The sequence below is a fragment of the Lactuca sativa genome, chromosome 6 (genome assembly GCF_002870075.4).
Source record: "Lactuca sativa cultivar Salinas chromosome 6, Lsat_Salinas_v11, whole genome shotgun sequence".
Classification (NCBI taxonomy): Eukaryota; Viridiplantae; Streptophyta; class Magnoliopsida; order Asterales; family Asteraceae; genus Lactuca; species Lactuca sativa.
In genome coordinates, this window is record NC_056628.2 from 142492038 (window position 1) to 142564126 (window position 72089).

At 34.5% G+C, this 72089-nt stretch overlaps 6 protein-coding genes and 1 pseudogene across 6 annotated transcripts; 5 read left to right on the forward strand and 2 right to left on the reverse strand.

Moving 5' to 3' along the window:
• Positions 1–2152: 2152 nt before the first annotated feature.
• Positions 2153–7126, forward strand: LOC128126724 (beta-amyrin synthase 2-like). Its single transcript, XM_052764740.1, has 17 exons — positions 2153–2631; positions 2717–2992; positions 3157–3354; positions 3505–3589; positions 3676–3842; positions 3924–4112; positions 4222–4335; positions 4413–4532; positions 4607–4729; positions 4808–4906; positions 5016–5072; positions 5207–5253; positions 5388–5531; positions 5611–5788; positions 6438–6518; positions 6614–6697; positions 6785–7126. The coding sequence occupies exons 1-17, from the start codon at positions 2431–2433 to the stop codon at positions 6896–6898; spliced, it is 2277 nt and encodes a 758-aa protein (XP_052620700.1). The 5' UTR covers positions 2153–2430; the 3' UTR covers positions 6899–7126.
• A 4192-nt stretch (positions 7127–11318) lies between these two features.
• LOC111918118 (beta-amyrin synthase 2) lies at positions 11319–16273 on the forward strand. Its single transcript, XM_052764741.1, has 17 exons — positions 11319–11797; positions 11883–12158; positions 12323–12520; positions 12681–12765; positions 12852–13018; positions 13100–13288; positions 13398–13511; positions 13589–13708; positions 13782–13904; positions 13983–14081; positions 14191–14247; positions 14354–14400; positions 14535–14678; positions 14758–14935; positions 15585–15665; positions 15761–15844; positions 15932–16273. Exons 1-17 carry the CDS (start codon positions 11597–11599, stop codon positions 16043–16045), a joined length of 2277 nt encoding a protein of 758 aa, XP_052620701.1. The 5' UTR covers positions 11319–11596; the 3' UTR covers positions 16046–16273.
• A 5178-nt stretch (positions 16274–21451) lies between these two features.
• LOC128125920 (beta-amyrin synthase 1-like) lies at positions 21452–25411 on the forward strand (annotated as a pseudogene).
• A 4200-nt stretch (positions 25412–29611) lies between these two features.
• On the forward strand, positions 29612–34608 carry LOC128126725 (beta-amyrin synthase 2-like). The gene is made up of 17 exons (XM_052764742.1): positions 29612–30089; positions 30175–30450; positions 30615–30812; positions 30957–31041; positions 31128–31294; positions 31376–31564; positions 31674–31787; positions 31865–31984; positions 32058–32180; positions 32259–32357; positions 32467–32523; positions 32659–32705; positions 32840–32983; positions 33063–33240; positions 33890–33970; positions 34066–34149; positions 34237–34608. Exons 1-17 carry the CDS (start codon positions 29889–29891, stop codon positions 34348–34350), a joined length of 2277 nt encoding a protein of 758 aa, XP_052620702.1. The 5' UTR covers positions 29612–29888; the 3' UTR covers positions 34351–34608.
• Positions 34609–39048: 4440 nt separating this feature from the next.
• LOC111918115 (beta-amyrin synthase 2) lies at positions 39049–42914 on the forward strand. The gene is made up of 17 exons (XM_052765043.1): positions 39049–39249; positions 39335–39610; positions 39775–39972; positions 40125–40209; positions 40296–40462; positions 40544–40732; positions 40842–40955; positions 41033–41152; positions 41227–41349; positions 41428–41526; positions 41636–41692; positions 41775–41821; positions 41942–42085; positions 42166–42343; positions 42434–42514; positions 42629–42712; positions 42801–42914. Exons 1-17 carry the CDS (start codon positions 39049–39051, stop codon positions 42912–42914), a joined length of 2277 nt encoding a protein of 758 aa, XP_052621003.1.
• A 19-nt stretch (positions 42915–42933) lies between these two features.
• LOC111918116 (uncharacterized) lies at positions 42934–44556 on the reverse strand. Its single transcript, XM_023913784.3, has 6 exons — positions 44416–44556; positions 44279–44335; positions 43980–44073; positions 43578–43914; positions 43342–43493; positions 42934–43263 (listed from the first exon to the last, which is right to left on the reverse strand). The coding sequence occupies exons 3-6, from the start codon at positions 44064–44066 to the stop codon at positions 42961–42963; spliced, it is 879 nt and encodes a 292-aa protein (XP_023769552.1). The 5' UTR covers positions 44067–44073; positions 44279–44335; positions 44416–44556; the 3' UTR covers positions 42934–42960.
• A 384-nt stretch (positions 44557–44940) lies between these two features.
• On the reverse strand, positions 44941–49406 carry LOC111918119 (beta-amyrin synthase 2). Its single transcript, XM_023913786.3, has 16 exons — positions 49128–49406; positions 48770–49045; positions 48279–48476; positions 48051–48135; positions 47720–47886; positions 47356–47544; positions 47050–47163; positions 46836–46955; positions 46643–46765; positions 46456–46554; positions 46248–46351; positions 46022–46165; positions 45747–45924; positions 45555–45635; positions 45370–45453; positions 44941–45282 (listed from the first exon to the last, which is right to left on the reverse strand). Exons 1-16 carry the CDS (start codon positions 49326–49328, stop codon positions 45169–45171), a joined length of 2277 nt encoding a protein of 758 aa, XP_023769554.1. The 5' UTR covers positions 49329–49406; the 3' UTR covers positions 44941–45168.
• Between the last annotated feature and the right edge of the window lie 22683 nt (positions 49407–72089).

A 72089-nucleotide genomic window follows, 5' to 3' on the forward strand; every position in this document is an offset into this window, starting at 1 on the left:
ATTTCCTTGTATTTCTTCCCCTATATAAAGGGGTTTTCATTGTTAATACACATGATCGATTCAACCCACCATAATCTCCTTTATTATAATGCTAAATTTTGATTTTTCTTGTTAGATTATGGTCCAACTGATTGGGTCGTTATCTTTTTGAGATTACAAGGTCAAAAGTAAGTAGATGTTGAAATGATGAATCTTTTTTTACCTTTGGTTTAAAAAAGGGCATGTGAACATGGAGGAATATTAGTATGAGGATATTTAAGTAGGAGTATACTTGACATAACCAACATGTTTTACATTAGCAATAGTGTAATAAATAAATTCAGGACAAAAAAATAATACTAATTAGTTATCATTTTCTTGGAGAATCAACATTGTATTTTTTTTTCTTTTCTGGTTGAGTTATTGATCAATTCCCGTTGGAAAAATGGTGATTTTCCACAACAGGTACTGTAATAAAATGTGGCATTAAATCTAAGTATAGGGTCTAATTCGTAAAAAAAGGCTTTAGTCCAGGGGTCATTACTGTAAATATGGGATGTCAAAAGTGACTTTGACCATCAAATAGAAGTCGACGTGTACATGAGACATTTCATTCCGGTTTTTTTAGCTCTTCGTTCTTTCTCTCGGTATCTTTGTAATTCATCACAAGATGAAAACCATTCTTCATTCTTTGCTGTTTCTTTCTAACTTATTTCACAAACAAGTTCAAACACACATCAATTGCACAACACAACAGGTACCAAAAAAGAAGTTGAATCAAGTAAACTTAAATGAAAGAAAGGAAAATAGAAAATACCAATAAATGATGAAAAAAGGTGCTAAATTTTTTTAATTTTTGTTTACATAATGCAGGAAATAACTGAAGTCTTTATGAAGAACTGCATCTATACATATATACCTAATGTGGGCTCTTGCTAATTATTGCAAGAAGGTGGTGTTGTTGCCAATGATCAAAAGGATATAAAGAAAAATTGATAATAAAGGAAACAAATTATCATTATCTTCATTAGTTATCAATCTTTTTAAGCCATGGCAATGGCCCACATCTACAAGAAAGACGAAGGGTGGTTTTAGAGGATATAAGGTGGTCAAATTATTCAGATGTGAAGGCTTAGAAATTAGAATCAGTCTAGTTGAGTAGAACATACCCTAATTTCTTTTTTGGGTTTTAACACTTTCTCAAGAAAACAAATTATTCAGATTGTCTCCAAGTAAAACATGTCATTTTTCAAACTTACACTTTTAGTCCAAATTTTAAATTTTCTTCCGAATTTGATCTAAACTTTTTTAGAAGAGTGTTCTCTGGAAACTCTATTCAGCAAGTACAAAACACACAGACAGCACCAATGTTTTAAAAACCGGTTTGAACCGGCCGGTCGAACCGGTTGGACCGGGAGAGGGAGCGGTTCAACTATCACCGATTTTATATTGATTTCTGAACCGGATTGAACCGGCCGGTTTAAAAAAAAACAGTTGAACCGATCAAAATAAACCGGTTGAACCGAATAAAAACACATGAAAAAGAACCATTTACATAATAAACTTTAGTGAATTTTTTTCAAATCTATTTAGTTCTCTTTAAATAAAAACATATGGTAAATATTAAAAATTCTTTTGATGTGTTTGTATTCATCAAAAACTATATTTCGTTTCAATATTATACTTTTTTTTGACGTATATGGATTGATGTAAAACACTAAAACTTATGGTTATGTATTATTTTAATATATTTGGATTCATCTACAACTTATTTTTATGTATATTTTTAATGTTTGAACTTGTAAACATCAAATTCATAATTTCTATATGTATGTATGTATAGGAAAATAGAAAAAAACATGAAAAATATAGAAACTGGTTCACTCGGCGGTCGAACCGGTTAAACCGGGAACCGGTCACCATACCGGTTCAACTAAAAAACCGGTTTTTAAAACATTGCACAGCACCACCACCTTATTTCATGATATATATAACTCATTTATTTATATTGGCTAGGACCATTACATAATTTGGACCAAGGAAAAATGTATAATAAACAGAATTATACAAAAAAGACAAGTTATCTTTTTGAGATACACGGTCAGACATAAGTAGATATGTTGAATGATGAATCTTTTCTAAATTTGGTTAAAAAAAGGTCATGTGAAACAGGAAGGAATATGAGTATGAGGGTATTTAAGTAGGAGTATATACTTAAAATAACTAACATGTTTTACATCAGCAAAATGTCTATGTTGTTGTACAATAAATTAATGATTCCCTATACCTAATATACTATCTATTGATATAAAATCGTGTGCCACCTTAAGAAGAAAACCCATAAGTTATTATCATAGACTTATGCTCTTAAATTCACATTTCTCAATATAAAAACACAACATCCTACCACACTTTTCACCACATTTTCTTCTTTTTCATTCACTTAAAAAAATGTGGAGACTAAAGACAGCAGAAGGAGGCAATGATTTGTGTCTCTATTCCACAAACAACTTTATCGGGAGACAAATATGGGAGTTTGACCCGAACCATGGAACCCCACAAGACCGAGCCACAGTCGAACAGGCTCAAACCAATTTCTGGAACCATCGACACCGGGTCAAGCCCAGCAGTGATGTCCTTTGGCGCATGCAGGTTGAAAGAAAATTTTAAAATCATTGATACTTGTTTTGGTATTGTTTATAAAAATGTGGATAATCTTAATATAATATATGTGTAGTTTTTGAAAGAGAAAGAATTCAAACAAACGACGCCTCAGGTGAAAATAGAGGATTCTGAAGAGATATCATGTGAAAAAGCTACAACCACACTGAGAAGGTGTGTCAGCTTTTTCGCAGCTTTGCAGGCCAGTGATGGTCACTGGCCTGCTGAAAATGCAGGCCCACTGTATTTCATACAACCGCTGGTTATCTGTATGTATATTACCAATCATCTTGACGTTGTTTTCCCAGAAGAATACCGTAAAGAAATTCTACGGTATTTATATTGTCATCAGGTACAACTATTTTAAATCGGAACGTACGCAATAAATAACAATGAACTTTCATTAGCATGTTATATTTCCAACTTTTTTTCTTATTAAGAGATCTACTTAAGAAGAAATGAAACTATGATGATATAACAAACAAATCAACAGAAGTACATTGCTATTGCTTATAGAATGAAGATGGTGGATGGGGGTTTCACATAGAGGGACATAGCACGATGTTTGGGACTGCTTTAAGTTACATTTGCATGCGGCTTTTGGGTGAAGATCCGGATGGTGGTCTGAATGGTGCATGCACCAAAGCCCGCAAATGGATCTTGGATCATGACAGTGTCACCACCATCCCATCATGGGGCAAAACATGGCTTTCTGTAAGATATTTAAGTTTTTCTTTTTTCATTTTGTATATATATTTATATATTCTTTAGTTTCTCTATATATATATATATATATATATATATATATATATATATATATATATATATATATGTAACAAACTTATAAAATATTATTTGTTTTAGATACTTGGTGTGTGTGAGTGGGCAGGAACCAACCCTATGCCTCCAGAGTTCTGGATCCTCCCTTCTTTTCTTCCTATGTATCCAGGTTAGTGAATAGTGAATACTTTATGTTTCTTTTTGACTTATTGGGCTTAATGGGCTTAATCGGCTCGGCTTAATGGACAAATGTAGCTAAACTATGGTGCTATTGTCGGCTTGTATACATGCCAATGTCGTATCTCTATGGAAAAAGATTTGTGGGTCCCATTACTCCTTTGATTCTACAACTTAGAGATGAACTTTACTCACAACCCTACAATGAAATCAATTGGAAGAGTATAAGGCATTTATGTGCAAAGGTGAAATTTTTTAATATTTGTAAAAAGTGTAGTTTGCATAATAATACTTGCTTACCCTTTTGCAGAAACTTATTATTTCAGGAAGATTTATACTATCCTCATCCGTTGCTACAAGATTTGATGTGGGATAGTTTATATATTTGCACTGAGCCTTTATTAAATCGTTGGCCATTTAATAAATTAAGAAAGAAAGCATTGGAGACAACAATGAAGCATATCCATTATGAAGATGAGAATAGTCGATATATCACCATTGGTTCAGTTGTAAAGGTTAGATAATCTCATAATCTAAATATCTAATAGCTTGATTATATCATTTCTTCCTATATTATATTTGAAAAATCTAGTAAATTATATCAAAGTACAATTCTTTGTGTAGTCGTTGTGTATGCTTGCATGTTGGGTTGAAGATCCAAATGGTGTTTGTTTCAAAAAGCATCTTGCAAGAATCCCTGATTATATTTGGGTTGCTGAAGATGGAATGAAAATGCAGGTTATATAAAAATCTAAACATAAAAAATATAATAAATTTTATAATTCTTGAAGTTGATTGTTATAAATTTGAAACAGAGTTTTGGAAGTCAAGGGTGGGATGCTAGTTTATCCATCCAAGCTTTACTAGCTACTGATCTTACAGAAGAAATTGGGGCTACTTTGATGAAAGGACATGAATTTATCAAAGCTTCACAGGTTGTTAGAACTCTTAAAAAAACATTTCTTAATTTTTTTTTACTGGATTGTTTAATCATTAATTATTGTTTCAGGTTAAAGATAATCCTTCTGGAGAATTTAAGAGCATGCATAGACATATTTCAAAAGGGTCATGGACTTTTTCAGATCAAGATCATGGATGGCAAGGTTCAGACACTACTGCTGAAGCATTGAAGGTATGATGTGAGATGCCCACAATCGTCATTTTCCAAATCGCGTTTGTTCTTATTGTCAAATTACTGTTTTGCCCCCAGTGTTGTCTCCTACTCTCAACAATGCCACCAGAAATTGTTGGTGAAAAAATGAAACCTGAGAAATTGCAAGATGCTGTCAACATAATACTTTCTCTACAGGTCTATTTCATTCCTAAAATTAAAATAGACTCAAATATTTGGATTCTTCAATAGACATTCCAATTTAATTTCTAAACATTTTAACTTGATTGTGATCATAATATTATAGAGCAAAAATGGTGGGGTAGCATCATGGGAACCATCAGGATCTTCAGAATGGTTAGAGGTATTTTCGGAAATTAATATATATATATATATATATATATATATATATATATATATATATATATATATATATATATATATATATATTAAGTTACAAAAGATTTGATATTTATATTTTATACTCCTTCATCATAGATTTTCAATCCTACAGAGTTCTTTGCTGACATTGTCATTGAACACGAGTAAGATTCCTACATACGTTACAATTTCAATATCTTCTTTTAAATTACTATGTCTCTCTACAAGAACTGTTGTATGACCAAAGATGTAAATGGCCATTTTACCCTTCACGAGACTTACGAAATGTCTTGACTAGGTATGTTGAGTGCACATCATCAGCAATGCAAGCACTAGTTTTGTTTAAAAAGTTATACCCTCAACATAGAAGAAAAGAAATAGAAAGTTTCCTTACATGTGCAAGTGGATACTTGGAGAAAATACAAATGCAAGATGGATCATGGTTTGTTTTTTGTTTTTGTTTTTAATTAAAATCAACTTTTTTGTAGTTTTTAACATATGAGAGAATTTGTGTATATTAGGTATGGAAACTGGGGGGTGTGTTTTACATATGGTACTTGGTTTGCTCTTGGAGGATTGACAGTTGTCAATAAAACATTTGAAAATTGTCACGCAATTCGGAAAGCTGTCAGATTTTTACTGGAAACACAGCTGGAAGATGGTGGTTGGGGTGAAAGTTACAAATCATGTCCAGAAAAGGTAATAATTCAAGGGAAAATACCTGAACTAGTAAAAAAATGGGGGGTATTTTTAAAATATAGTCACAAAAAATTGGATTTCTGGATATAGAGATGGATTCCGCAGAGGTAGCTCCACGGAATGACAAAATCGTAAATAAATCAGTGTATTAAAAAAAAACTCAAGATCCATTCTGCGGAGCTAGCTCCGCGGAATGGATTTTCAGATTTCTTTTCGCATCGATTGTTCGGGGTTTATATTTATTCTCCAACTAATTATCATACTATCATAATCTTTTTTTGAAAATAATTAGTTGGGGAATTAATATAAATCCCGAAGAACCGATGTGGAATTTTTTTTTTGAAGATCCATTCGTCGGAGCTACCTCCGCAGAATGAGTTCATTCATCGGAGGTAGCTCCACGGAATGGATCTTGAGTTTTTCTTTTGATACTCTGATTTATTTACGATTTTGCCATTCCACGGAGCTATCTCCGCGGAATCCATGTCTATACCTGGAAAAGTCAATTTTCATGTCTAAATTTTGAAAATACCACCCATTTTTTGACTATTGCTGGTATTTTCCCATAATTCAATGAGCATATGGGATAAAAACTTGTTTTAGAAAAAAAATAATAAAATGAATAATCTTTTTGTTGCTTTATGAACAGAAATACATACCCCTTGAAGGAGGCAGATCTAACTTGGTGCATACTGCATGGGCTATGATGGGATTGATTCATTCTCAACAGGTCACTATTTTATTTTTATTCTAAATTCTAAATTCAATTATAATATTCATTTTCTTTTGTAATAATATATTAATTAATTTATTCAAAACATATAGATGGAAAGAGATTCAACACCCCTACACAGAGCTGCTAAGTTATTGATCAATTCCCAGTTGGAAAATGGTGATTTTCCACAACAGGTAACAAAAAATAAGTTGAATCAAGTAAAATTAAATGAAAAGATGAAAAAAGGTGTTACATTTATTATTTTTGTTTACATAATACAGGAAATAACTGGAGTCTTTATGAAGAACTGCATGTTGCATTATGCATTGTATAGGAATATATACCCAATGTGGGCCCTAGCTGATTATCGCAAGAAGGTGTTGCTAAAGATATAAAGAAATAAAAATGAAACAATTTTATCATTATCTTCATTATTTATCAAAACTTTTAAGCAATGGCCCACGTCTTCAAGAAAGATGAAGGGTGCTTTTAGAGGAATCAGAATTGTTCATGTAATGAAACTTGTAACATATTAAGATTGTTTAAAATTAACGTAGCTCTCCGTGTTTTGGATAATAAAGACATGCCCTGAAAATTGAGAAAGCAGATACAAAAGCTGAAATAAAAGTAATCATAGAGACAATTTTTGTATGTTCCATAATTCCAGAAGGTACTTTCCACAAAATAGAAGCAACATTTGATGTAACACTAACATCATCATTGGTTGATGAAATTAAATAGCTTTTTTTATGTGGATCCCCTTCCATAGTGTAGTGTAGAAACAAGTCAGAAGACCCAAATTCAATTCTCACACATCAACAAGTCATTGGTTGATGGGGAATTGCTCACTGGAGTTTTTTGTTTAGTGGTCTTCTTGATAATAGGTGGTTTGATCTTTGATACACTTATAACTCCACCCTCACAATTATTATCATCAGAGCTCCCACTATTTTCAGGTTTATCAGAGCTCCCACTGCTTTCTGAACATTTGCCTATCCTTTGATCAATGATAGGTCTTACATGATTTTGGGATCCTCCCACTGAAGAAACTGAAGTGGGACACTATAAATACCAGAATGAACTGAAACTAACTTCCCAAACATAAGCAGATTATATATCTTCGCAAAACTGACTTTCTTCTAGAGCATGGCTTAGAAGCATCTACACAATCTTCGAATTTGGCATCCTCCCACTGGATACAAGCTTCCTCATTCCCTCTTTAATCATATGAATAAATCTTTGGTGGCATAGAGCGTATGTCCCAACTCTTTCAACAATGCGTGCTTCATTTTTAGAAACCTCCACCACATATAGTGTACCATGTTTCTGACCCTTAGCAACGATCAAGTTTCTCTTCTTCACCTTCTACTTGTGATCATCAAATGTAACATGATGACCGTCATATTCAATTTGCTCAACTGCTATCAACATTCTCTTTAGATCTGGAATGAATTTGACATTCTTCAAAGTCCAATATGTACCCAGATTCGTCTTGAGAACCACATCTCCGACACCAATGACGTCTAAACACTTGTTATCTTCTAATCTGACCTTCCCTTGGTAATGCCTGAAGTTTTGCATCACATCTCTGGAATGACTAGCGTGAAATGACGCACCAGAATCCAAGACCCAGGATTCTATTGAGTTTTCAACTCAACAAATAAGCATGACACCTTCAAAATCCTCTTCCATATTCATCTCCTTTTGGTATTTATTTGTCATGAACATTGAGCACCGACTTTTGACATGACCACTCTCTTTGCAGTTCCAACAGGTCACGTCGGGACACTTAATGCGTACAGACCTACGGGCTAGGAATTTTAAATCTGAGACCTTCGGCGTATTAAAGGAGAAGGTTTTCCTTAGGGATACCCCCCTCAGAAGGCTCTTCCGCATAGTCCTGTGATCCCCAAACGGACGCATGGGCTCAATGGTTAATGAAAATGTACTAGTGTGCTGTCTTAACATGCATAAATTTTATTAGACTGCTAGCTTTACCAGCGGTAGGATGGTGAAAAGACGGCGCATGAGCGAAGTAGGATCCTCTGTTTTTGTATCCTATCGACAATATTATATGGCTTACAGATTGTTTTATCACCCGACCTACTCATTCATTCATTGAGATGCGGAGTGGAGGCAGATTCTCGACGCTCCACCTCCAGGTATTGTGTATTTTTGGGGAATAATTTCATTTCGTGGTCATCTAAACGACAACCTACCGTCTCTCGTTCGAATGCCGAGGCAGAATATTGGGCAGTGATCCACTAATTTCGTTGCCAAAATTACATGGTTCCATAACCTATTGCTCGAATTGTATGTTCCCCTAAAGAGGGCTACCACCATCTAGTGTGACAATGTCTCTACAGTACAAGATAATCCGGTTCAACATCAACGGAAGAAACACATCGAAATGTACACTCATTTTGTCCGGGGAAAAGATTCAGTTAGGTCAAGTTTGGGTGCTTCACATTCCTTCAGCTTTACAATATGCAGACATCTTCTCAAAGGGATTGACTCGACAACTTAAGAGTTTTGTTCCGGTTTGAGTGTTTGTTTACCTACCGCTCAACGGGGAATATTAAAGGACGACTTAAGTCTCACAATTAGATATAAGTTGTATTGAATATTTGACTTTATTATCTATTCCTACAATAATGGCTCCATTTCCTTGTATTTCTTCCCCTATATAAAGGGGTTTTCATTGTTAATACACATGATCGATTCAACCCACCATAATCTCCTTTATTATAATGCTAAATTTTGATTTTTCTTGTTAGATTATGGTCCAACTGATTGGGTCGTTATCTTTTTGAGATTACAAGGTCAAAAGTAAGTAGATGTTGAAATGATGAATCTTTTTTTACCTTTGGTTTAAAAAAGGGCATGTGAACATGGAGGAATATTAGTATGAGGATATTTAAGTAGGAGTATACTTGACATAACCAACATGTTTTACATTAGCAATAGTGTAATAAATAAATTCAGGACAAAAAAATAATACTAATTAGTTATCATTTTCTTGGAGAATCAACATTGTATTTTTTTTTCTTTTCTGGTTGAGTTATTGATCAATTCCCGTTGGAAAAATGGTGATTTTCCACAACAGGTACTGTAATAAAATGTGGCATTAAATCTAAGTATAGGGTCTAATTCGTAAAAAAAGGCTTTAGTCCAGGGGTCATTACTGTAAATATGGGATGTCAAAAGTGACTTTGACCATCAAATAGAAGTCGACGTGTACATGAGACATTTCATTCCGGTTTTTTTAGCTCTTCGTTCTTTCTCTCGGTATCTTTGTAATTCATCACAAGATGAAAACCATTCTTCATTCTTTGCTGTTTCTTTCTAACTTATTTCACAAACAAGTTCAAACACACATCAATTGCACAACACAACAGGTACCAAAAAAGAAGTTGAATCAAGTAAACTTAAATGAAAGAAAGGAAAATAGAAAATACCAATAAATGATGAAAAAAGGTGCTAAATTTTTTTAATTTTTGTTTACATAATGCAGGAAATAACTGAAGTCTTTATGAAGAACTGCATCTATACATATATACCTAATGTGGGCTCTTGCTAATTATTGCAAGAAGGTGGTGTTGTTGCCAATGATCAAAAGGATATAAAGAAAAATTGATAATAAAGGAAACAAATTATCATTATCTTCATTAGTTATCAATCTTTTTAAGCCATGGCAATGGCCCACATCTACAAGAAAGACGAAGGGTGGTTTTAGAGGATATAAGGTGGTCAAATTATTCAGATGTGAAGGCTTAGAAATTAGAATCAGTCTAGTTGAGTAGAACATACCCTAATTTCTTTTTTGGGTTTTAACACTTTCTCAAGAAAACAAATTATTCAGATTGTCTCCAAGTAAAACATGTCATTTTTCAAACTTACACTTTTAGTCCAAATTTTAAATTTTCTTCCGAATTTGATCTAAACTTTTTTAGAAGAGTGTTCTCTGGAAACTCTATTCAGCAAGTACAAAACACACAGACAGCACCAATGTTTTAAAAACCGGTTTGAACCGGCCGGTCGAACCGGTTGGACCGGGAGAGGGAGCGGTTCAACTATCACCGATTTTATATTGATTTCTGAACCGGATTGAACCGGCCGGTTTAAAAAAAAAACAGTTGAACCGATCAAAATAAACCGGTTGAACCGAATAAAAACACATGAAAAAGAACCATTTACATAATAAACTTTAGTGAATTTTTTTCAAATCTATTTAGTTCTCTTTAAATAAAAACATATGGTAAATATTAAAAATTCTTTTGATGTGTTTGTATTCATCAAAAACTATATTTCGTTTCAATATTATACTTTTTTTTGACGTATATGGATTGATGTAAAACACTAAAACTTATGGTTATGTATTATTTTAATATATTTGGATTCATCTACAACTTATTTTTATGTATATTTTTAATGTTTGAACTTGTAAACATCAAATTCATAATTTCTATATGTATGTATGTATAGGAAAATAGAAAAAAACATTAAAAATATAGAAACTGGTTCACTCGGCGGTCGAACCGGTTAAACCGGGAACCGGTCACCATACCGGTTCAACTAAAAAACCGGTTTTTAAAACATTGCACAGCACCACCACCTTATTTCATGATATATATAACTCATTTATTTATATTGGCTAGGACCATTACATAATTTGGACCAAGGAAAAATGTATAATAAACAGAATTATACAAAAAAGACAAGTTATCTTTTTGAGATACACGGTCAGACATAAGTAGATATGTTGAATGATGAATCTTTTCTAAATTTGGTTAAAAAAAGGTCATGTGAAACAGGAAGGAATATGAGTATGAGGGTATTTAAGTAGGAGTATATACTTAAAATAACTAACATGTTTTACATCAGCAAAATGTCTATGTTGTTGTACAATAAATTAATGATTCCCTATACCTAATATACTATCTATTGATATAAAATCGTGTGCCACCTTAAGAAGAAAACCCATAAGTTATTATCATAGACTTATGCTCTTAAATTCACATTTCTCAATATAAAAACACAACATCCTACCACACTTTTCACCACATTTTCTTCTTTTTCATTCACTTAAAAAAATGTGGAGACTAAAGACAGCAGAAGGAGGCAATGATTTGTGTCTCTATTCCACAAACAACTTTATCGGGAGACAAATATGGGAGTTTGACCCGAACCATGGAACCCCACAAGACCGAGCCACAGTCGAACAGGCTCAAACCAATTTCTGGAACCATCGACACCGGGTCAAGCCCAGCAGTGATGTCCTTTGGCGCATGCAGGTTGAAAGAAAATTTTAAAATCATTGATACTTGTTTTGGTATTGTTTATAAAAATGTGGATAATCTTAATATAATATATGTGTAGTTTTTGAAAGAGAAAGAATTCAAACAAACGACGCCTCAGGTGAAAATAGAGGATTCTGAAGAGATATCATGTGAAAAAGCTACAACCACACTGAGAAGGTGTGTCAGCTTTTTCGCAGCTTTGCAGGCCAGTGATGGTCACTGGCCTGCTGAAAATGCAGGCCCACTGTATTTCATACAACCGCTGGTTATCTGTATGTATATTACCAATCATCTTGACGTTGTTTTCCCAGAAGAATACCGTAAAGAAATTCTACGGTATTTATATTGTCATCAGGTACAACTATTTTAAATCGGAACGTACGCAATAAATAACAATGAACTTTCATTAGCATGTTATATTTCCAACTTTTTTTCTTATTAAGAGATCTACTTAAGAAGAAATGAAACTATGATGATATAACAAACAAATCAACAGAAGTACATTGCTATTGCTTATAGAATGAAGATGGTGGATGGGGGTTTCACATAGAGGGACATAGCACGATGTTTGGGACTGCTTTAAGTTACATTTGCATGCGGCTTTTGGGTGAAGATCCGGATGGTGGTCTGAATGGTGCATGCACCAAAGCCCGCAAATGGATCTTGGATCATGACAGTGTCACCACCATCCCATCATGGGGCAAAACATGGCTTTCTGTAAGATATTTAAGTTTTTCTTTTTTCATTTTGTATATATATTTATATATTCTTTAGTTTCTCTATATATATATATATATATATATATATATATATATATATATATATATATATATATATATATATATGTAACAAACTTATAAAATATTATTTGTTTTAGATACTTGGTGTGTGTGAGTGGGCAGGAACCAACCCTATGCCTCCAGAGTTCTGGATCCTCCCTTCTTTTCTTCCTATGTATCCAGGTTAGTGAATAGTGAATACTTTATGTTTCTTTTTGACTTATTGGGCTTAATGGGCTTAATCGGCTCGGCTTAATGGACAAATGTAGCTAAACTATGGTGCTATTGTCGGCTTGTATACATGCCAATGTCGTATCTCTATGGAAAAAGATTTGTGGGTCCCATTACTCCTTTGATTCTACAACTTAGAGATGAACTTTACTCACAACCCTACAATGAAATCAATTGGAAGAGTATAAGGCATTTATGTGCAAAGGTGAAATTTTTTAATATTTGTAAAAAGTGTAGTTTGCATAATAATACTTGCTTACCCTTTTGCAGAAACTTATTATTTCAGGAAGATTTATACTATCCTCATCCGTTGCTACAAGATTTGATGTGGGATAGTTTATATATTTGCACTGAGCCTTTATTAAATCGTTGGCCATTTAATAAATTAAGAAAGAAAGCATTGGAGACAACAATGAAGCATATCCATTATGAAGATGAGAATAGTCGATATATCACCATTGGTTCAGTTGTAAAGGTTAGATAATCTCATAATCTAAATATCTAAGAGCTTGATTATATCATTTCTTCCTATATTATATTTGAAAAATCTAGTAAATTATATCAAAGTACAATTCTTTGTGTAGTCGTTGTGTATGCTTGCATGTTGGGTTGAAGATCCAAATGGTGTTTGTTTCAAAAAGCATCTTGCAAGAATCCCTGATTATATTTGGGTTGCTGAAGATGGAATGAAAATGCAGGTTATATAAAAATCTAAACATAAAAAATATAATAAATTTTATAATTCTTGAAGTTGATTGTTATAAATTTGAAACAGAGTTTTGGAAGTCAAGGGTGGGATGCTAGTTTATCCATCCAAGCTTTACTAGCTACTGATCTTACAGAAGAAATTGGGGCTACTTTGATGAAAGGACATGAATTTATCAAAGCTTCACAGGTTGTTAGAACTCTTAAAAAAACATTTCTTAATTTTTTTTACTGGATTGTTTAATCATTAATTATTGTTTCAGGTTAAAGATAATCCTTCTGGAGAATTTAAGAGCATGCATAGACATATTTCAAAAGGGTCATGGACTTTTTCAGATCAAGATCATGGATGGCAAGGTTCAGACACTACTGCTGAAGCATTGAAGGTATGATGTGAGATGCCCACAATCGTCATTTTCCAAATCGCGTTTGTTCTTATTGTCAAATTACTGTTTTGCCCCCAGTGTTGTCTCCTACTCTCAACAATGCCACCAGAAATTGTTGGTGAAAAAATGAAACCTGAGAAATTGCAAGATGCTGTCAACATAATACTTTCTCTACAGGTCTATTTCATTCCTAAAATTAAAATAGACTCAAATATTTGGATTCTTCAATAGACATTCCAATTTAATTTCTAAACATTTTAACTTGATTGTGATCATAATATTATAGAGCAAAAATGGTGGGGTAGCATCATGGGAACCATCAGGATCTTCAGAATGGTTAGAGGTATTTTCGGAAATTAATATATATATATATATATATATATATATATATATATATATATTAAGTTACAAAAGATTTGATATTTATATTTTATACTCCTTCATCATAGATTTTCAATCCTACAGAGTTCTTTGCTGACATTGTCATTGAACACGAGTAAGATTCCTACATACGTTACAATTTCAATATCTTCTTTTAAATTACTATGTCTCTCTACAAGAACTGTTGTATGACCAAAGATGTAAATGGCCATTTTACCCTTCACGAGACTTACGAAATGTCTTGACTAGGTATGTTGAGTGCACATCATCAGCAATGCAAGCACTAGTTTTGTTTAAAAAGTTATACCCTCAACATAGAAGAAAAGAAATAGAAAGTTTCCTTACATGTGCAAGTGGATACTTGGAGAAAATACAAATGCAAGATGGATCATGGTTTGTTTTTTGTTTTTGTTTTTAATTAAAATCAACTTTTTTGTAGTTTTTAACATATGAGAGAATTTGTGTATATTAGGTATGGAAACTGGGGGGTGTGTTTTACATATGGTACTTGGTTTGCTCTTGGAGGATTGACAGTTGTCAATAAAACATTTGAAAATTGTCACGCAATTCGGAAAGCTGTCAGATTTTTACTGGAAACACAGCTGGAAGATGGTGGTTGGGGTGAAAGTTACAAATCATGTCCAGAAAAGGTAATAATTCAAGGGAAAATACCTGAACTAGTAAAAAAATGGGGGGTATTTTTAAAATATAGTCACAAAAAATTGGATTTCTGGATATAGAGATGGATTCCGCAGAGGTAGCTCCACGGAATGACAAAATCGTAAATAAATCAGTGTATTAAAAAAAAACTCAAGATCCATTCTGCGGAGCTAGCTCCGCGGAATGGATTTTCAGATTTCTTTTCGCATCGATTGTTCGGGGTTTATATTTATTCTCCAACTAATTATCATACTATCATAATCTTTTTTTGAAAATAATTAGTTGGGGAATTAATATAAATCCCGAAGAACCGATGTGGAATTTTTTTTTTGAAGATCCATTCGTCGGAGCTACCTCCGCAGAATGAGTTCATTCATCGGAGGTAGCTCCACGGAATGGATCTTGAGTTTTTCTTTTGATACTCTGATTTATTTACGATTTTGCCATTCCACGGAGCTATCTCCGCGGAATCCATGTCTATACCTGGAAAAGTCAATTTTCATGTCTAAATTTTGAAAATACCACCCATTTTTTGACTATTGCTGGTATTTTCCCATAATTCAATGAGCATATGGGATAAAAACTTGTTTTAGAAAAAAAATAATAAAATGAATAATCTTTTTGTTGCTTTATGAACAGAAATACATACCCCTTGAAGGAGGCAGATCTAACTTGGTGCATACTGCATGGGCTATGATGGGATTGATTCATTCTCAACAGGTCACTATTTTATTTTTATTCTAAATTCTAAATTCAATTATAATATTCATTTTCTTTTGTAATAATATATTAATTAATTTATTCAAAACATATAGATGGAAAGAGATTCAACACCCCTACACAGAGCTGCTAAGTTATTGATCAATTCCCAGTTGGAAAATGGTGATTTTCCACAACAGGTAACAAAAAATAAGTTGAATCAAGTAAAATTAAATGAAAAGATGAAAAAAGGTGTTACATTTATTATTTTTGTTTACATAATACAGGAAATAACTGGAGTCTTTATGAAGAACTGCATGTTGCATTATGCATTGTATAGGAATATATACCCAATGTGGGCCCTAGCTGATTATCGCAAGAAGGTGTTGCTAAAGATATAAAGAAATAAAAATGAAACAATTTTATCATTATCTTCATTATTTATCAAAACTTTTAAGCAATGGCCCACGTCTTCAAGAAAGATGAAGGGTGCTTTTAGAGGAATCAGAATTGTTCATGTAATGAAACTTGTAACATATTAAGATTGTTTAAAATTAACGTAGCTCTCCGTGTTTTGGATAATAAAGACATGCCCTGAAAATTGAGAAAGCAGATACAAAAGCTGAAATAAAAGTAATCATAGAGACAATTTTTGTATGTTCCATAATTCCAGAAGGTACTTTCCACAAAATAGAAGCAACATTTGATGTAACACTAACATCATCATTGGTTGATGAAATTAAATAGCTTTTTTTATGTGGATCCCCTTCCATAGTGTAGTGTAGAAACAAGTCAGAAGACCCAAATTCAATTCTCACACATCAACAAGTCATTGGTTGATGGGGAATTGCTCACTGGAGTTTTTTGTTTAGTGGTCTTCTTGATAATAGGTGGTTTGATCTTTGATACACTTATAACTCCACCCTCACAATTATTATCATCAGAGCTCCCACTATTTTCAGGTTTATCAGAGCTCCCACTGCTTTCTGAACATTTGCCTATCCTTTGATCAATGATAGGTCTTACATGATTTTGGGATCCTCCCACTGAAGAAACTGAAGTGGGACACTATAAATACCAGAATGAACTGAAACTAACTTCCCAAACATAAGCAGATTATATATCTTCGCAAAACTGACTTTCTTCTAGAGCATGGCTTAGAAGCATCTACACAATCTTCGAATTTGGCATCCTCCCACTGGATACAAGCTTCCTCATTCCCTCTTTAATCATATGAATAAATCTTTGGTGGCATAGAGCGTATGTCCCAACTCTTTCAACAATGCGTGCTTCATTTTTAGAAACCTCCACCACATATAGTGTACCATGTTTCTGACCCTTAGCAACGATCAAGTTTCTCTTCTTCACCTTCTACTTGTGATCATCAAATGTAACATGATGACCGTCATATTCAATTTGCTCAACTGCTATCAACATTCTCTTTAGATCTGGAATGAATTTGACATTCTTCAAAGTCCAATATGTACCCAGATTCGTCTTGAGAACCACATCTCCGACACCAATGACGTCTAAACACTTGTTATCTTCTAATCTGACCTTCCCTTGGTAATGCCTGAAGTTTTGCATCACATCTCTGGAATGACTAGCGTGAAATGACGCACCAGAATCCAAGACCCAGGATTCTATTGAGTTTTCAACTCAACAAATAAGCATGACACCTTCAAAATCCTCTTCCATATTCATCTCCTTTTGGTATTTATTTGTCATGAACATTGAGCACCGACTTTTGACATGACCACTCTCTTTGCAGTTCCAACAGGTCACGTCGGGACACTTAATGCGTACAGACCTACGGGCTAGGAATTTTAAATCTGAGACCTTCGGCGTATTAAAGGAGAAGGTTTTCCTTAGGGATACCCCCCTCAGAAGGCTCTTCCGCATAGTCCTGTGATCCCCAAACGGACGCATGGGCTCAATGGTTAATGAAAATGTACTAGTGTGCTGTCTTAACATGCATAAATTTTATTAGACTGCTAGCTTTACCAGCGGTAGGATGGTGAAAAGACGGCGCATGAGCGAAGTAGGATCCTCTGTTTTTGTATCCTATCGACAATATTATATGGCTTACAGATTGTTTTATCACCCGACCTACTCATTCATTCATTGAGATGCGGAGTGGAGGCAGATTCTCGACGCTCCACCTCCAGGTATTGTGTATTTTTGGGGAATAATTTCATTTCGTGGTCATCTAAACGACAACCTACCGTCTCTCGTTCGAATGCCGAGGCAGAATATTGGGCAGTGATCCACTAATTTCGTTGCCAAAATTACATGGTTCCATAACCTATTGCTCGAATTGTATGTTCCCCTAAAGAGGGCTACCACCATCTAGTGTGACAATGTCTCTACAGTACAAGATAATCCGGTTCAACATCAACGGAAGAAACACATCGAAATGTACACTCATTTTGTCCGGGGAAAAGATTCAGTTAGGTCAAGTTTGGGTGCTTCACATTCCTTCAGCTTTACAATATGCAGACATCTTCTCAAAGGGATTGACTCGACAACTTAAGAGTTTTGTTCCGGTTTGAGTGTTTGTTTACCTACCGCTCAACGGGGAATATTAAAGGACGACTTAAGTCTCACAATTAGATATAAGTTGTATTGAATATTTGACTTTATTATCTATTCCTACAATAATGGCTCCATTTCCTTGTATTTCTTCCCCTATATAAAGGGGTTTTCATTGTTAATACACATGATCGATTCAACCCACCATAATCTCCTTTATTATAATGCTAAATTTTGATTTTTCTTGTTAGATTATGGTCCAACTGATTGGGTCGTTATCTTTTTGAGATTACAAGGTCAAAAGTAAGTAGATGTTGAAATGATGAATCTTTTTTTACCTTTGGTTTAAAAAAGGGCATGTGAACATGGAGGAATATTAGTATGAGGATATTTAAGTAGGAGTATACTTGACATAACCAACATGTTTTACATTAGCAATAGTGTAATAAATAAATTCAGGACAAAAAAATAATACTAATTAGTTATCATTTTCTTGGAGAATCAACATTGTATTTTTTTTTCTTTTCTGGTTGAGTTATTGATCAATTCCCGTTGGAAAAATGGTGATTTTCCACAACAGGTACTGTAATAAAATGTGGCATTAAATCTAAGTATAGGGTCTAATTCGTAAAAAAAGGCTTTAGTCCAGGGGTCATTACTGTAAATATGGGATGTCAAAAGTGACTTTGACCATCAAATAGAAGTCGACGTGTACATGAGACATTTCATTCCGGTTTTTTTAGCTCTTCGTTCTTTCTCTCGGTATCTTTGTAATTCATCACAAGATGAAAACCATTCTTCATTCTTTGCTGTTTCTTTCTAACTTATTTCACAAACAAGTTCAAACACACATCAATTGCACAACACAACAGGTACCAAAAAAGAAGTTGAATCAAGTAAACTTAAATGAAAGAAAGGAAAATAGAAAATACCAATAAATGATGAAAAAAGGTGCTAAATTTTTTTAATTTTTGTTTACATAATGCAGGAAATAACTGAAGTCTTTATGAAGAACTGCATCTATACATATATACCTAATGTGGGCTCTTGCTAATTATTGCAAGAAGGTGGTGTTGTTGCCAATGATCAAAAGGATATAAAGAAAAATTGATAATAAAGGAAACAAATTATCATTATCTTCATTAGTTATCAATCTTTTTAAGCCATGGCAATGGCCCACATCTACAAGAAAGACGAAGGGTGGTTTTAGAGGATATAAGGTGGTCAAATTATTCAGATGTGAAGGCTTAGAAATTAGAATCAGTCTAGTTGAGTAGAACATACCCTAATTTCTTTTTTGGGTTTTAACACTTTCTCAAGAAAACAAATTATTCAGATTGTCTCCAAGTAAAACATGTCATTTTTCAAACTTACACTTTTAGTCCAAATTTTAAATTTTCTTCCGAATTTGATCTAAACTTTTTTAGAAGAGTGTTCTCTGGAAACTCTATTCAGCAAGTACAAAACACACAGACAGCACCAATGTTTTAAAAACCGGTTTGAACCGGCCGGTCGAACCGGTTGGACCGGGAGAGGGAGCGGTTCAACTATCACCGATTTTATATTGATTTCTGAACCGGATTGAACCGGCCGGTTTAAAAAAAAACAGTTGAACCGATCAAAATAAACCGGTTGAACCGAATAAAAACACATGAAAAAGAACCATTTACATAATAAACTTTAGTGAATTTTTTTCAAATCTATTTAGTTCTCTTTAAATAAAAACATATGGTAAATATTAAAAATTCTTTTGATGTGTTTGTATTCATCAAAAACTATATTTCGTTTCAATATTATACTTTTTTTTGACGTATATGGATTGATGTAAAACACTAAAACTTATGGTTATGTATTATTTTAATATATTTGGATTCATCTACAACTTATTTTTATGTATATTTTTAATGTTTGAACTTGTAAACATCAAATTCATAATTTCTATATGTATGTATGTATAGGAAAATAGAAAAAAACATGAAAAATATAGAAACTGGTTCACTCGGCGGTCGAACCGGTTAAACCGGGAACCGGTCACCATACCGGTTCAACTAAAAAACCGGTTTTTAAAACATTGCACAGCACCACCACCTTATTTCATGATATATATAACTCATTTATTTATATTGGCTAGGACCATTACATAATTTGGACCAAGGAAAAATGTATAATAAACAGAATTATACAAAAAAGACAAGTTATCTTTTTGAGATACACGGTCAGACATAAGTAGATATGTTGAATGATGAATCTTTTCTAAATTTGGTTAAAAAAAGGTCATGTGAAACAGGAAGGAATATGAGTATGAGGGTATTTAAGTAGGAGTATATACTTAAAATAACTAACATGTTTTACATCAGCAAAATGTCTATGTTGTTGTACAATAAATTAATGATTCCCTATACCTAATATACTATCTATTGATATAAAATCGTGTGCCACCTTAAGAAGAAAACCCATAAGTTATTATCATAGACTTATGCTCTTAAATTCACATTTCTCAATATAAAAACACAACATCCTACCACACTTTTCACCACATTTTCTTCTTTTTCATTCACTTAAAAAAATGTGGAGACTAAAGACAGCAGAAGGAGGCAATGATTTGTGTCTCTATTCCACAAACAACTTTATCGGGAGACAAATATGGGAGTTTGACCCGAACCATGGAACCCCACAAGACCGAGCCACAGTCGAACAGGCTCAAACCAATTTCTGGAACCATCGACACCGGGTCAAGCCCAGCAGTGATGTCCTTTGGCGCATGCAGGTTGAAAGAAAATTTTAAAATCATTGATACTTGTTTTGGTATTGTTTATAAAAATGTGGATAATCTTAATATAATATATGTGTAGTTTTTGAAAGAGAAAGAATTCAAACAAACGACGCCTCAGGTGAAAATAGAGGATTCTGAAGAGATATCATGTGAAAAAGCTACAACCACACTGAGAAGGTGTGTCAGCTTTTTCGCAGCTTTGCAGGCCAGTGATGGTCACTGGCCTGCTGAAAATGCAGGCCCACTGTATTTCATACAACCGCTGGTTATCTGTATGTATATTACCAATCATCTTGACGTTGTTTTCCCAGAAGAATACCGTAAAGAAATTCTACGGTATTTATATTGTCATCAGGTACAACTATTTTAAATCGGAACGTACGCAATAAATAACAATGAACTTTCATTAGCATGTTATATTTCCAACTTTTTTTCTTATTAAGAGATCTACTTAAGAAGAAATGAAACTATGATGATATAACAAACAAATCAACAGAAGTACATTGCTATTGCTTATAGAATGAAGATGGTGGATGGGGGTTTCACATAGAGGGACATAGCACGATGTTTGGGACTGCTTTAAGTTACATTTGCATGCGGCTTTTGGGTGAAGATCCGGATGGTGGTCTGAATGGTGCATGCACCAAAGCCCGCAAATGGATCTTGGATCATGACAGTGTCACCACCATCCCATCATGGGGCAAAACATGGCTTTCTGTAAGATATTTAAGTTTTTCTTTTTTCATTTTGTATATATATTTATATATTCTTTAGTTTCTCTCTCTCTATATATATATATATATATATATATATATATATATATATATATATATATATATATGTAACAAACTTATAAAATATTATTTGTTTTAGATACTTGGTGTGTGTGAGTGGGCAGGAACCAACCCTATGCCTCCAGAGTTCTGGATCCTCCCTTCTTTTCTTCCTATGTATCCAGGTTAGTGAATAGTGAATACTTTATGTTTCTTTTTGACTTATTGGGCTTAATGGGCTTAATCGGCTCGGCTTAATGGACAAATGTAGCTAAACTATGGTGCTATTGTCGGCTTGTATACATGCAATGTCGTATCTCTATGGAAAAAGATTTGTGGGTCCCATTACTCCTTTGATTCTACAACTTAGAGATGAACTTTACTCACAACCCTACAATGAAATCAATTGGAAGAGTATAAGGCATTTATGTGCAAAGGTGAAATTTTTTAATATTTGTAAAAAGTGTAGTTTGCATAATAATACTTGCTTACCCTTTTGCAGAAACTTATTATTTCAGGAAGATTTATACTATCCTCATCCGTTGCTACAAGATTTGATGTGGGATAGTTTATATATTTGCACTGAGCCTTTATTAAATCGTTGGCCATTTAATAAATTAAGAAAGAAAGCATTGGAGACAACAATGAAACATATCCATTATGAAGATGAGAATAGTCGATATATCACCATTGGTTCAGTTGTAAAGGTTAGATAATCTCATAATCTAAATATCTAAGAGCTTGATTATATCATTTCTTCCTATATTATATTTGAAAAATCTAGTAAATTATATCAAAGTACAATTCTTTGTGTAGTCGTTGTGTATGCTTGCATGTTGGGTTGAAGATCCAAATGGTGTTTGTTTCAAAAAGCATCTTGCAAGAATCCCTGATTATATTTGGGTTGCTGAAGATGGAATGAAAATGCAGGTTATATAAAAATCTAAACATAAAAAATATAATAAATTTTATAATTCTTGAAGTTGATTGTTATAAATTTGAAACAGAGTTTTGGAAGTCAAGGGTGGGATGCTAGTTTATCCATCCAAGCTTTACTAGCTACTGATCTTACAGAAGAAATTGGGGCTACTTTGATGAAAGGACATGAATTTATCAAAGCTTCACAGGTTGTTAGAACTCTTAAAAAAACATTTCTTAATTTTTTTTACTGGATTGTTTAATCATTAATTATTGTTTCAGGTTAAAGATAATCCTTCTGGAGAATTTAAGAGCATGCATAGACATATTTCAAAAGGGTCATGGACTTTTTCAGATCAAGATCATGGATGGCAAGGTTCAGACACTACTGCTGAAGCATTGAAGGTATGATGTGAGATGCCCACAATCGTAATTTTCCAAATCGCGTTTGTTCTTATTGTCAAATTACTGTTTTGCCCCCAGTGTTGTCTCCTACTCTCAACAATGCCACCAGAAATTGTTGGTGAAAAAATGAAACCTGAGAAATTGCAAGATGCTGTCAACATAATACTTTCTCTACAGGTCTATTTCATTCCTAAAATTAAAATAGACTCAAATATTTGGATTCTTCAATAGACATTCCAATTTAATTTCTAAACATTTTAACTTGATTGTGATCATAATATTATAGAGCAAAAATGGTGGGGTAGCATCATGGGAACCATCAGGATCTTCAGAATGGTTAGAGGTATTTTCGGAAATTAATATATATATATATATATATATATATATATATATATATATATATATTAAGTTACAAAAGATTTGATATTTATATTTTATACTCCTTCATCATAGATTTTCAATCCTACAGAGTTCTTTGCTGACATTGTCATTGAACACGAGTAAGATTCCTACATACGTTACAATTTCAATATCTTCTTTTAAATTACTATGTCTCTCTACAAGAACTGTTGTATGACCAAAGATGTAAATGGCCATTTTACCCTTCACGAGACTTACGAAATGTCTTGACTAGGTATGTTGAGTGCACATCATCAGCAATGCAAGCACTAGTTTTGTTTAAAAAGTTATACCCTCAACATAGAAGAAAAGAAATAGAAAGTTTCCTTACATGTGCAAGTGGATACTTGGAGAAAATACAAATGCAAGATGGATCATGGTTTGTTTTTTGTTTTTGTTTTTAATTAAAATCAACTTTTTTGTAGTTTTTAACATATGAGAGAATTTGTGTATATTAGGTATGGAAACTGGGGGGTGTGTTTTACATATGGTACTTGGTTTGCTCTTGGAGGATTGACAGTTGTCAATAAAACATTTGAAAATTGTCACGCAATTCGGAAAGCTGTCAGATTTTTACTGGAAACACAGCTGGAAGATGGTGGTTGGGGTGAAAGTTACAAATCATGTCCAGAAAAGGTAATAATTCAAGGGAAAATACCTGAACTAGTAAAAAAATGGGGGGTATTTTTAAAATATAGTCACAAAAAATTGGATTTCTGGATATAGAGATGGATTCCGCAGAGGTAGCTCCACGGAATGACAAAATCGTAAATAAATCAGTGTATTAAAAAAAAACTCAAGATCCATTCTGCGGAGCTAGCTCCGCGGAATGGATTTTCAGATTTCTTTTCGCATCGATTGTTCGGGGTTTATATTTATTCTCCAACTAATTATCATACTATCATAATCTTTTTTTGAAAATAATTAGTTGGGGAATTAATATAAATCCCGAAGAACCGATGTGGAATTTTTTTTTTGAAGATCCATTCGTCGGAGCTACCTCCGCAGAATGAGTTCATTCATCGGAGGTAGCTCCACGGAATGGATCTTGAGTTTTTCTTTTGATACTCTGATTTATTTACGATTTTGCCATTCCACGGAGCTATCTCCGCGGAATCCATGTCTATACCTGGAAAAGTCAATTTTCATGTCTAAATTTTGAAAATACCACCCATTTTTTGACTATTGCTGGTATTTTCCCATAATTCAATGAGCATATGGGATAAAAACTTGTTTTAGAAAAAAAATAATAAAATGAATAATCTTTTTGTTGCTTTATGAACAGAAATACATACCCCTTGAAGGAGGCAGATCTAACTTGGTGCATACTGCATGGGCTATGATGGGATTGATTCATTCTCAACAGGTCACTATTTTATTTTTATTCTAAATTCTAAATTCAATTATAATATTCATTTTCTTTTGTAATAATATATTAATTAATTTATTCAAAACATATAGATGGAAAGAGATTCAACACCCCTACACAGAGCTGCTAAGTTATTGATCAATTCCCAGTTGGAAAATGGTGATTTTCCACAACAGGTAACAAAAAATAAGTTGAATCAAGTAAAATTAAATGAAAAGATGAAAAAAGGTGTTACATTTATTATTTTTGTTTACATAATACAGGAAATAACTGGAGTCTTTATGAAGAACTGCATGTTGCATTATGCATTGTATAGGAATATATACCCAATGTGGGCCCTAGCTGATTATCGCAAGAAGGTGTTGCTAAAGATATAAAGAAATAAAAATGAAACAATTTTATCATTATCTTCATTATTTATCAAAACTTTTAAGCAATGGCCCACGTCTTCAAGAAAGATGAAGGGTGCTTTTAGAGGAATCAGAATTGTTCATGTAATGAAACTTGTAACATATTAAGATTGTTTAAAATTAACGTAGCTCTCCGTGTTTTGGATAATAAAGACATGCCCTGAAAATTGAGAAAGCAGATACAAAAGCTGAAATAAAAGTAATCATAGAGACAATTTTTGTATGTTCCATAATTCCAGAAGGTACTTTCCACAAAATAGAAGCAACATTTGATGTAACACTAACATCATCATTGGTTGATGAAATTAAATAGCTTTTTTTATGTGGATCCCCTTCCATAGTGTAGTGTAGAAACAAGTCAGAAGACCCAAATTCAATTCTCACACATCAACAAGTCATTGGTTGATGGGGAATTGCTCACTGGAGTTTTTTGTTTAGTGGTCTTCTTGATAATAGGTGGTTTGATCTTTGATACACTTATAACTCCACCCTCACAATTATTATCATCAGAGCTCCCACTATTTTCAGGTTTATCAGAGCTCCCACTGCTTTCTGAACATTTGCCTATCCTTTGATCAATGATAGGTCTTACATGATTTTGGGATCCTCCCACTGAAGAAACTGAAGTGGGACACTATAAATACCAGAATGAACTGAAACTAACTTCCCAAACATAAGCAGATTATATATCTTCGCAAAACTGACTTTCTTCTAGAGCATGGCTTAGAAGCATCTACACAATCTTCGAATTTGGCATCCTCCCACTGGATACAAGCTTCCTCATTCCCTCTTTAATCATATGAATAAATCTTTGGTGGCATAGAGCGTATGTCCCAACTCTTTCAACAATGCGTGCTTCATTTTTAGAAACCTCCACCACATATAGTGTACCATGTTTCTGACCCTTAGCAACGATCAAGTTTCTCTTCTTCACCTTCTACTTGTGATCATCAAATGTAACATGATGACCGTCATATTCAATTTGCTCAACTGCTATCAACATTCTCTTTAGATCTGGAATGAATTTGACATTCTTCAAAGTCCAATATGTACCCAGATTCGTCTTGAGAACCACATCTCCGACACCAATGACGTCTAAACACTTGTTATCTTCTAATCTGACCTTCCCTTGGTAATGCCTGAAGTTTTGCATCACATCTCTGGAATGACTAGCGTGAAATGACGCACCAGAATCCAAGACCCAGGATTCTATTGAGTTTTCAACTCAACAAATAAGCATGACACCTTCAAAATCCTCTTCCATATTCATCTCCTTTTGGTATTTATTTGTCATGAACATTGAGCACCGACTTTTGACATGACCACTCTCTTTGCAGTTCCAACAGGTCACGTCGGGACACTTAATGCGTACAGACCTACGGGCTAGGAATTTTAAATCTGAGACCTTCGGCGTATTAAAGGAGAAGGTTTTCCTTAGGGATACCCCCCTCAGAAGGCTCTTCCGCATAGTCCTGTGATCCCCAAACGGACGCATGGGCTCAATGGTTAATGAAAATGTACTAGTGTGCTGTCTTAACATGCATAAATTTTATTAGACTGCTAGCTTTACCAGCGGTAGGATGGTGAAAAGACGGCGCATGAGCGAAGTAGGATCCTCTGTTTTTGTATCCTATCGACAATATTATATGGCTTACAGATTGTTTTATCACCCGACCTACTCATTCATTCATTGAGATGCGGAGTGGAGGCAGATTCTCGACGCTCCACCTCCAGGTATTGTGTATTTTTGGGGAATAATTTCATTTCGTGGTCATCTAAACGACAACCTACCGTCTCTCGTTCGAATGCCGAGGCAGAATATTGGGCAGTGATCCACTAATTTCGTTGCCAAAATTACATGGTTCCATAACCTATTGCTCGAATTGTATGTTCCCCTAAAGAGGGCTACCACCATCTAGTGTGACAATGTCTCTACAGTACAAGATAATCCGGTTCAACATCAACGGAAGAAACACATCGAAATGTACACTCATTTTGTCCGGGGAAAAGATTCAGTTAGGTCAAGTTTGGGTGCTTCACATTCCTTCAGCTTTACAATATGCAGACATCTTCTCAAAGGGATTGACTCGACAACTTAAGAGTTTTGTTCCGGTTTGAGTGTTTGTTTACCTACCGCTCAACGGGGAATATTAAAGGACGACTTAAGTCTCACAATTAGATATAAGTTGTATTGAATATTTGACTTTATTATCTATTCCTACAATAATGGCTCCATTTCCTTGTATTTCTTCCCCTATATAAAGGGGTTTTCATTGTTAATACACATGATCGATTCAACCCACCATAATCTCCTTTATTATAATGCTAAATTTTGATTTTTCTTGTTAGATTATGGTCCAACTGATTGGGTCGTTATCTTTTTGAGATTACAAGGTCAAAAGTAAGTAGATGTTGAAATGATGAATCTTTTTTTACCTTTGGTTTAAAAAAGGGCATGTGAACATGGAGGAATATTAGTATGAGGATATTTAAGTAGGAGTATACTTGACATAACCAACATGTTTTACATTAGCAATAGTGTAATAAATAAATTCAGGACAAAAAAATAATACTAATTAGTTATCATTTTCTTGGAGAATCAACATTGTATTTTTTTTTCTTTTCTGGTTGAGTTATTGATCAATTCCCGTTGGAAAAATGGTGATTTTCCACAACAGGTACTGTAATAAAATGTGGCATTAAATCTAAGTATAGGGTCTAATTCGTAAAAAAAGGCTTTAGTCCAGGGGTCATTACTGTAAATATGGGATGTCAAAAGTGACTTTGACCATCAAATAGAAGTCGACGTGTACATGAGACATTTCATTCCGGTTTTTTTAGCTCTTCGTTCTTTCTCTCGGTATCTTTGTAATTCATCACAAGATGAAAACCATTCTTCATTCTTTGCTGTTTCTTTCTAACTTATTTCACAAACAAGTTCAAACACACATCAATTGCACAACACAACAGGTACCAAAAAAGAAGTTGAATCAAGTAAACTTAAATGAAAGAAAGGAAAATAGAAAATACCAATAAATGATGAAAAAAGGTGCTAAATTTTTTTAATTTTTGTTTACATAATGCAGGAAATAACTGAAGTCTTTATGAAGAACTGCATCTATACATATATACCTAATGTGGGCTCTTGCTAATTATTGCAAGAAGGTGGTGTTGTTGCCAATGATCAAAAGGATATAAAGAAAAATTGATAATAAAGGAAACAAATTATCATTATCTTCATTAGTTATCAATCTTTTTAAGCCATGGCAATGGCCCACATCTACAAGAAAGACGAAGGGTGGTTTTAGAGGATATAAGGTGGTCAAATTATTCAGATGTGAAGGCTTAGAAATTAGAATCAGTCTAGTTGAGTAGAACATACCCTAATTTCTTTTTTGGGTTTTAACACTTTCTCAAGAAAACAAATTATTCAGATTGTCTCCAAGTAAAACATGTCATTTTTCAAACTTACACTTTTAGTCCAAATTTTAAATTTTCTTCCGAATTTGATCTAAACTTTTTTAGAAGAGTGTTCTCTGGAAACTCTATTCAGCAAGTACAAAACACACAGACAGCACCAATGTTTTAAAAACCGGTTTGAACCGGCCGGTCGAACCGGTTGGACCGGGAGAGGGAGCGGTTCAACTATCACCGATTTTATATTGATTTCTGAACCGGATTGAACCGGCCGGTTTAAAAAAAAAACAGTTGAACCGATCAAAATAAACCGGTTGAACCGAATAAAAACACATGAAAAAGAACCATTTACATAATAAACTTTAGTGAATTTTTTTCAAATCTATTTAGTTCTCTTTAAATAAAAACATATGGTAAATATTAAAAATTCTTTTGATGTGTTTGTATTCATCAAAAACTATATTTCGTTTCAATATTATACTTTTTTTTGACGTATATGGATTGATGTAAAACACTAAAACTTATGGTTATGTATTATTTTAATATATTTGGATTCATCTACAACTTATTTTTATGTATATTTTTAATGTTTGAACTTGTAAACATCAAATTCATAATTTCTATATGTATGTATGTATAGGAAAATAGAAAAAAACATTAAAAATATAGAAACTGGTTCACTCGGCGGTCGAACCGGTTAAACCGGGAACCGGTCACCATACCGGTTCAACTAAAAAACCGGTTTTTAAAACATTGCACAGCACCACCACCTTATTTCATGATATATATAACTCATTTATTTATATTGGCTAGGACCATTACATAATTTGGACCAAGGAAAAATGTATAATAAACAGAATTATACAAAAAAGACAAGTTATCTTTTTGAGATACACGGTCAGACATAAGTAGATATGTTGAATGATGAATCTTTTCTAAATTTGGTTAAAAAAAGGTCATGTGAAACAGGAAGGAATATGAGTATGAGGGTATTTAAGTAGGAGTATATACTTAAAATAACTAACATGTTTTACATCAGCAAAATGTCTATGTTGTTGTACAATAAATTAATGATTCCCTATACCTAATATACTATCTATTGATATAAAATCGTGTGCCACCTTAAGAAGAAAACCCATAAGTTATTATCATAGACTTATGCTCTTAAATTCACATTTCTCAATATAAAAACACAACATCCTACCACACTTTTCACCACATTTTCTTCTTTTTCATTCACTTAAAAAAATGTGGAGACTAAAGACAGCAGAAGGAGGCAATGATTTGTGTCTCTATTCCACAAACAACTTTATCGGGAGACAAATATGGGAGTTTGACCCGAACCATGGAACCCCACAAGACCGAGCCACAGTCGAACAGGCTCAAACCAATTTCTGGAACCATCGACACCGGGTCAAGCCCAGCAGTGATGTCCTTTGGCGCATGCAGGTTGAAAGAAAATTTTAAAATCATTGATACTTGTTTTGGTATTGTTTATAAAAATGTGGATAATCTTAATATAATATATGTGTAGTTTTTGAAAGAGAAAGAATTCAAACAAACGACGCCTCAGGTGAAAATAGAGGATTCTGAAGAGATATCATGTGAAAAAGCTACAACCACACTGAGAAGGTGTGTCAGCTTTTTCGCAGCTTTGCAGGCCAGTGATGGTCACTGGCCTGCTGAAAATGCAGGCCCACTGTATTTCATACAACCGCTGGTTATCTGTATGTATATTACCAATCATCTTGACGTTGTTTTCCCAGAAGAATACCGTAAAGAAATTCTACGGTATTTATATTGTCATCAGGTACAACTATTTTAAATCGGAACGTACGCAATAAATAACAATGAACTTTCATTAGCATGTTATATTTCCAACTTTTTTTCTTATTAAGAGATCTACTTAAGAAGAAATGAAACTATGATGATATAACAAACAAATCAACAGAAGTACATTGCTATTGCTTATAGAATGAAGATGGTGGATGGGGGTTTCACATAGAGGGACATAGCACGATGTTTGGGACTGCTTTAAGTTACATTTGCATGCGGCTTTTGGGTGAAGATCCGGATGGTGGTCTGAATGGTGCATGCACCAAAGCCCGCAAATGGATCTTGGATCATGACAGTGTCACCACCATCCCATCATGGGGCAAAACATGGCTTTCTGTAAGATATTTAAGTTTTTCTTTTTTCATTTTGTATATATATTTATATATTCTTTAGTTTCTCTATATATATATATATATATATATATATATATATATATATATATATATATGTAACAAACTTATAAAATATTATTTGTTTTAGATACTTGGTGTGTGTGAGTGGGCAGGAACCAACCCTATGCCTCCAGAGTTCTGGATCCTCCCTTCTTTTCTTCCTATGTATCCAGGTTAGTGAATAGTGAATACTTTATGTTTCTTTTTGACTTATTGGGCTTAATGGGCTTAATCGGCTCGGCTTAATGGACAAATGTAGCTAAACTATGGTGCTATTGTCGGCTTGTATACATGCCAATGTCGTATCTCTATGGAAAAAGATTTGTGGGTCCCATTACTCCTTTGATTCTACAACTTAGAGATGAACTTTACTCACAACCCTACAATGAAATCAATTGGAAGAGTATAAGGCATTTATGTGCAAAGGTGAAATTTTTTAATATTTGTAAAAAGTGTAGTTTGCATAATAATACTTGCTTACCCTTTTGCAGAAACTTATTATTTCAGGAAGATTTATACTATCCTCATCCGTTGCTACAAGATTTGATGTGGGATAGTTTATATATTTGCACTGAGCCTTTATTAAATCGTTGGCCATTTAATAAATTAAGAAAGAAAGCATTGGAGACAACAATGAAGCATATCCATTATGAAGATGAGAATAGTCGATATATCACCATTGGTTCAGTTGTAAAGGTTAGATAATCTCATAATCTAAATATCTAATAGCTTGATTATATCATTTCTTCCTATATTATATTTGAAAAATCTAGTAAATTATATCAAAGTACAATTCTTTGTGTAGTCGTTGTGTATGCTTGCATGTTGGGTTGAAGATCCAAATGGTGTTTGTTTCAAAAAGCATCTTGCAAGAATCCCTGATTATATTTGGGTTGCTGAAGATGGAATGAAAATGCAGGTTATATAAAAATCTAAACATAAAAAATATAATAAATTTTATAATTCTTGAAGTTGATTGTTATAAATTTGAAACAGAGTTTTGGAAGTCAAGGGTGGGATGCTAGTTTATCCATCCAAGCTTTACTAGCTACTGATCTTACAGAAGAAATTGGGGCTACTTTGATGAAAGGACATGAATTTATCAAAGCTTCACAGGTTGTTAGAACTCTTAAAAAAACATTTCTTAATTTTTTTTACTGGATTGTTTAATCATTAATTATTGTTTCAGGTTAAAGATAATCCTTCTGGAGAATTTAAGAGCATGCATAGACATATTTCAAAAGGGTCATGGACTTTTTCAGATCAAGATCATGGATGGCAAGGTTCAGACACTACTGCTGAAGCATTGAAGGTATGATGTGAGATGCCCACAATCATAATTTTCCAAATCGCGTTTGTTCTTATTGTCAAATTACTGTTTTGCCCCCAGTGTTGTCTCCTACTCTCAACAATGCCACCAGAAATTGTTGGTGAAAAAATGAAACCTGAGAAATTGCAAGATGCTGTCAACATAATACTTTCTCTACAGGTCTATTTCATTCCTAAAATTAAAATAGACTCAAATATTTGGATTCTTCAATAGACATTCCAATTTAATTTCTAAACATTTTAACTTGATTGTGATCATAATATTATAGAGCAAAAATGGTGGGGTAGCATCATGGGAACCATCAGGATCTTCAGAATGGTTAGAGGTATTTTCGGAAATTAATATATATATATATATATATATATATATATATATATATATATATATATATATAATATATATATATATATATTAAGTTACAAAAGATTTGATATTTATATTTTATACTCCTTCATCATAGATTTTCAATCCTACAGAGTTCTTTGCTGACATTGTCATTGAACACGAGTAAGATTCCTACATACGTTACAATTTCAATATCTTCTTTTAAATTACTATGTCTCTCTACAAGAACTGTTGTATGACCAAAGATGTAAATGGCCATTTTACCCTTCACGAGACTTACGAAATGTCTTGACTAGGTATGTTGAGTGCACATCATCAGCAATGCAAGCACTAGTTTTGTTTAAAAAGTTATACCCTCAACATAGAAGAAAAGAAATAGAAAGTTTCCTTACATGTGCAAGTGGATACTTGGAGAAAATACAAATGCAAGATGGATCATGGTTTGTTTTTTGTTTTTGTTTTTAATTAAAATCAACTTTTTTGTAGTTTTTAACATATGAGAGAATTTGTGTATATTAGGTATGGAAACTGGGGGGTGTGTTTTACATATGGTACTTGGTTTGCTCTTGGAGGATTGACAGTTGTCAATAAAACATTTGAAAATTGTCACGCAATTCGGAAAGCTGTCAGATTTTTACTGGAAACACAGCTGGAAGATGGTGGTTGGGGTGAAAGTTACAAATCATGTCCAGAAAAGGTAATAATTCAAGGGAAAATACCTGAACTAGTAAAAAAATGGGGGGTATTTTTAAAATATAGTCACAAAAAATTGGATTTCTGGATATAGAGATGGATTCCGCAGAGGTAGCTCCACGGAATGACAAAATCGTAAATAAATCAGTGTATTAAAAAAAAACTCAAGATCCATTCTGCGGAGCTAGCTCCGCGGAATGGATTTTCAGATTTCTTTTCGCATCGATTGTTCGGGGTTTATATTTATTCTCCAACTAATTATCATACTATCATAATCTTTTTTTGAAAATAATTAGTTGGGGAATTAATATAAATCCCGAAGAACCGATGTGGAATTTTTTTTTTGAAGATCCATTCGTCGGAGCTACCTCCGCAGAATGAGTTCATTCATCGGAGGTAGCTCCACGGAATGGATCTTGAGTTTTTCTTTTGATACTCTGATTTATTTACGATTTTGCCATTCCACGGAGCTATCTCCGCGGAATCCATGTCTATACCTGGAAAAGTCAATTTTCATGTCTAAATTTTGAAAATACCACCCATTTTTTGACTATTGCTGGTATTTTCCCATAATTCAATGAGCATATGGGATAAAAACTTGTTTTAGAAAAAAAATAATAAAATGAATAATCTTTTTGTTGCTTTATGAACAGAAATACATACCCCTTGAAGGAGGCAGATCTAACTTGGTGCATACTGCATGGGCTATGATGGGATTGATTCATTCTCAACAGGTCACTATTTTATTTTTATTCTAAATTCTAAATTCAATTATAATATTCATTTTCTTTTGTAATAATATATTAATTAATTTATTCAAAACATATAGATGGAAAGAGATTCAACACCCCTACACAGAGCTGCTAAGTTATTGATCAATTCCCAGTTGGAAAATGGTGATTTTCCACAACAGGTAACAAAAAATAAGTTGAATCAAGTAAAATTAAATGAAAAGATGAAAAAAGGTGTTACATTTATTATTTTTGTTTACATAATACAGGAAATAACTGGAGTCTTTATGAAGAACTGCATGTTGCATTATGCATTGTATAGGAATATATACCCAATGTGGGCCCTAGCTGATTATCGCAAGAAGGTGTTGCTAAAGATATAAAGAAATAAAAATGAAACAATTTTATCATTATCTTCATTATTTATCAAAACTTTTAAGCAATGGCCCACGTCTTCAAGAAAGATGAAGGGTGCTTTTAGAGGAATCAGAATTGTTCATGTAATGAAACTTGTAACATATTAAGATTGTTTAAAATTAACGTAGCTCTCCGTGTTTTGGATAATAAAGACATGCCCTGAAAATTGAGAAAGCAGATACAAAAGCTGAAATAAAAGTAATCATAGAGACAATTTTTGTATGTTCCATAATTCCAGAAGGTACTTTCCACAAAATAGAAGCAACATTTGATGTAACACTAACATCATCATTGGTTGATGAAATTAAATAGCTTTTTTTATGTGGATCCCCTTCCATAGTGTAGTGTAGAAACAAGTCAGAAGACCCAAATTCAATTCTCACACATCAACAAGTCATTGGTTGATGGGGAATTGCTCACTGGAGTTTTTTGTTTAGTGGTCTTCTTGATAATAGGTGGTTTGATCTTTGATACACTTATAACTCCACCCTCACAATTATTATCATCAGAGCTCCCACTATTTTCAGGTTTATCAGAGCTCCCACTGCTTTCTGAACATTTGCCTATCCTTTGATCAATGATAGGTCTTACATGATTTTGGGATCCTCCCACTGAAGAAACTGAAGTGGGACACTATAAATACCAGAATGAACTGAAACTAACTTCCCAAACATAAGCAGATTATATATCTTCGCAAAACTGACTTTCTTCTAGAGCATGGCTTAGAAGCATCTACACAATCTTCGAATTTGGCATCCTCCCACTGGATACAAGCTTCCTCATTCCCTCTTTAATCATATGAATAAATCTTTGGTGGCATAGAGCGTATGTCCCAACTCTTTCAACAATGCGTGCTTCATTTTTAGAAACCTCCACCACATATAGTGTACCATGTTTCTGACCCTTAGCAACGATCAAGTTTCTCTTCTTCACCTTCTACTTGTGATCATCAAATGTAACATGATGACCGTCATATTCAATTTGCTCAACTGCTATCAACATTCTCTTTAGATCTGGAATGAATTTGACATTCTTCAAAGTCCAATATGTACCCAGATTCGTCTTGAGAACCACATCTCCGACACCAATGACGTCTAAACACTTGTTATCTTCTAATCTGACCTTCCCTTGGTAATGCCTGAAGTTTTGCATCACATCTCTGGAATGACTAGCGTGAAATGACGCACCAGAATCCAAGACCCAGGATTCTATTGAGTTTTCAACTCAACAAATAAGCATGACACCTTCAAAATCCTCTTCCATATTCATCTCCTTTTGGTATTTATTTGTCATGAACATTGAGCACCGACTTTTGACATGACCACTCTCTTTGCAGTTCCAACAGGTCACGTCGGGACACTTAATGCGTACAGACCTACGGGCTAGGAATTTTAAATCTGAGACCTTCGGCGTATTAAAGGAGAAGGTTTTCCTTAGGGATACCCCCCTCAGAAGGCTCTTCCGCATAGTCCTGTGATCCCCAAACGGACGCATGGGCTCAATGGTTAATGAAAATGTACTAGTGTGCTGTCTTAACATGCATAAATTTTATTAGACTGCTAGCTTTACCAGCGGTAGGATGGTGAAAAGACGGCGCATGAGCGAAGTAGGATCCTCTGTTTTTGTATCCTATCGACAATATTATATGGCTTACAGATTGTTTTATCACCCGACCTACTCATTCATTCATTGAGATGCGGAGTGGAGGCAGATTCTCGACGCTCCACCTCCAGGTATTGTGTATTTTTGGGGAATAATTTCATTTCGTGGTCATCTAAACGACAACCTACCGTCTCTCGTTCGAATGCCGAGGCAGAATATTGGGCAGTGATCCACTAATTTCGTTGCCAAAATTACATGGTTCCATAACCTATTGCTCGAATTGTATGTTCCCCTAAAGAGGGCTACCACCATCTAGTGTGACAATGTCTCTACAGTACAAGATAATCCGGTTCAACATCAACGGAAGAAACACATCGAAATGTACACTCATTTTGTCCGGGGAAAAGATTCAGTTAGGTCAAGTTTGGGTGCTTCACATTCCTTCAGCTTTACAATATGCAGACATCTTCTCAAAGGGATTGACTCGACAACTTAAGAGTTTTGTTCCGGTTTGAGTGTTTGTTTACCTACCGCTCAACGGGGAATATTAAAGGACGACTTAAGTCTCACAATTAGATATAAGTTGTATTGAATATTTGACTTTATTATCTATTCCTACAATAATGGCTCCATTTCCTTGTATTTCTTCCCCTATATAAAGGGGTTTTCATTGTTAATACACATGATCGATTCAACCCACCATAATCTCCTTTATTATAATGCTAAATTTTGATTTTTCTTGTTAGATTATGGTCCAACTGATTGGGTCGTTATCTTTTTGAGATTACAAGGTCAAAAGTAAGTAGATGTTGAAATGATGAATCTTTTTTTACCTTTGGTTTAAAAAAGGGCATGTGAACATGGAGGAATATTAGTATGAGGATATTTAAGTAGGAGTATACTTGACATAACCAACATGTTTTACATTAGCAATAGTGTAATAAATAAATTCAGGACAAAAAAATAATACTAATTAGTTATCATTTTCTTGGAGAATCAACATTGTATTTTTTTTTCTTTTCTGGTTGAGTTATTGATCAATTCCCGTTGGAAAAATGGTGATTTTCCACAACAGGTACTGTAATAAAATGTGGCATTAAATCTAAGTATAGGGTCTAATTCGTAAAAAAAGGCTTTAGTCCAGGGGTCATTACTGTAAATATGGGATGTCAAAAGTGACTTTGACCATCAAATAGAAGTCGACGTGTACATGAGACATTTCATTCCGGTTTTTTTAGCTCTTCGTTCTTTCTCTCGGTATCTTTGTAATTCATCACAAGATGAAAACCATTCTTCATTCTTTGCTGTTTCTTTCTAACTTATTTCACAAACAAGTTCAAACACACATCAATTGCACAACACAACAGGTACCAAAAAAGAAGTTGAATCAAGTAAACTTAAATGAAAGAAAGGAAAATAGAAAATACCAATAAATGATGAAAAAAGGTGCTAAATTTTTTTAATTTTTGTTTACATAATGCAGGAAATAACTGAAGTCTTTATGAAGAACTGCATCTATACATATATACCTAATGTGGGCTCTTGCTAATTATTGCAAGAAGGTGGTGTTGTTGCCAATGATCAAAAGGATATAAAGAAAAATTGATAATAAAGGAAACAAATTATCATTATCTTCATTAGTTATCAATCTTTTTAAGCCATGGCAATGGCCCACATCTACAAGAAAGACGAAGGGTGGTTTTAGAGGATATAAGGTGGTCAAATTATTCAGATGTGAAGGCTTAGAAATTAGAATCAGTCTAGTTGAGTAGAACATACCCTAATTTCTTTTTTGGGTTTTAACACTTTCTCAAGAAAACAAATTATTCAGATTGTCTCCAAGTAAAACATGTCATTTTTCAAACTTACACTTTTAGTCCAAATTTTAAATTTTCTTCCGAATTTGATCTAAACTTTTTTAGAAGAGTGTTCTCTGGAAACTCTATTCAGCAAGTACAAAACACACAGACAGCACCAATGTTTTAAAAACCGGTTTGAACCGGCCGGTCGAACCGGTTGGACCGGGAGAGGGAGCGGTTCAACTATCACCGATTTTATATTGATTTCTGAACCGGATTGAACCGGCCGGTTTAAAAAAAAAACAGTTGAACCGATCAAAATAAACCGGTTGAACCGAATAAAAACACATGAAAAAGAACCATTTACATAATAAACTTTAGTGAATTTTTTTCAAATCTATTTAGTTCTCTTTAAATAAAAACATATGGTAAATATTAAAAATTCTTTTGATGTGTTTGTATTCATCAAAAACTATATTTCGTTTCAATATTATACTTTTTTTTGACGTATATGGATTGATGTAAAACACTAAAACTTATGGTTATGTATTATTTTAATATATTTGGATTCATCTACAACTTATTTTTATGTATATTTTTAATGTTTGAACTTGTAAACATCAAATTCATAATTTCTATATGTATGTATGTATAGGAAAATAGAAAAAAACATGAAAAATATAGAAACTGGTTCACTCGGCGGTCGAACCGGTTAAACCGGGAACCGGTCACCATACCGGTTCAACTAAAAAACCGGTTTTTAAAACATTGCACAGCACCACCACCTTATTTCATGATATATATAACTCATTTATTTATATTGGCTAGGACCATTACATAATTTGGACCAAGGAAAAATGTATAATAAACAGAATTATACAAAAAAGACAAGTTATCTTTTTGAGATACACGGTCAGACATAAGTAGATATGTTGAATGATGAATCTTTTCTAAATTTGGTTAAAAAAAGGTCATGTGAAACAGGAAGGAATATGAGTATGAGGGTATTTAAGTAGGAGTATATACTTAAAATAACTAACATGTTTTACATCAGCAAAATGTCTATGTTGTTGTACAATAAATTAATGATTCCCTATACCTAATATACTATCTATTGATATAAAATCGTGTGCCACCTTAAGAAGAAAACCCATAAGTTATTATCATAGACTTATGCTCTTAAATTCACATTTCTCAATATAAAAACACAACATCCTACCACACTTTTCACCACATTTTCTTCTTTTTCATTCACTTAAAAAAATGTGGAGACTAAAGACAGCAGAAGGAGGCAATGATTTGTGTCTCTATTCCACAAACAACTTTATCGGGAGACAAATATGGGAGTTTGACCCGAACCATGGAACCCCACAAGACCGAGCCACAGTCGAACAGGCTCAAACCAATTTCTGGAACCATCGACACCGGGTCAAGCCCAGCAGTGATGTCCTTTGGCGCATGCAGGTTGAAAGAAAATTTTAAAATCATTGATACTTGTTTTGGTATTGTTTATAAAAATGTGGATAATCTTAATATAATATATGTGTAGTTTTTGAAAGAGAAAGAATTCAAACAAACGACGCCTCAGGTGAAAATAGAGGATTCTGAAGAGATATCATGTGAAAAAGCTACAACCACACTGAGAAGGTGTGTCAGCTTTTTCGCAGCTTTGCAGGCCAGTGATGGTCACTGGCCTGCTGAAAATGCAGGCCCACTGTATTTCATACAACCGCTGGTTATCTGTATGTATATTACCAATCATCTTGACGTTGTTTTCCCAGAAGAATACCGTAAAGAAATTCTACGGTATTTATATTGTCATCAGGTACAACTATTTTAAATCGGAACGTACGCAATAAATAACAATGAACTTTCATTAGCATGTTATATTTCCAACTTTTTTTCTTATTAAGAGATCTACTTAAGAAGAAATGAAACTATGATGATATAACAAACAAATCAACAGAAGTACATTGCTATTGCTTATAGAATGAAGATGGTGGATGGGGGTTTCACATAGAGGGACATAGCACGATGTTTGGGACTGCTTTAAGTTACATTTGCATGCGGCTTTTGGGTGAAGATCCGGATGGTGGTCTGAATGGTGCATGCACCAAAGCCCGCAAATGGATCTTGGATCATGACAGTGTCACCACCATCCCATCATGGGGCAAAACATGGCTTTCTGTAAGATATTTAAGTTTTTCTTTTTTCATTTTGTATATATATTTATATATTCTTTAGTTTCTCTATATATATATATATATATATATATATATATATATATATATATATATATATATATATGTAACAAACTTATAAAATATTATTTGTTTTAGATACTTGGTGTGTGTGAGTGGGCAGGAACCAACCCTATGCCTCCAGAGTTCTGGATCCTCCCTTCTTTTCTTCCTATGTATCCAGGTTAGTGAATAGTGAATACTTTATGTTTCTTTTTGACTTATTGGGCTTAATGGGCTTAATCGGCTCGGCTTAATGGACAAATGTAGCTAAACTATGGTGCTATTGTCGGCTTGTATACATGCCAATGTCGTATCTCTATGGAAAAAGATTTGTGGGTCCCATTACTCCTTTGATTCTACAACTTAGAGATGAACTTTACTCACAACCCTACAATGAAATCAATTGGAAGAGTATAAGGCATTTATGTGCAAAGGTGAAATTTTTTAATATTTGTAAAAAGTGTAGTTTGCATAATAATACTTGCTTACCCTTTTGCAGAAACTTATTATTTCAGGAAGATTTATACTATCCTCATCCGTTGCTACAAGATTTGATGTGGGATAGTTTATATATTTGCACTGAGCCTTTATTAAATCGTTGGCCATTTAATAAATTAAGAAAGAAAGCATTGGAGACAACAATGAAGCATATCCATTATGAAGATGAGAATAGTCGATATATCACCATTGGTTCAGTTGTAAAGGTTAGATAATCTCATAATCTAAATATCTAATAGCTTGATTATATCATTTCTTCCTATATTATATTTGAAAAATCTAGTAAATTATATCAAAGTACAATTCTTTGTGTAGTCGTTGTGTATGCTTGCATGTTGGGTTGAAGATCCAAATGGTGTTTGTTTCAAAAAGCATCTTGCAAGAATCCCTGATTATATTTGGGTTGCTGAAGATGGAATGAAAATGCAGGTTATATAAAAATCTAAACATAAAAAATATAATAAATTTTATAATTCTTGAAGTTGATTGTTATAAATTTGAAACAGAGTTTTGGAAGTCAAGGGTGGGATGCTAGTTTATCCATCCAAGCTTTACTAGCTACTGATCTTACAGAAGAAATTGGGGCTACTTTGATGAAAGGACATGAATTTATCAAAGCTTCACAGGTTGTTAGAACTCTTAAAAAAACATTTCTTAATTTTTTTTTACTGGATTGTTTAATCATTAATTATTGTTTCAGGTTAAAGATAATCCTTCTGGAGAATTTAAGAGCATGCATAGACATATTTCAAAAGGGTCATGGACTTTTTCAGATCAAGATCATGGATGGCAAGGTTCAGACACTACTGCTGAAGCATTGAAGGTATGATGTGAGATGCCCACAATCGTCATTTTCCAAATCGCGTTTGTTCTTATTGTCAAATTACTGTTTTGCCCCCAGTGTTGTCTCCTACTCTCAACAATGCCACCAGAAATTGTTGGTGAAAAAATGAAACCTGAGAAATTGCAAGATGCTGTCAACATAATACTTTCTCTACAGGTCTATTTCATTCCTAAAATTAAAATAGACTCAAATATTTGGATTCTTCAATAGACATTCCAATTTAATTTCTAAACATTTTAACTTGATTGTGATCATAATATTATAGAGCAAAAATGGTGGGGTAGCATCATGGGAACCATCAGGATCTTCAGAATGGTTGGAGGTATTTTAGGAAATTAAAAATTATATATTTTTTTTGTTAAGTTACAAAAGATTTGATTTTTATATTTTATACTCCATCATAGATTTTCAATCCTACAGAGTTCTTTGCCGACATTGTCATTGAACACGAGTAAGATTCCTACATACGTTACCATTTCAATATCTTATTTTAAACTACTATGTCTTTGTATTAACAAAGACGTAAATGACCATTTTACCCTTCAAGAGACTTACAAAATGACTTTACTAGGTATGTTGAGTGCACATCATCAGCAATGCAAGCACTAGTTTTGTTTCAAAAGTTATACCCTCAACATAGAAGGAAAGAAATAGAAGGTTTCCTTACATGTGCAAGTGGATACTTGGAGAAAATACAAATGCAAGATGGATCATGGTTTGTTTTTTTCTTTATCCTTAAAATCAACTTTTTTTTTTTTGTAGTTTTTAACAAATGAGAGAATTTGTGTATATTAGGTATGGAAACTGGGGTGTGTGTTTTACATATGGTACTTGGTTTGCTATTGGAGGATTGACAGCTGTCAATAAAACATTTGAAAATTGTCACGCAATTCGAAAAGGTGTCAAATTTTTACTTAAAACACAGCTGGAAGATGGTGGTTGGGGTGAAAGCTACAAATCATGTCCAGAAAAGGTAATAATTCAATGAGAATATGAGATAAAAACTTGTTTTAGAAAAAAAATAATAATAAAATGAATAATCTTTTTGTTGCTTTATAAACAGAAATACATACCCCTTGAAGGAGGCAGATCTAACTTGGTGCATACTGCATGGGCTATGATGGGATTGATTCATTCTCAACAGGTCACTTCTTTATTTAAATTCTAAATTCTAAATTCTAAATTCTAAATTCAATTATAATTTTCATTTTTCTTTTGTAGTTTGTAATATATTAATTAATTTCTTCAAAACATATAGATGGAAAGAGATTCGACACCCCTACACAAAGCAGCTAAGTTATTGATCAATTCCCAGTTAGAAAACGGTGATTTTCCACAACAGGTAACAAAAAAAAAGTTGAATCAAGTAAAATTAAACGAAAAAAATGAAAAAAGATGTTACATTTATCGTTTTTGTTTACATAATACAGGAAATAACTGGAGTCTTTATGAAGAACTGCATGTTGCACTATGCATTGTACAGGAATATATACCCAATGTGGGCCCTAGCTGATTATCTCAAGAAGGTGTTGCTAAAGATATAAAGAAATAAAAATGAAAAAGTTTTGATGTAATGAAACTTGTAACATATTAAGATTGTTTAAAATTAATGTAGCTTTCAGTGTTTGGATAATAAACACATGCAATGAAAATTGAGAAAGCAGATACAAAAGCTGAAATAAAAGTAATCATAGAGACAATTTTTGTATGTTCCATAATTCCAGAAGGTACTTCCCATAAAATAGAAGCAACATTTGATGACGTAAGACTGACATCATTGTCATTGGTTGAAATTAAACAGCTTTTGTTATGTGGGTCCCCTTCAATAGTGCATTGTAGAAACAAATCAGGAGACCCAAATTCGATTCTTGTATAACCATATTCTCCCAAAGGCTGAAAAAATAAATAAATGTAATTCAATCAATTGATGTAAAAAAACACAAATGTGTTTAGAATTTTAGATTCACATACTGCATAACGCGCATGTAATGGAAGCTGAATCTTGAGTTCCCAATTGTTGTTTTTAGGGTTCAAATCCATGTGAATTTCAATAATTGACCGATTTGCCCTTATGGTAGGTGATTCTAAATCAGTGTCCCCGAATGCAGAAGCATCAGTAAACACTGCAAAAAAGAAAAGGAAAAGAAGATGGTGTCCTTTATCTTTTTGAGTACAAGAATTAGTTGAAGGGTATGAGTGTAATTTACCACCACGTTGAGTAAGATGTTGAAGCTCGAATGGGTCAGCGAATACTCCAGAGGGGAGTCTTTCAATAACTATGGCTTTACAGGAGAGTGATGGGAGATTAGATGAAATTTCTTGATGGATTTTGATTTTAATGGAAGAAGTTAGACGCCTGTGAGAACCTTCACCAATTAAATTTCGCCCTAAAAGTGATAGTTTTGGGATGAAATTGTGTTTAGTTTGCAGCATTTCACAGGAGTCATGAGGGAGGTTATTGGTTATGAAATCTTGGAAAACTTGATCGATTATGGTGTTGTGTTTATGAAAGTATGCTTCTGTGATGTATCTATGGCTTCCCAACTGATAAAGAGGAACAATTAAAGACGAATTATATATGAAAATGGAAGGAAATAGAATTCTCTCACCTCAGAAGAATATGAAGAGGAATGTGTGGAATCGATAATACCAACAAGCAGAGACAATACGATTCCCAATTTCAGATGAAATTCCATGAAACAACTGGAAACAAAGATACGATTAGATGAAGAGATAAATCTACTTTGAAGAAAAATCGCATCCAATTTATTGAATTCAATAATGAGTAGTGAAAAGGCAATTCATCGAACACCCTGAATGCGTTATTCAAAAACCATCAAATCAATCGATTTTTCTTTTCAAAATAACAACGAGAAATTGATTCGGAACGGAGAGTGATCAGATTTACCTGCAAATGCAAACTAGTTTCTTTGATTTCGGGTACGAGTATGAATCTTCTTCAAACCTGAAATAAGAAACATGTTTTTATTCATTTTACTCCTTACAATCAATGGAAAACAAAAGTCAAGAACAAAATCAACCGACCTTCCGTTTGTATATTGGCGTGTGAGGAAGATCAAGATGTAGAAACTAGAAAGGAGATGGACTGATGAGTGATGGAGTTCTTATTTTACGATGATAGCAAAAACAGAGTAGCAGACCCTTTAGATTTATTTAATGTCAAGATGGAGCCCCTCTGGTTCTAGGAAATGACGCATTTGCTATCATTTTGGTAATTTATGACATTTCTATCTTATAAAGTTAAATATAAAGAAATGTATGTTAGAAATAAGTGAAATAATAGTTTGGGATCCCTAATAGTTTTATACTATATTTTAAAGGTTGATATTAAACATTATCATTATTCTGAAGAGAAAAAGTCAAATATTTCTGATCCAATCAACCATTTTTTTAAATAATAGAAAATTAGCTTATTCATTTAATCTTTATGAGAGTAATTTCTTTGGAAACTTTATTAATCAAGTACAAAACACACATTATTTCATGATAACTCATATACTATTTATATAGGCTAGGACCATTACATAATTTGAAGTGAGGAACACAACATAATAAACAGAATTATACAAAAAAAAAGACAAGGGCTCTTTAGTCTTTACATTTCTCTCTTGACCACCTTATATTCCCTCTTTAGCATCCTTCCTCTTTCTTGAACAAATGAGCCTTCGCTTATATACCGATAAATAATGAAGAGAATTAATTAATGATAATTTGTTTTCTTTATTAATGTAACTTATTCTTTATATATATACACATTGAAATGACTGATTTGCCCACTTAGATGCCTTTGAGAACGAGCTTGCGATAGTCAGCAAGAGCCCACATCGGGTATATATTCCTGTATAGAGCATAGTGCAGCATGCAGTTCTTCATGAACACTCCAGCTATTTCCTGAAAAAAAGTAACGTAACACTTGTTTTCATCATTTATTGCTATTTTCCATTTTTTTAAATTTAATTTAACTTCATTTTTTGTTACCTGTTGTGGAAAATCACCATTTTCCAACTGGGAATTGATCAATAACTTGGCTGCTTTGTGTAAAGGTGTCACATCTCTCTCCATCTATATAGTTTGAACAAATCCATTCAAATATTACAAACAACATACATAAGAAAACAAACATTATAATTATATATAGAATTAAAAACACAAAAAAAACTAACCTGTCTAGAATGAATCAATCCCATCATAGCCCATGCAGTATGTACCAAATTTGATCGACCTCCTTCAAGGGGTACGTATTTCTATTTATACATCAACAAATTAACGATTATTTAATTTATCGTATTATATAATCATTATTATTATATATTCTTGAAACAACTTTATGTTATGTGATTATATAATAGTGTTACCTTTTCAGGACATGATTTATAGCTTTCTCCCCAACCACCATCTTCCAACTGTGTTTCAAGTAAAAATTTTACACCTTTTCGAATTGCATGACAATTTTCAAATGTTTTATTGACAGCTGTCAATCCTCCAAGAGCAAACCAAGTACCATATGTAAAACACACACCCCAGTTTCCATACCTAATTAAAACCCATAAGTTTCTCATATTTAAAACCAAAAAAAAATAAAAAAAAAAGTCTTATTTTAATGCAAAAAGCACAAAAAACAAAAACAAACCATGATCCATCTTGCATTTGTATTTTCTCCAAGTATCCACTTGCATGTGTAAGGAAAGTCTCTATCTCTTTCCTTCTATGTCCAGGGTATAACTTCTTAAACAAAACGAGTGCTTGGATTGCTGATGATGTGCACTCAACATACCTAGTCAAGACATTTTAGTAAGTCTCTTGAAGGGTAAAATTGTCATTTACTTTCATTCAGTTTAGAAAAGAAACAATCTTACTCATGCTCAATGACAATGTCAGCAAAGAACTCTGTAGGATTGAGAATCTCCAGCCATTCTGATGATCCTGCTGGTTCCCATGCAGCTAGCCCACCGTTTTTGCTCTATATCATCATCAACATCAAATTAATTTATTATTAAATGTTTTTCTTTTAAATTTTAAGTGTTTCCATGAAATGGAAATGAGGGAAAATATATATACACTAACCTGTAAGGAAAGTATTACATTGACAGCATCATTCAGTTGTTCAGGTTTCATTTTTTCACCAACAATTTCTGGTGGCATTGTTGAGAATAGTAGACAACACTGAGGACAAGATAGTAATTCGACTATAATTAGGACAACCCTTTTGAAAATTTTCAATTTTGGACATCTAGAAAGATTTGTATTATACCTTTAATCCTTCAGCAGTACAATCTGAAACTTGCCATCCATGATCTTGATCTGAAAAAGTCCATGATCCTTTAGAGATATGTCTATGCATGCTTTTAAAGTCTCCAGAAGGATTATCTTTAACCTAAAACAAGAATTAAGGAATAAGTAATCAAGTAAAAAAGTTACAAAAATGTGTTATGAGTTTTAGAGACCTGTGAAGCTTTAATGAATTCATGTCCTTTCATTAAAGTCGAACCGATTTCTTCTGTAAGATCAGCAGCCAGTAGAGCTTGAATGGCAAAACCAGCATCCCATTCTTGGCTACCAAAGCTCTATTTCAAATAAATTATAACAATCAACTTTTAGAATTATAAAATTTATGTTTTTTTTTTTTTTTTTTAATGTTGGATTTTAATTTTATATAACCTGCATTTTCATTCCATCTTCAGCAACCCAGAGATAATCCGGGATTCTTGCAAGATGCTTTTTGAAACAAACACCATTTGGATCTTCAACCCAACATGCTAGCATACACAACGCCTATACACAAAGGTGAAATATTTAGCAATTCTCTTTCTCAATCTTTCTTTATATTTAGGTGGATCATAGTATCCTACTTTCATTCTTAGTATTACAATTTTTTTCCTTATAAAGAAAGCATTGTTGTTTGATTATTCTTATTGTGTATGTATGTGGTGGTTTATGGTTGATTAAGTTATTAGATTAACTGACCTTTTCCACTGAACCAATTGTGATATATCGGCTATTTTCATCTTCATAATGGATATGATTCATTGTTGTATCAAGTGCTTTCTGTCTCAGTTTATTTAATGGCCAACGATTTAGTAAAGGCTCTGTGAAAATGTTGAGACTATCCCACATTAAATCTTGTAGTAATGGATGAGGATAGTATAAATCTTCCTGAAATCATAAGTTAGATTAATACTTTAGGCTTATAATTAGAAAATCAAGCAAGCATTTTGGAAACAAAATGTATAATAGAAAGAAATGAAAGTAGGGGTGATCATGATATAATACACAAATAAATAAAAGTACATTTGCTATTTCTTACATATAGTTGTTGTAAATTTTTTACCTTTGCACACAAATGTCTTATACTCTTCCAGTTGATTTCATTGTAGGGTTGTGAGTAAAGTTCATCTCTAAGTTGTAGAATCAAAGGAGTAATGGGACCCACAAATCTTTTTCCATAGAGATACGACATCGGCATGTATACCAGCCGACAATAGCACCACATCTTTGCTGCATTTAAATAAAAAGTTAAAAATAAATTTGTTAATTAGTTTTATCTAAATAAGAAAATACACAAGAAACAAAATTGCGAATCTGCCTTATATCTGAATGAATCAGGTCATATATGATGTATCCATTAAGCCTATTAAGTCAAAAAGGAGTCAAACAATAACCTGGATACATAGGAAGAAAAGAAGGAAGGAGCCAGAATTCTGGAGGCATGGGGTTGGTTCCTTCCCACTCGCACACACCAAGTATCTAAAACAAATAGTAATATTTTATAAGTTTGTTTCAAATATATGGAAAGTAAAGAATATATTATATATATATATTATATACACACACAAAAGAAAAATGAAAAATGAAAAAACAAAAAAGGAAAAGTTGCATTGATGTCTTACAGAAAGCCATGTTTTACCCCACGATGGGATAGTGGTGACACTGCCATGATCCAAGATCCATTTGCGGGCTTTGGTGCATGCCCCATTTAGACCACCATCCAGACCTTCACCCAAAAGCCTCATGCAAATGTAACTTAAAGTAGTCCCAAACATCGTGCTATGTCCCTCTATGTGAAATCCCCACCCACCATCTTCATTCTATCAATTCCAGATATACTTTTTAGAATTGAAAAGAGGTAAACGAAAGAAATGTCAACATATTGTAGTTTTATATATTTGCCTAATTGTAACAATATCATGATCATCATCCAAATGGAAAACAGTTTCCACTGCTATGACTAGGGTGATTTTTTAAATGTTTTAAGAAGAAAATTATGAAAAGAAACTGCTTTGACGCAAAAAGAAATGAAGCTAGGATTCTATAGTACACAAATAAATGAATCGTAAGTTGCTAATTCTTGTATTTGGTCAAATTTTTTAAAAATACATACCTGATGACAATATAAATACCGTAGAATTTCTTTTCGATATTCTTCCGGGAAAACAACGTTAAGATGACCGGTAATATACAAACAAATAACCAGTGGTTGCATGAAATACAGTGGGCCTGCATTTTCAGCAGGCCAGTGACCATCACTCGCCTGCAAAGCTGCGAAAAAGCTGACACACCTTCTCAGTGTGGTTGTAGCTTTTTCATATGATATCTCTTCGGAATCTTCTATTTTCACCTGGGCTATTGTCTGTTTGAATTCCTTCTCTTTCAAAAACTACACATTATATAAGTAAATATTATCCGCATGTTTTATAAACAACTAAACAAATATCAATGAGTTTAAATTTTTGTTCAACCTGCATGCGCCAAAGGACATCACTACTCGGCTTGACCCGGTGTCGATGGTTCCAGAAATCGGTTCGAGCCTGTTCGACAGCGGCTCGGTCTTCTGGGGCTCCATGGTTCAGGTCAAACTCCCATGTTTGTCTCCCAATAAAGTTGTTTGTGGAAAAGAGATACGGATCGTTGCCTCCTTCTGCTGTTTTTAATCTCCACATCTCTTTTGGTTATGAAAGTATCAAGTGAATGAAAAAGAAGATAATATGGTGAAAAAGTGTGATGGGTGTAGATGTTTTTATATGATGAGGATTGAAGGTTTATGATGCTAAATTTTGATTTTTGTTGTGAGATTATGGTCCACATGTTGAGTCGTTGTCCTTTTGAGATCACGAGGTCTAATTAAGTAGATGTTGAAATGATGAATCTTTTTTTAACTTTGGTTAAAATAGGGCATGTGAACAAAGAGGAATATGAGTGAGGATATTTAAGTAGGAGATACTTAAATTAACTAACATGTTTTACATCAGCAAAATGTCTATTTTGTTCAATTTGGTTCAGGTTAATGGTATATATATGATTTTAGGTATCTCCTATTTGAACCAAATTGAAAAAAAAAGTAAGATGTGAAATTCTCAAAAAGCAAAATTGTAAAAGAAGATGTAAAAGAAGTTGTCCGATTAACAAAAAATTAAGCAAATTAAAAAAAAAAGTTGTGTAAAATTTGTAAATAATGTTTAGATTAATTCGTAAAAAATAACATTTGGTAAAAATATATAACAAGAATTGTAAAAGTTATTTTAAAAGAATTTGTAAAAAAATTAAAATAAAAACCTAAATTAAAAAATTTTATGCTGTAAAAAAAAGTTGAAATTTTATAAAATAATTCATATCAAATATGTAAAAAGATATAATATTTAGAGTTTTTCAATTGTGGTTTAGGCTTAAGAAAAATCGATTATAAGTAAATCCAAGATCGAGGATCATAACATAAACAATATTATTTAACCATAATAAAGTTTGGCAAAAATTGTTTGTCTTTTTTATGAATTTATTGCCAAGCTTGGACCTTTTGTCCTACAATTTTTGAATACGATAGTTGAATGCGACACTTTAACGAATTCAAGTTCTTAATGACCAAAATTCCATAGTTCAAAGACCAAAACCGTAAAATTTTTCAAAAAATCTACCTATCAAAATTTCAATTTGGGTTGCTTTATTTGGCTTTAGACGCAAATATAATTAAATGACTTTAGACGAAGCTAATCATCTTTGACATGTGTATACCACTTATGAAACAATATCGCGTTTAAGATCTTATCAAGATGTGAAGTTTGGATGTGTATTAAATATAGGGTGACATTCAATAACATGATACGATAAAAATAAACAACATAAAATAAAATTGATAAAAGTAAACTTAAATTTATGTTCATGTCTAGTTCATGTCAAATTTAAAACACTAGTCGTGTTCGTCTTCAAAATTCAGTATGATATTTGAAAGATCTAGTATGTTCAAGATTCATATTAAAGTGATATTGTTAATTAACATATGATACTAATGAGTCAAACTAACAACAATTTGATATAATTGATTATTTATTAGAAATTGATTTTAATAAATATTCAATAAACTCTTATAATTAAATTGGAAATTATTATTTCTATGAAATAATAATTTTCATTAGCAAATAACATTACATAATTCATATGGTATGAATTAATAACTCATACACAACATTTTGGACTAGATAATTTTTTTTTCTTTTACCAAAAGATTAAAATTTATATTTTATAAACTTGGTTTATAAAATATCAAGTTTTTTCATCTTTTGACTTCTTAATTTCGAAATTGAGGAAGAAGAAAGAGAGGCATGGTTTGTAGCTTATTTTAATCTAAGGAACAAGTATGAGATTAAAGTATTACAAAAAGAAGACATGCCTTTTGATTATTTAAATAAAAACATGGCTTTCATGATTGTTTAATAAAAAGAAATGAAAGCATGACTAGTCTTACAATCATGGGAAACATGTTTTTCTAAAGTGCTAAATGGTTAAGGATTTATGGACTTTTTCTTCATGCTATAAATACTAGCTTCATGAGACTTTCATTCTTGCTCTTTTTTAGACACAAAACCGTGAGTTGGAGAGAGTATGCATACTCTCTCAATTTTGTTCATCATCTTGAAGATATTACTTGCTTTTATACTCTCTTGAAGTTCATAATTTGGTTATGAACTTCAAGCTTAAGAGTTAAGAGTTTTCTTACAAGACTCGCATCTTAAATCAAGTTGACACCTTGTTGATGTCTCAAAGGTTCCACATTCTCCATCAACTTCCAAGCCTCCCCTTGAGGATTCAAAGTCTACAAAGGTTGTTAAACACTTCTTCTTCTTTGGTGCTTGTTTTCTTTCCAAACTTTGTAAGAAGATCCTTGATGGGTATAAACTTTGTTCAAATACACTCAAAATTAATACCAGTTATTAAAATTGAATCACGTTAAAATTATATAAAAACTAGTTTTTTATATATAACATTTTAAATATGATTTTCTTTTTAAAATTGGTACCATGGTTTATTATATGCATCTAATAACCATGATATCATATGTTTTTAAAACTAGAATTATAAACATATAAAAGACCCTTTTTACAAACCTCAAATCTATGCAATCTATTTTGAAGAGCACGCGTACATCTCTTGTATGCACTAGTGGGGATAAAGGATACCTAACTGCTTAGTGTTATCTTTTGATGACCGGGGTGTATTTACGATTTCCATAACCAAGTTATAGGCCGATTACACAAGTTTTTCAAATGGGATGATTTGATAGGAAATCTTTTGTGATAAAGGATACCTAAGCAAGAGTTCCGAGGTATAGATGAGATCAAACATGTCTAATTAAATTTGCTATTAGCGATCCCATAAATCTATCAGGTTGAATTCAAGTGGATGGGATAAAGGATACCTAACCATTTATTTGTTTTGCAACTTGGATCCTAGACTTTGATAATTAACGTTTTTGGAAACTAAAAGGGTATTAATTATTAAAGAGTTTAAATATTGAAAATACTAAATGAATTTTGTAGTTAAATAATCCATTCTCATTATCATGAATTGTCATTTTCTTTAATGACTTAATGAAACAATAACATTCAATAAATACAACTTCAATGAATGGGTTTATGTCTTAAGAGACAATCTCGTGAGAGATTTGAAATTTTATACACTTAACAAGTCCTAAACTATTTGCTTTGGGCAATACGCCTGAACATGATACCTAGTAAAGGCATCACTGTGATGCTAAAAAGATGTTTCTAACATCAAGCTAGGAATAATTCAAGCCCAAAAGAGTCACCTTGTGTGATCTAGGAGACCCATGTTTTATGGACTGAACACTTTTAAGCCCAAGAAATCCAATAAGGCCCATATAGATGGATCTTGTTTCTTTTGTGGAGAAACTAGACACCGGAAGAGGATCTACTTCTCTTCTCCGGAAAGTAAGTCTTGAAGAGACTAGTACTTCATGTACCTACTAGATAAAACTTATACTTTTCATATAGCACTTAGGTACTTGCTACTTAAATGTTAATCTAATATTTGTAAATGGATTACATATATTTACAGAAGAGTAACCAGCTAAGCACAATCAAGTTGGGACTACACTCTTGGAGTTTAGTTTATTAATTATGATAGGAACATAATGCACTTGTATTATGAAACAATGTTTGTTTTGGAACAATGTATGTTTTAATTTATATTGTCTAAATATATGTTTCAGTTAATTTATGAATGAGTGACTATTTACTTAAATCGTTTTTCGTAACGATCACCATCATATTCGAAAATGATTAATTTTTTTTATGAGACTAGATCTCTTAATACGAATTAAAAAGTAAATATCAATATTTTATAAATAAAAAGTTCTATATGAAAAGACTTTTGACTTAAACTTGTTTTAAATCAAACTCATCTTTGACATTGTTATCTTTATTATATAAAGGACATTCACATATTCCAACTTCATGAAAGGGGTCATTGAAGGCAAATAATGTAGTTTATTTGACCTATGTAAATCCTGTATATATATATATATATATATATATATATATATATATATATATATATATATATATATGTATATATATATATATATATATATATATATATATATATATATATAAGATTCCTAATGATATTTTCACTAAGTAGTAGAGAAAAATAAATATTAAGGAAGTACACACAATGGTGTATGACTTCCTTTCTAATGAATATCTAAGATTTATCATAAGATACCAAATCAACTTTATTAACAACTATAGTAGTTATAAATTATGTTTTACATGTTAAAAGATATTTGTGAAATCTTTGTTGAAGGTTTCAAATATAAAGTTGAGATACAAACCGGTAAGAACTATCTAAGGCCTTAATAATAATATAGGATGAATAAAATCTTACTTGGAATAATTTACTTTCTAATCGGTAGAAATGTACTCCTTTTATTTCCTTGGGATAACCCCCAGAACACTATCAATTGTACCTTAATTACAAACACCAACTAACTAGTAGATATAACATTTTCTTCATAAGATTTTGTATGGAAAGGCTCCATCCCTATCTTATTAAATGTTTTATGGATTTAAAGTCTATGTTGGACTAAAGCTTTTAAACCCAAAATCTAGTAAATACATATTTGTATATAATACTCTAAATGTGGCTTATATTATTATAAGCAAACCCACCAAGAATAAGTTTTTCTTATTCCTATGATAGCTGAGTTAGCAGAAAGCAAGCTTCTAATGACAAAGCAAGTGGGAGGTACATGGAACTTGAAGCAACTGTAGAACCATAACTTGATGTAGTAATAGTTGTGTAATGCCCGATTCCTGTATGCATTTTAAATAAGAATTATTCATTTTTGAAAAGGGACTCGACAAGTTGGAGGCCCTAAACTCATCGAGTAGGAATGTAATTTGGACGCGGGACTTGAAGCTTACTCGACGAGTTGAGAGCCTCAACTCGACGATTAGGGCTGCCAGAATGAAACCCTAATTTTTAGGGTTTAGCACCCTATTTAAACACCTTAACCTCCAATGGATGGCCTTATTTTCAGCCTCCATCATCCCAAACCCTAGCCAAGAAACCCTGGTCCACTTTTGGAGAGTTTTGAGCCATTTTGTGCATTCTTTGTGATTTTGAAGCTTGAGAAGGAAGGAGAAGCTTGGGCATTCAAGAGGAAGCTAGTAGATCTGGAGTTTGAGATGCATTTCTGACTCAATTGCGGTATAAAGTTGATACCTTGGCTTTCTATTACTTAAATCTTCATTTAGGGTAGTATGTTGTCACATTTGGGCCATATTGAAGTCATTTTCGTGATTTGAGTGTATCATGAAGTTGTGACTTCAGATCTAGGCACTCATGAGCTTATAAGGCTTAAAGTTGCTAGCTTTATCAAGCCTTGCCCCTTCCACATGCCCTAGATCTCTAATATAGCTTAGTTTTGGTGTTTCTAGCTTCATGAAACCATGCATGGACGTAATGTTAGAACCTTAACGTGGTAACTTAGTCCTAGGGGACCGGATCTATAGTTTAAAAGCATTGAACTCAATTGGAAGTGACTGAATGGATTTAGACTAAGGGGACCCGACGAGTTGTTCATCCAACTTGGCAAGTTGGGTCGTGGTCCCCCGACCTTTTCTGTTACTAAGCAAACTCGTCGAGTCTAGGAGATGACTCAACGAGTTGGCCATGGTTTTTGGGTTTTGAAGATTGAAGAACTCGACGAGTTCAAGGAGGAACTCGGCGAGTTATGAACGAAAAGTCCTGACTCTGTTGTAAGGAGGAACTCGATGAGTTGGGTCATGATTTCCAGGGTTTTATGGACCATGGAACTCAACGAGTTGATGGACCAACTCAACGAGTTGAGTCAACCAGAAGATTGACTTTGACCAGAGTGTTGACCTTTGACTTTGACCCAAGTTGACCCATATGGGGTTATGAGTATGGAAGGATAATTAAAGGAAATGTTTATGTGTAGGAGTATGAGAGGGGTCAATTTCATAGCAGGAGTTCTTGCAACTATTTCCAGTTGTCGAGGTGAGTTACCTTCCAGTAGAAGTGGGTCTAAGGAACCAATACTGGCCCACTAGTAGTTGATTATAGTAGAGATGATTGTCTTCGTGATAATTGTCTAGTATACCATTATCTGTTATGCTATATTTGCTAGTATGCTATGATATTATGTGATAGTGGTAGGTAGGGAATAGTCCCCAGATACGGTTCAGATAAACCGATAGGGTAGGTCAGGCACCCAAATATGCCTGGCAGTATGTTATGCTATGCTATTATGTGGTAATGGTAGGGGTGAAATAGTCCACGTAGCCGGTTGAAATAAACCGGAGGGTAGGTCAGGCACCTAGATATGCCTGGCAGGGTAGGTCGAGGACCCATATACGCTTCACAAGGGTAGCTCGGGCACCCCGATATGCCTGACAAGGATAGGTTGAGCACCCAGATATGCTTATGCCTGAAAATATGTTTATTGTATGGTATGTGGTATGATGGGGGAACTCACTAAGCTTTGTGCTTACGATTTTCAGTTTTGGTTTCAGGTACTTCCTCTTCGAAGGGATAGGAGTCGGCATGATTGCAGCGCATCACACCACATTTTCCGCACAAGAGATCTATGGGATTTATACTCTGATATGATTTTTGTATGACATGTTTTGACTATGGATACATTGGTTTTGATATGTACTATTACTATGAGGTTTTCAGACAAATGGTTTTATAATTGTTTAATTTAAAATAAAATTTTTGGACCATATTTTATGGATGTTACAAGTTGGTATCAGAGCCTTAGTTTAAGGGATTCGGACACACCTTCGGGGGTGTCTGGACTCAAACCGAGGGTTTGAAATATTTTTATAAGAAAATAATTTTTGTAAAAATTAAAATAAAGAGTTTTGAGAAAGAACAAGGTGTGTGATGCATGCAATCGGCCAAGCTCAAGTAAGTTTTCCCCAAGATACCCATACAAATTTGCTGAGATATATGATATGATTATGAGAACTGCATGCTAGATTAGGGCTAAGGATCTATGAAGGATGCCTTATATGCCTACTGTATGAATATGAGAACTACATGCTAGATTAGGGCTAAGGATCTAGGAAGATGCCTTATGTGCCTGCTTTATGTGCTTATTGAACTGCATAATAGTACTGACTAGTCAGAGATATGATAGCCTGATCAGGATATGCTTGGTTTGGGTTACTCAATGCCCGAATGATGCGTGCTTTGTGCTTTTAAGAGTTCTAGTTATCTTTAATTAACTAGTAAGTGAATACGTTAAGTTACATATCGCGAGGACTAAATAATTTCAGAAGGTTAGGTCTAGGCGTACTTCGCAACTCTTGTCTGAGTCCAACTGTTGTAGGGTAGGACTTCTCATTTGAAGAATTATCTGGTCTTAGTGATATGTAATGGTATTCGCAAGCTAGTTAGGTAAAGGTAGTAGGGATTTCTTATGCAGACGATGACAGAGAGTAGGTCGAAGAGTTACCCTATGGTAAGCCTAGGATGAGATTAGTGAAGCGAGCAGTAGTAGTGAAAGGGACTTGATTAAGTCAAGGGAATCCTTGAGGAAAGTATAGATATATGTGGAAGGTAGTATGGGCCTGTACTACTGAAAGTAGAGGATTTGTACTCGAATCAAGGAGGGCTGAGATAGAACCAGGGGACTTGTAGAGTGTGTGCGACCTCTCAAGGTTATGTATGACCCTGAAGATTATGTGTTTTGTTTCAGAATGGTGGTGACATGTCACGGAGCAGGAGGTTTAGGGTCTGGGTCAGGTTAAGGTTTAGGTTCGGGTGCAGGTTCCGAGCCGGTTGATGACAGATTACATGAGTTCATCGCATCTGAGATTACGAGAGGCATCCTTGAGGCGACCCTGGTGATTTTCTCGATCAAGGAAGGGATCATTGAGATGATGGAGGATTGCCTTAGGGCATTATGTAGTGACATGGCGTCTAGCTAGTCAAGGACGCACACACTCTCCTTCAAGGACTTCAGGGGATGTGGTGCACCAGACTTTCACGGGGTGAAGGACCCCATTATGGCCAGGAGATGGATTCCAGACATTGAGTCTGCACAATTGACGAGCTTCTGCCCTGAGGGGTCGAAGGTCTGGTATGCTGCGGGTTGTTTGAGGGACAGAGCTAGAGACTTGTGGGAGACAGTCAGTGATTCGTTGGGAGCCGTAGCCATGAGGCTATAACCTGGTCGGACTTTGTGACCAGGTTTAGGGCTGAGTTTGCGCCGGCCGTGGAGCTTCAGCAGCAAGCCAGGGAGTTTCTTGATATGAGGCAGACAGTTAAGTTAGTGGTGGAGATTAACGCCAAGTTCAGGGAGAGGGCCTTACTGGTGCCTCAGTATGCGGGTGATGAGGAGATGAGGAAGACTCGATACCATGACATGTTGAGAGCTGACATTCAGAAACATGTCAGCTACTCAGCATGTCCGACGTTGGAGGATATGATAGTTAGGGTGAGAGAGAGGGAGATTGACATCTGGAAGAGGAAGGCGGAGGCTGGGCAAGCGACTGGGGTTTCTGGGAGGAAACCCAAGGGATTCGACTTGAGGTCGAAGGGCTAGCAGGGCCAGAGCCGTTGTGGGAAATGAAACAGGCCACATGAGGGAGTATGCAGGGATGGGGGATCGGGCTGCTATAAGTGCGGAACGACTGGGCACTTTAGCAAGGACTGTACAACCCCTACCCCCACTATTCAGACATCAAACATGATTTGCTTTCATTGAAATTAGAGGGGCCATAAAAAGGCCAACTACCCTAGACTGACATCAGGAGCGCCCGTGGGGCGCCAGCGCCAACGGCCCTGCGGATCACAGATGGCCGATAGGGCAAGATAGAGGCTCCAGTGGTGAGGAGTCGAGCCTTCTAGCTAACCGCCGAGGAGGCGCGTGCCGCATCAGATGTTTTGACAGATATGTTTTCTGCTCCCTAACTCTTATTACATGTCAGTTATGATATTTATGTTCTATGTTTCCTATGTTTTGTTTAGGATCGTTCCATGTGAATGGTATCCTAGTACAAGTGTTATTTGACCCGGGGCTACCCGATCATTTGTCTCTCTTGCAATTAGCAAGAGGTTTTTTGAGTCTTCAGGCATGTTGGATTGTCCTTTAGAGGTCGAGATTGTTGATGACCGATCTGTCCGTGCATTAGAGGTCTACAAGGACTGTGTTTTGAGGATGTACGACGAGCGTTACCTTGTGGATTTGATTCCCATTCCATTGCGTGTGAAAAAGGTCATCATTGGCATGGATTGGTTGAGCCCTAATGGGGCGGTGATTGATTGTGCGCAACAGTTGGTCCGTGTTAGGACCCCAAGTGGGGGAGAGTTGGTGATTCAGGGCGAGAGGCCGCAACATGGACCAACTTTGTGCTCAACAACGAGGGCTAGGCGCTACCTTCAACAGGGTATGTCGCCTACGTTATGGATACCCGGGAGGCGGGTAAGGCGACCGTGAGTGATGTGCCAATGGTGCGAGAGTACCTGAACGTATATCCAGAAGAGTTTCCTGGAATGCCTCCAGAGAGACAGGTGGAGTTCAGGATCAACCTAGTCTCTGGTGCGGCTCTAATAGCCAAAGCACCCTATCAGTTGGCTCCTCCTGAGATGTAGGAGTTGTCTACACAGCTGCAGGAGCTGTTAGACAAGGGATTCATTAGGCCAAGCAGTTCTCCTTGGGGAGCCCTGATCCTGTTTGTGAAGAAGTAGGATAGGTCGCATCGAATGTGTATAGATTACCGAGAGATGAACAAGGTAACGATGAAGAACCGTTACCCACTCCCGAGGATTGATGATCTCTTCGACCAGCTATGGAGGGCATCTTGGTTTTCCAAGATAGATTTGCATTCAGGCTACCACCATATGCGAATCAGAGATAAGGATGTACAGAAGACTGCTTTCCGGACTCGCTATGGCCACTACAAGTTCGTGGTGATGCCCTTAGGGCTCACCAATGCCCTTGCCGCATTCATGGGCCTCATGAACCGCATATGTAGACTGATGTTGGATCGGTCTGTGATAGTCTGTATTGATGACATCTTGGTTTACTCCAAGATGCAGGAGCAACACGAGGAGCACTTGCGGGAGGTGTTGAATACCCTGAGGAAGGAGAGCTTGTACACCCAGTTCTCCAAGTCCGAGTTCTGGTTGAACAAGGTATAGTTTCTCGGGCACCTTGTCAACCAGATTGGTATTTTGGTCGACCCGGACAAAGTGGAGGTCGTGATGAGATGGGAGGTTCCGAAGTCTCCATCTGAGATTCAGAGTTTCCTTGGGTTAGCAGGCTATTATCGGAGATTCATATAGGACTTTTCAAAGATAGTTGTACCCTTGACCCAGCTGGCGAAGAAGGTCGTTGTATTTCGCCGGGGGCCTGAGCAGCAGGCAGCGTTCGATACGTTGAGACAGAGGTTGTGCGAGGCGCCAATTTTAGCCCTGCCAGAGGGCATTGCGGATTTTGTAGTATACCGTTATGCGTCCATCTCGGGTTTGGTCACAGTGTTGATGCAGATAGGGCATGTCATCGCCTACGCCTTGAGGCAGCCGAAGCTTCACGAGACGAACTACCTGATGCACGACTTGGAGTTGGGGGCGGTTGTTTTCACCCTCAAGATTTGGCGACACTACCTCTATGGGGTCTATTGTACCATTTACACAGACCATAAGAGCTTGAGGTACCTTATGGATCAGCCGAATTTGAACATGAGGCAGCATCGGTGGTTATATGTGGTGAAGGATTACGACTGTGAGATCCTCTACCACCCGGGGAAGGCCAATGTAGTGGCCTATGCACCTAGCCGCAAGGCATTCATATCCCCGATCAGAGACATTTGTCTGAGGATGACAATAGTGACTTTGCTTCTGGAAAAGATAAGGGGGGCCCAGCAGGAGGCTATGAAGGAGGAACACCGGAAGAGTGAGCGTATAGTGTGCTATTGACACTTCGCTGCAGAGTGTGGGTTCCGTACGCAAGCATTGTGCGTCAGATCCTGATGGAGGAGGCGCACAAGTCCATATTTTCCATCCATCCCAAGGCAACGAAGATGTACAAAGATCTTCGCCTTGATTATTAGTGGCCCTGCATGAAGCGGGATGTAGCCTGGTACGTCGAGAGATGCATGGCGTGCAGGAAGGTCAAGATAGAGCACTAGAGGCCTCACGGCAAGACGCAGCCACTGGATATCCCTGTGTGGAAATGGGAGGATATTACCATGGATTTCATCATGAAGCTTCCCAGGACCGCACAGGGAGTGGATTCAATTTGGGTCATCGTGGATCGGTTGACCAAGAGTGCCCATTTCATCCCGATCTAGGAGAGCATTTTGGCCGAGAAGTTGGCCGACATCTACACCAGGGAGGTAGTAGCTCGACATAGAGTGCCAGTTTCCGTGATTTCTGACCGAGATGTATGGTTCACTTCCAGATTCTGGAAGAGATTTCACGACGATTTGGGTACTCATATGCACTTTAGCACAACTTTTCACCCGCAGACAGATGGTCAGAGTGAGTGGACCATCCATACTTTGGAGGAGATGCTGCGGGCGTGTGTCTTAGATTTCGGTGGTAGCTGGGATACCTACCTTCCCCTGGCAAAGTTTTCCTATAATAATAGCTACCACGTCAGCATCGACTGCCCTCCCTTTGAGATGCTTTATGGGAGGAAGTGCAGAACCCCGATATGTTGGGGTGAGGTTGGACAGAGGGTCATGGGGAGTATCGAAGTGGTACTCAAGACAACAGAGAGGATCCAACAGGTTTAGAGTAGCCTCCAGATGGCCGAGAGTCAGCAAAAGAGCTACGCCGATAGATGCCGATCGGACCTGGAGTTCCAGGTCGGGGATATGGTCCTTCTAAAGGTGTCACATTGGAAAGGTGTCATCCACTTATGAAAACAGGGCAAGCTGGGCCCCAGGTATATCGGACCTTTCAGGGTTATAGCCCTATTAGGCAAGGTGGCGTATAGGCTGGATCTGCCAGTCTAGCTTAGTCAAATCCATAGCACCTTTCATGTCTCCCAGCTGCGGAAATGCTTGGTAGATGACTCCGCAATGGTACCTCTAGAGGATACTCAGGTGGATTACAACTTGAACTACATCTAGCGACCGATAGCCATCCTCTACAGGAAGACAAAGGATCTGAGGAACAAGAGGGTTGAGTTAGTGAAGGTGCAATGGCAGCACTGCAAGGGCTTGGAATGGAATTGGGAGTTGGAGGAGGAGATGATGGACCACTACCCAGAGCCATTTCCAGACGCAACAGACTTCGACGATGAAGTATAAAATGAGTGGGGGAGATTTGTAACACCTGGTTCCTGGTATGTATTTTAAATAAGAATTATTCATTTTTGCAAAGGGACTAGACGATTTGGAGGCCCCAAACTCGTCGATTAGGAATGTAATTTGGACAAGGGACTTGAAGCCTATTCGACAAGTTAAGAGCCTCAACTCGACGATTAGGGCTGCCAGAATGAAACCCTAATTTTCGTGGTGTAGCACTCTATTTAAACAACTTAACCTCCAAAGGCTGGCCTCATTTGCAGCCTCCATCGTCCCAAACCCTAGCCAAGAAACCCTAATCCACTTTTGGAGAGTTTTGAGCCATTTTATGCATTCTTTGTGATTTTGAAGCTTGAGAAGGAAGGAGAAGCTTGGGGATTGAAGAGGAAGCTAGTAGATCTGGAGCTTGAGCTGCATTTCTGACTCATATGAGGTATAAAGTTGATACCTTGGCTTTCTATTACTTAAATCTTCATTTAGGGTAGTATGTTGTCACATTTGGGCCATATTGAAGTCATTTTTTTAATGATTTGAGTGTATCATGAAGTTGTGACTTCAGATCTAGGCACTCATGAGCTTATAATGCTTAAAGTTGCCAGATTTATCAAGCCTTGGCCCTTCCTTATGCCCTAGATCTCTTATATAGCTTCGTTTTGGTGTTTCTAGCTTCATGAAACCATACATGGATGTAAAGTTAGCAACTTTATGTGGTAACTTAGTCCTAGGGGACCAGATCTATGGTTTGGAAGCATTGAACTCGATTGGAAGTGAGTGAATGGATTTAGACAAAGGGGACCCGACAAGTTGTTTATCCAACTCGGCGAGTTGGGTCGTGGTCCCCCGACCTTTTCTGTTACTGAGCAAACTCGTCGAGTCTAGGAGATGACTCAACGAGTTGGCCATGGTTTTTGGGTTTTAAAGATTAAAGAACTCGACGAGTTCAAAGAGAAACTCGGCGAATTATGAGCGAAAAGTCCTGACTCTGTTGTAAGGAGGAACTCGATGAGTTCATGAAAGAACTTGATGAGTTGGATCATGATTTCCAGGGTTTTATGGACCATGGAACTCAACGATTTGATGGACCAACTCGGCGAGTTGAGTCACCAGAAGATTGCCTTTGACCAGAGTGTTGACCTTTAACTTTGAATTTGACCCAAGTTGACCCGTAGGGGGTTATGAGTATGGAAGGATAATTAAAGGAAATGTTTATGTGTAGGAGTCGGAGAGGGGTCGATTTCAGAGCAGGAGTTCTTGCGGTAATTTCCAGTTGTCGAGGTGAGTTACCTTCCAGTAGAAGTGGGTCTAAGGCACCAAAGCCGGCCTACTAGTAGTTGATTATAGTAGAGATGATTGTATTCATGATAATTGTCTGGTATGCCGCTATCTGTTATGCTATATGTGCTAGTATGCTATGATATTATGTGATAGTGGTAGGTAGGGGACTAGTGCCCAGATACGGTTGAGATAAACCGGTAAAGTAGGTCAGGCACCCATATATGCCTGACGGTATGTTATGCTATGTTATTATGTGGTAGTGGTAGGGGTGAAATAGTCCCCGTAGCCAGTTGAAATAAACCGTAGGGTAGGTCGGGCACCCAAATATGCCTAGCAGAGCAGGGTAGGTCGAGCACCCATATATGCTTGACAAGGGTAGGTCGGGCACCCCGGTATGCCTGACAAGTGTAGGTTGAGCACCCAGATATGCTCAGCAGGGTAGGCCGGGGACCCAGATATGCCTGGACGTATCTTTATTGTATGATATGTGGTATGATGGGGGAACTCCCTAAGCTTTGTGCTTACGGTTTTCAATTTTGGTTTCAAGTACTTCCTCTTCGAGGGGAAAGAAGTCGGCATGATTGCAGCGCATCACACCACATTTTCGGCACGGGAGATCTATGGGATTTATACCCTGATATGATTTTGTTATGACATGTTTTGACTATGGATACATTGGCTTTGATATGTACTATTACTATGAGGTTTTCAGACAAATGGTTTTATAATTGTTTAATTTAAAATGAAACTTTTGGACCATATTTTATGGATGTTACAAGTTGGCACTAGTTTTAACAAAGGATTGTTAAAATTAAATAATAGTTATTCTCAAACAAAATTTTTTCGCACTATTGGTAGAAATCATCTATGACTTGAGAAATGTGGAATCTCTCATTGATGAGCTTTTCTTGATGGTTTCTAGCAAATCCATCAAATACTAAGATGCTATGTCAAATCTCGATTCTGATTAATGACTTAGAGTCATGAACATGAGATGTAATCCATGTATGATAATCAAGTATGGTCTTGATTGAACTTCCTATCTATAGCAAGGCTTGAAAGAGTAAGTAATTCTTCTAGAAATAATACATTACATGGATGATCATACACATTTAAAGCAAGACTTGTTATAAAAGGATTTTCTCATACTCATGTCATTAACTATGGTTATTGTCATATTCATGACATTGACTATGATCAAACCTTTTTCACAAGTAGCTATGATTAGATCAACAAGGATTTTGTAAATTCATATTATTAATATGAAATATAGCTAATAGATTTCAAGAAAGACCGATTTTCTTAATATACATCTATTAGAATATATCTATATAGATTAGCCTAGAGGTTTTCTTAATCCATGCTATCCTAAAAAAATGTGTAAATCTTGAGATCCACTTGTGGATATAAAGAAAACATCTCAATGTTGCAATCATCATTGTAATATGAAACCATAATGTATGCTTTTATATCAAAATGAATGGAACATGTATGTTTACTAAGAACTAGTGGGAGCATAGTAACATTCCTAATATTGTATGAGTGAGACATACTTAATCATGAGAAATTACATTTTGACCATGCCAAAGGTTTTCACCTTGACCCGGTTATGTGTTTCTAAAATGAAAGACTTAGGAAGAACAAGATACATTCTTGGAATGTAAAATCTATAGATATAGATAACATAAATGTTAAAAGTTTTATATACATATGCATATATTGACAATTTCTTAAAAGAGATCAAGATAGAAGATTCATTTGGAGGAAGCTTAGCATGGTCACATGGCACTAAGTTTGAGCCGGTCTCAAAAGGACCTAAGCTTATAGGTTTGAACTAGTTGAAATGATTTATATTCGATTTCCTTGGCAAATGAATCCATCATTTATGCCATATTATACATAAGACCTTGTATATGATCATGCTATGAGCATATCATAATGCACTAATTGAATACATGGTTAAGTCACCGGATGACTAAAGAAACACTCTAAGAGTACTTTGGAAGAACTAGGAAAATGTATATGAGACATAGTTTAGAATAAAATCTTCATGTAAAGAGCTACATAAGATTCGGATTTATAAACAAATGTATATAATTATGAATTATAATTGAATTATGACTTCATTAAGGGATGAAGAGTAAGTTTAGTTGGAATGAGATCCAACCAAAACAAAATGACACAATATACTACAAAATAAGAGTACACTACTTTAGAAGTTTAAATCTAATATGATTGGATGAATGAGTTCATTGAAAAACTATGTTGATCTATGCCATTCAAGGATCACATAGAAATTTTTGTGACTTTAAGAGTATACTTAATCGAGCTAAGAGACTCTATGTCATGAAAAAACACCAATCATATACTCTAAGATATTTAACTATACCTAGAATAAAGTCAAATATGGAGATGATAGTATTCGCAGAATTCACACAAATTAAGTTTAGTCGAACCCATTAATAAAGTTCTTCTTTTGAGCTAAATATGAATGGTCACTCTTCAACTATGAGACTTTATTATTCTAGAAATGGGATTTTGATTTGGATTTAGTATTTGGATATTAGAACATTGTAACAACAACTATTATATAATGTTTTGATATATTGGGATATGATCATAACATCAATACTTGTTGTGTTCTCTATTAACATGTTTAATCCTTGAATAATCTTATTATTCTAAAAGTTCATAGTGGGTTATAATTGTGGGAGCAATTATGAAATAAGACTAATATAAATTGGATTGGTTGACTTTCACTAGATGAAGGTAGGCAATGGGTTGTAACCAAGTTTCATAGGTACTTGTCAGAGAATTAGTATTGAACTGACATGCATAAAAATCATCTCATGGATAGCTATCATGAATGATACTTGATTAAAAGGTACTATCTTTGTATCCTTAACTCCTGATATATAGTCAAACGCTGGTGCTTAACCGGACGGTTATAAAAGCCATCTTTAGGTATGGTATAAACTATGCAAGAGGCTTATGTAGTCAAGATAAGAATTATTCCTCTTATGTGTTCATAGTTAGACATCTAAGTCGTCTTACCAAAATATGAACACCATATGAGATTGATTATGATCCGTATCTCATGTTCAACATGATGTCCATGACAAATGGATAACTAATAAACTTACCTTATACACCAATTATAGCTTGGAGCCTTTTGGGAATTGGGCATTTATAGAATGGCACAAAGTGGTATGTTGATGGGGACAGTGAAATGTTGCTAGACATTCACCACTGTCTATATCAGTCTAATATAAATCTTGCACAAGTGGGAGGTTGAAAGATCTAGTATTCTCAAGAATCATATTAAAGTGATACTGCTAATTAACATATGATACTAGTGAGTCACACTAACAACAATTTGATATAATTGATTATTTATTAAAAATTGATTTTAATAAATATTCAATAAACTCTTATAATTAGATTGGAAATTATTTATTTCTAGGAAATAATAATTTTCATTACCAAGTAACATTACATAATTGTAAATCCCTAATCTGCTTGTGTATCAATCAGATCCGTTTGATGGTGCGGAATCCCAATCAAACGGATGATGTCAGATCAAATAGAAGAGAAGGAGAAGAAGAAGATGATGAATATATGATGTATTCAATGAAATGATTGAAGCTCCATACACATAGTTCACACACACTCTTCTCTCTAGTTTCTCTCACACCTTAGAATACACACACTTAAGCTCCTTGGTTCTTACCCTCACATGCACTCCTCACCATATATATATATATATATATATATATATATATATATATATGTATATATATATATATATATATATATATATATATATATATATATATATATATATATATATATATATATATATATATGGACCAAAGGCCAAGCCCAAAATACAAATAATCCAATGCTCGGTCCAAACTACAATTAATCCTATACTATTTTTGGCCCAAAAAATAAAAACAATAAATGCTTAGAAAAGCAAAGTATAAACCATATTTTTGACCCAACAATCTCCCCCTTGGTTTATAGCTTTCTTTTCTTTTCTTAAATGACCCAACAAGCTCCCCCTAAAAAGTAGCTGACTTTTCTTGTTAATCTTCATTGAGAGCTTGGCTTCAACATTTATTTTCAATGAATGACTTCATCTTGAGCAGTTGGGCTTTTCTTCAGAATTTGGCATTGAACGCACGTCGGGTGAGAAGGCTTGATGTACTGATTCTTGAAAGATAGCGCTTTCAGCTTAAGAATCTTCAGAGAGAACATCAGAGAGAACAAATATTCTGGATCACTTCAGCAGGTTTAAGATAGCAGCAGACTGATTGAGGTGGCTTCAATGCAATCCGTCACATATTCTTCAATTTCAGCTTCACCTTGCTTCTGGGGTTGAAAGATTGAATGTCGAAAGAATAATCTTCATTTCTTGCTCCTTTGAATGCGAATTCTTCGATGCTCACAGATGAAGTCTTGGCTCAGAAATCTTCGACACAAACTTCATGAGTCTTATCTATACCTGAAATCACTTTTCAAGACAAAACAAAACTAAAAGAAAACTTAGCACAAAAACAAAAATATTTTTGGATTTTTGATTTTCTTGAACAAGAAATAAAACATAAATAACACTATTTTTTTTTTGGATTTTTAATTTTTGGATTTTTGTTTGGTTTTTAAAATTTTAAATTCTCCCCTGATATTTAAATTAGAAGAAAACTATGAACAAATTTAACAAAAATAAAAATGATATCTAACTTTAAGAGTGATTTGAGATCACAGATGAAGCCTTGGCTCAGAAATCTTCTTGTGTATGCTTAGAAAAGCAAAGTATAAACCATATTTTTGACCCAACAATAATTCACTTGGTATGAATTAATAAGTCATGCACAACATTTTGGACTACATAAATTCTTTTGTCTTTAACCAAAAAGTTAAAGTTTATATTTTATGAACTTGGTTTACAAAATATAGAGTTTTTGTCATCTTTTGACTTCTTAATTTTGAGATTAAGGAAGAAGAAAGAGAGGTATGGTTTGTATCTTATTTTAATCTAGGGAACATACTTTAGAAGTATGTGATTAAAGTATTACAAAAAAAAGACATGTCTTTTAATTATTTAAATAAAAGCATGGCTTTCATGACTGTTTAATAAAAAAAATGAAAACATGGCTAGTCTTACAATCATGGGAGGCATGTTTGTCTAAAATGTGGAATGGTTAACGAATTATGGACTTTTTCTTCATACTTTAAATACTAGCTTCATGAGATTTTCATTCTTGCTCTTATTTTTGGACACAAAACCGTGAGTTGGAGAGAGTATGCATACTCTCTCCATTTTGTTCATCCTCTTGAAGATATTACTTGCTTTTATACTCTCTTGAATTTCATAATTTGGTTATGAACTTCAAGCTTAAGATTTAAGAGTTTTCTTACAAGACTAACATCTTAAATCAAGTTGACACCTCATTGGTATCTCAAAGGTTCCACATTCTCCATCAACTTCTTTAACACATGTAGATCCGGGCTAGTCAATTTAGAGATAATAGGGGTCGGAAATGAATTTTCGACAAAAGATTATTTAGAATAAATAATCTTAACCAAGTTGTAGAATACTTCTCAAGGGTTCCGTACATATAAAGAACACCGAAATCTAAGTTATAACGAAGAAGTTATGGTCCGTCGAAGTATTACGGCAAAACCGGCACAACACCGGGAGACGTAAATAGTGAATTTACGATGGAAGACTTTTTAGCCTTAGAAATATAAACAAAATTTTTGGTATACATTAGACCAAGAACATACAAAAAAAGAACGCCAAAATTTGAATTCGTATGAGGAAGTTATGAATTTTCTAAGAATTGGCATAATAGTGCACGCTCCGAAACTCGAATTTTAGATCGAGCAGTTTCTGGCCTACATGACCTAAATGAGAATTGAAGATCTCATTAATAGGAACTCAACAGTAAAAAGTGATGGGTTTTGAGCAAAACATCATTCCTATGGTGTACATGCAAACCCTAATAGCTTTTGGATCTAGTTTGTCTAATGAACATGCAATTGAATATCCAAAGCTATAAACCCTAGATCTAGCATACAATTAATCATATTAACATAAGAATGGGGTTTAGATCTTACCTTGATTGTTATGTAGCAATAACAATCTCAAATCCTCCTTGTAATGGCTTTAGAAAGCTTAGAGTCACAAGTGTCACTCCTTTAATGGCTCACAAACACCAAGAGCAAGAGGATGAAGAATGATAAGAGAGGAGGCACCCAAAAAACGTGTAGAAACCCTAAGGAATTAGTTGGCCACGTTTTTGGTGCCCTAGGGGTCCTTAAATAGTGAGGCTATTAGGGTTATCTAACAAGGAAACCCTAATTTGATTGCTTAGGCCCTAAGCAACCCATGGACTCCCTCCTCAGCGGCCTTGGACGATTTCTAATGGGTTTCCCCGTAGAATACGTCCACTCCATCCTCTATGGAGTCCATTAGCCCAATATTCAACTATCACACAATTGACAGTTCTAGTCCCTTTTATTTAATTAATGTCTTTTAGCCACAAAATTAATTCTTGACTAATATTAATTAAACAATATGATTTCCCCTTTAATATATTATTCTCATAATATATTAATAAATCATAATTAATCATCTCTCTCCATAATTCATCCTATCAAGTTGCTTTGGTGAAGGCAACCCAAAAGGACCATGCACAATCGGGTCAAGTACATACCAAAATAGTTATGGACTTAGACACTAATCCAACAGTCTCCCACTTGGATAAGTCTAATAACTATTATGCATATGACTTCAGATCCTGATCCATAATCGTAGCTTTCAAAAGCCGCTGTCAATTCTGATCTTATCAGATACGCGTCCTTTAGATAAGGGATCATATATTCATCCATTCTAGATATCATATAAACTTGAGACATGGATTTCAATCATTCTCTCTATACTTTTTCCCGATTTCCGATTTATGACAACTAACAACAGACCACAATTGAACACATCAAATTAGTCTCGGCTTGGACAAGCAGTTAGGTGTCATCACTAAATCATCGAGGGGCCAACAGATATCGCTTTAATCCCACTTTGGACAAAAGGAACGGATAAACTTTGATTCAATGCTTGTTTGCACTCACTCACCGAATCACACACAACAATATGTTTTATGACACCAAGTTACTGGTGGGTTTACATATTATCAATGTGTAACCGACTCGCAAGATACAACTCACACATCTCGGTTTCAAGAATATAAGATATTATCGTCTCACCAATCACTCGTGATAAAACCCATGAAGTGATCCAAGTGAGCGTGGGTTTAATCCAATGCTCAAATCATATTCATAAGCACTCATGAACGTTGCATCAAACATTTGCTTATGTCTAATACACTTTACACAATCCACACACCAATTCACGACAGTCTTCATTCATACCTACTTCCAACATATGAACGACTGTGGTCCGTTTGAATAATTTGATTGTTCTGAACCAATTTAATTATTCAGGAAGTCAAAACATGCAAAGTGAAACACAAGAATAATACTAATTTCATATGGCCCCAAACTCTAGGTATAAATAAAACATTTTATTTAATCACCATATTGATTACTCATTATTTGTAGTTTCGGATAATTAACTTATTATTTGAATTATTACTACACTTGTCCCATGCTCTCAGCATGCACACAATGTTTACCTACGGTCCTTACTTTGTGAAATAGATCAAATGAACACATTTCCAATCATACTCATTTCACAACTCCCAATCCTTATCATAAGTATAAGAATATTAAATTTTTGTTACTTATGCTAGATTCTAACATTTTATGCAATGATTCTTTCGTAAAGTCATAGCTCAAAATCATCAAGACTTGGCCAATCTCTATCAGAAACAATTCTATAGATATGATGTCTCTCACTCAAAGTACATTCCTTTGAACATCCTTCTTGCATAAAAGTTTCTAATCTAGACATAGATTCTAAATATCCAACTCCCAATATGGAAACATTTCCATATTTGCCATACGACAACTCATTCTTAATAGAATCTTATCTATTCATAATAATGTCGATATGATCCATCCAATACCATACTTCCAAATACTAACAAGCGACCAATCCTCAGCAAACTTTGGATCGTCCTTTGATAGTTGTTTAATTATCTTAGTCAAAACCGATTCTTGTCCTTTTTCCCTCTTAATGCGCTAGACATTTGGAAAATTTTAGAATGGTTAAATATTATAGCACTTGCAATCGATCCTATACCCGAAGTGTATGGAACACTATGCATAATGTCTTACATAAAGATACAATACTCTATCAATCTTCTGCCATAATATTTTATGTGTCACGTTCTCATAATTTGAACTATGAAAAGGAATACAGTCACACTATGTATCCTCTGACTAAATTTATTAAAATTTCTCAATCTAAGCTTTAGATTTTGAAACGAAGTACAATATTCTCTCCCTTAATTATAGCAAAACAACTTTTCAACCTTTACGACTTTGCAAAGTATAACTCTTTTTTTCTATAATTAATATTGCTAACTTGCAATACTTGCCTTAATAATCATACAAGCACAACATTTATGCTCCCATTATCATGATGATTATTATCATATAAGCATAACACTTATGTTCCCACTAGCTTTGACATGTTTTAACTGAACTTCAGAAAACAATACTTATTGAATTTCTGAAGTTCATATTTCTAATACCTAATGCTTTGATAATCCTTTATCTAAGCTTCTTAAACTTATACACCTTTGCCTTAGATAGCTCATATGCGTTTCTAAACAATTCAGACTAATTGCCAAATCTCACAATTCGAATTATAGAAAGGGATGCCGTAACCATAATCGAATTCGAGAATACAATTTTCACAATCACTATCTTCTTAAAATCTCTCTTAGTGAAAGCATTTCCTCACAGTCATTTTCGTGAAGGAGGTAATCTTATGACACTTAGATTTTATGGTGTATGTGTTCCTATCCACGTGAATTTGTCAAAACCAAAGTTTGCGACAAATCCAAACTCATATGGACCGAACTTTCTCAATCTTGATTTCTTGCCTTATGGTAACATGAGTTCCCACCATGTTTTCCAAGTAGTTAAGCAGCTCACCCTTTCCTATCAATGTACTTTTCATTGATCAAGGTGCTTTCCTTTTATGCGTTCAAATGAGAACTCATAGAACTCACATGCATAATTAACTTAATTGGAATGGCACAGAAACAAAATAATGTCAACACGATAGGTTGTAAACCTCTAGTCGTGTGCTAGTGATGATCGATAAGGTTTATTCTTGATTAGTTCTTGAAACTTTTCAAGACCATTAAG

Coding starts and splice junctions, on each gene's coding strand:
- LOC111918119 (XM_023913786.3), bottom strand. CDS start 49,328: ATGTGGAGATTAAAAACAGCAGAAGGAGGCAACGATCCGTATCTCTTT. Junction 46,956..47,049: donor AAGATGGAATGAAAATGCAG/GTTATATAAAAT, acceptor TATTTGAAATAG/AGCTTTGGTAGCCAAGAATG. Junction 45,925..46,021: donor CAAATGCAAGATGGATCATG/GTTTGTTTTTGT, acceptor GGTTTTAATTAG/GTATGGAAACTGGGGTGTGT.
- LOC111918116 (XM_023913784.3), bottom strand. CDS start 44,066: ATGGAATTTCATCTGAAATTGGGAATCGTATTGTCTCTGCTTGTTGGT. Junction 43,915..43,979: donor CCTCTTCATATTCTTCTGAG/GTGAGAGAATTC, acceptor CCTCTTTATCAG/TTGGGAAGCCATAGATACAT. Junction 43,264..43,341: donor CATTACATGCGCGTTATGCA/GTATGTGAATCT, acceptor TTATTTTTTCAG/CCTTTGGGAGAATATGGTTA.
- LOC111918115 (XM_052765043.1), top strand. CDS start 39,049: ATGTGGAGACTAAAGACAGCAGAAGGAGGCAATGATTTGTGTCTCTAT. Junction 41,693..41,774: donor GATCTTCAGAATGGTTGGAG/GTATTTTAGGAA, acceptor ACTCCATCATAG/ATTTTCAATCCTACAGAGTT. Junction 42,713..42,800: donor ACGGTGATTTTCCACAACAG/GTAACAAAAAAA, acceptor TACATAATACAG/GAAATAACTGGAGTCTTTAT.
- LOC128126725 (XM_052764742.1), top strand. CDS start 29,889: ATGTGGAGACTAAAGACAGCAGAAGGAGGCAATGATTTGTGTCTCTAT. Junction 30,090..30,174: donor ATGTCCTTTGGCGCATGCAG/GTTGAAAGAAAA, acceptor ATATATGTGTAG/TTTTTGAAAGAGAAAGAATT. Junction 34,150..34,236: donor ATGGTGATTTTCCACAACAG/GTAACAAAAAAT, acceptor TACATAATACAG/GAAATAACTGGAGTCTTTAT.
- LOC128126724 (XM_052764740.1), top strand. CDS start 2,431: ATGTGGAGACTAAAGACAGCAGAAGGAGGCAATGATTTGTGTCTCTAT. Junction 3,843..3,923: donor TAAGGCATTTATGTGCAAAG/GTGAAATTTTTT, acceptor TTATTATTTCAG/GAAGATTTATACTATCCTCA. Junction 5,532..5,610: donor CAAATGCAAGATGGATCATG/GTTTGTTTTTTG, acceptor TGTGTATATTAG/GTATGGAAACTGGGGGGTGT.
- LOC111918118 (XM_052764741.1), top strand. CDS start 11,597: ATGTGGAGACTAAAGACAGCAGAAGGAGGCAATGATTTGTGTCTCTAT. Junction 14,248..14,353: donor GATCTTCAGAATGGTTAGAG/GTATTTTCGGAA, acceptor CCTTCATCATAG/ATTTTCAATCCTACAGAGTT. Junction 15,845..15,931: donor ATGGTGATTTTCCACAACAG/GTAACAAAAAAT, acceptor TACATAATACAG/GAAATAACTGGAGTCTTTAT.